At 48.2% G+C, this 72,089-nt stretch overlaps 1 protein-coding gene across 1 annotated transcript; it reads left to right on the top strand.

The window, feature by feature from the left end:
* Positions 1–25,832: 25,832 nt before the first annotated feature.
* Positions 25,833–57,225, top strand: LOC310824281 (solute carrier family 25 member 36-A-like). The gene is made up of 7 exons (XM_083697157.1): positions 25,833–26,007; positions 32,062–32,226; positions 32,991–33,068; positions 40,070–40,170; positions 51,861–51,927; positions 53,452–53,741; positions 53,907–57,225. Exons 1-7 carry the CDS (start codon positions 25,967–25,969, stop codon positions 54,098–54,100), a joined length of 936 nt encoding a protein of 311 aa, XP_083553283.1. The 5' UTR covers positions 25,833–25,966; the 3' UTR covers positions 54,101–57,225.
* The last annotated feature ends 14,864 nt before the right edge of the window (positions 57,226–72,089 follow it).

Here is a 72,089-nt window from a genome sequence, read left to right as displayed (position 1 = left end):
TGTGTTGAGGCGGCGCCTCGCGACACTGCCGAGGAGCCGGAGCCGGCGGGGGGGTCTCACCCCGAGATTTCCCCGCTGTACTATCAGCTGCTAGGCGACTTCCCCCTCGAGCAGTCTCGTGACGAGACCCTAAGATCGGCCTATGACCAAGTGATAGCAATTGATGGTACGTTGGTACGGCCAGACACAGTGCGCGCCCACCCCTATTTTGCGATTATCAGCGACAGGTTATACAGAGTAAGTCGTGACTCACATAGTCAGGAGGAAGTAACCCAGTTGTTGGTTCCCCGTAGCCGCCGGGAAATGGTCTTCCAGGCGGCTCATTTCAACCCCATGGCGGGCCATTTAGGGTATGATAAGACACTGAACCGTATAATGGCTCGATTTTATTGGCCGGGAATTCGGGCAGAGGTGGCGTAGGTGGTGCGCTTCTTGTCGCGAATGTCAGTTGGTAAATCCCCTGGCCATTCCACGGGCCCCCTTGTGGCCCTTACCATTGGTCGAGAACCCATTTGACCGCATTGCGATGGATATTATCGGGCCATTTGATCGGTGTACAGAGGGATATCGATTTGTGTTGGTCTTGATAGATTACGCAACCCGATACCCCGAGGCAATACCGCTGCCAGGAGTGTAGCGCAGGCATTGTTTCAAGTAATCTCCCGCGTGGGAATCCCGAAAGAGATTCTCACCGATCAGGGCACTAATTTTATGTCACGCACCCTCAAAGAACTGTATGGCTTGTTGAACATCAAGGCGGTTGGAACCAGTGTCTACCACCCGGCCACTGATGGCCTTTGTGAGAGGTTCAATCGGACCTTGAAGTCAATGATCCGGAAGTTTGTACACGAGGATAGTCGGAATTGGCATAAATGGCTAGATCCCCTGTTGTTTGCGGTACGGGAAGTCCCCCAAGCTTCCACCGGGTTTTCCCCGTTTGAATTACTCTACGGGCGTAAGCCCCAGGGTGTCCTAGACCTTCTTAAAGAAAATTGGGAGGAAGGGTTAAAAGTGAGATTCAATACGTCCTGGACTTGCGCACAAAGCTCCATGCCCTAGGGGTTATCTCACGCGAGCATTTGCTGCAAGCCCATAAGCGTCAAAAGCGCCTATACGACAGGGGAACTACCCTACGAGAATTTGCACCGGGAGACAAGGTGCTCGTACTGTTACCCACCTCCAGCACGAAATTACTCGCGAAGTGGCAAGGGCCGTTTGTGGTCACACGTCGCATGGGGGACGTGGATTATGAGGTAGTACGCTCGGACCGGGGGGATAGCTTGCAGGTGTATCACGTCAATCTCCTAAAAAAATGGAACGACATGGTCACTGTTGCTCTGGCTACAATAATTCCAGAGAGAGAGGAGTTCGGTCCGGAAGTCCCAAAATCGAAAGTTAGCACTCTGGTCGGTATTGATAACCATCTCTCTGCTAGCCAGGCCACTGACGTTGCAGATTTGCAAGCTAAATTCGCCGACGTGTTCTCTCCCCTGTCGGACTACGCTTATCGACCACCATATAGAAACGCAGCCGGGTTTAACGGTGCGCACGCGTCCCTATAGGTTACCGGTGCACAAACGAGACATTGTGTGCAGGGAGTTGGAAGCCATGCTGGAGCTGGGTGTGGTCAAGGAGTCCCACAGTGAGTGGTGTAGCCCCATCGTGCTTGTCAACAAGCCGGATGGGGCTATACGGTTCTGTGTGGATTATAGACTGGTTAATGCGGTCTCCAAGTTTGATGCTTATCCGATGCCCCAGGTTGACGAGCTCTTGGACCGGCTTGGTACGGACAAGTATTTCACGACATTGGATTGCACGAAGGGATACTGGCAGATTCCACTCTCGCCGGTATCCCGGGAGAAAACTGCATTCTCCACTCCGCTCGGGCTATTCCAGTTCACGGTGCTCCCTTTCGGGTTGTTCGGAGCCCCAGCCACTTTTCAGCGCCTCATGGACCGTATTCTGCGGCCGCACTCTGCCTATGCTGCGGCCTACCTGGATGACATTGTCATTCACAGTGACACCTGGGCGCAGCATGTGCAGAGTGTGGCTGCTGTTCTGCGGTCCCTGAGGCAGGCGGGGCTGACGGCCAACCCGAAAAAGTGCGTGATCGGGCGGAGGGAGATCCGGTATCTGGGGTACCACTTGGGTCGGGGGGAGGTGCGGCCGCAGATTGAAAAGACTGCGGCCATCTCCGCCTCTCCGCGGCCCAAGACGAAGAAGGAAGTGAGGGCCTTCCTGGGGCTGGCTGGCTATTACCGACAGTTCGTGCCGGGGTTTTCAGAGCTGGCCAGTACCTTGACGGACCTCACCCGGAAGGGTGCCCCGGATTCGGTCCAATGGTCGGGCCAGGGCCAGGGGTCGTTCGAGGCCCTTAAGGGAGCTCTTTGTGGAGAAACGGTCCTGTATGCGGCTGATTTTAACCTCCCTTTCTCCAGTGGCTCCACCGCATGAAGGATGTGAACGCGAGGATCACCCGGTGGTATCTCGCGTTGCAGCCCTTCAACTTTTCGGTCGTGCACAGACCGGGGGCGCAGATGGTCGTGGCAGACTTCCTCTCCCGTGCAGGGGGGGGGGGTGGAGTAGGTTGTCGGCCGGTGGGGGTATGTGGGGGGACATGCAGCGTTCGGCCTGTAGAGGGAGCTACAGGACCGTGGCCAGGGTTATGTCGGCGAGGCTTCGTTGCACACCTGTTGCAAATAAGCCTCGTTGACTAGTGCTTAAGTTGTGTGTGCCTCTGCTTTTTCAGAAGAAGGGCTGGAAAGCGGGGACTGGAAAGTCCCAACGAACATTGAAACAAACCCTTGAAACAAACATTCTGAATAAACGGGAGATTTCCCTTTTACCGACACCGCCTCTGTGTTTAGGACTTGTTTACATATTTATTGTCCAGAGGCCAAAGTGTGTCATTGCTTGATATTAATTGTTTGTTAATGCAAAATGTATTAAGTGGTTAGTTGCCAAGTTACTTAATTGGGTGTTCAGAAGCATAATTGCTAATTGTTAGTTGATTTAGCTAAATTTTCCGGTTGAACAGGCAATTGTCTGAGTGCTTGGGTGGCTCGAAGGGCTGCGGGGCAACATGGCCATTGCCCTGGCAACAGCGGAAGAAATAATAATCAAAGCAGCTCCTCTGTTGGAAAAGAAGATAAGAGAGGTGGGCCAGAGATGGGAGCGAAGAACCAAGAATCTCACTACCCAATGGCCAAAGGGTGGCACATTTGACATATGCCTGTGTGAGGAGATGGCAACCCTCATAAAGAATCATAAAGTGAATGAAAAAGGAGCTAAACGACTGGAAAAGAGAAAAGACGAACTGGCTGTGATAGATATGTTCCTGCAACGAGGAAAAGAGTGGGCGAAGACAACTAAGAAATGCAAAGAAGTGTTGAAGAAGGAGGGGGAAAAAGCTTCACCCCCACCGTATGGAGCCCAGATGCCGGTAACCAAGCAGTTGGAGGAGATTGGGGGACCCTGAACCATATGTAATCTCAGATCCGGGAGACTATATCCAGAAGTGGTACCCCCACCGCGAGCCAAGAAAGGGGCAAGAGGAGGATTCCAACCAGGGGTGAAGAAAAAAATCCTCAAGGCAGAACGCTGGGGGGCCGGCGAGAATGCTGAAAGCGAAGAGGAGTCGTTGGACGGCCAGACAGAGGAGGAGGAGGCTCAGAGAGACCTGGATTGAAAAACAGAGTCAGCCAAAAAAGAGGAAGACGGAGCAGTAGGGGGAGATTCATCCCCACCCCAAAGAATGCCTCGGACTCCCATTAGAACTGGAATGCCCAACCCACAAGTGCTTGTCCACCCCAGACGGCCGGGGGAACCGGCTTTCCAGGTGATGGAACACGGGATCATGGTGAGATGAGAGGAGGAGAACTCTTTCCTGAATGGAGGGGGAACACTGCCACCCCCCACACTTTCACCACAGCATGACACCTTAATGGCACCTCTGATGGTGAAGGGAACAGAGATGCACTATATCCCATGGACGGCGCTGGACATGCAGGGATTGATAAGTAGACTGCCAATCATCCACAAGTGGATACAGGCCTTCGAGGAAGAGACTGTGGGATATTTATTGGCGATAGGGGATATGAAAGCCCTGCTGGGGAGACTAGGCACCATGGAGGAGGTGTTGGGAAGTTCCATGATGATCATTGCTGTAGGAACTCAAGTTCATGATGGGGATTTGTTCAATAGGCACCATGGCTCGCTGTGGGAAGAGCTGAGGCTCTCCCGTTATTGGGAGAGACAGAAAAACCCTGGGGCCTATGTCCACAAGCTGCAGAAGGAATGGAGGTGTGAGCTCGGTCAGAATCCCGAGGGTGACCCTCTTCAGAGAGCCATGTTCCAGAAAAATGTGCTGAAAGGCCTACCTGGTCCGGTGCGCAGAAGATTGGAAGACGTCGTGGGGCTGCTGGACATGGAGTATATCCTGTTCTGTGACCATGTGACCCATGCAGTGGAGAAGCTCAGGAGTCAAGAACAGAAAGTGAGAGAAAGTGATAGAAATGAGATGAGAAAACTCACTCAGCAGCAACTCAACAAAGGGAAAAAGAAGGTGCAAGGAGTGGTAGGAGCACCAAGTCAAGCCCCTCCCCCGCCAACACCTGCATCTGCCTATAGCCTCCAGCCTCAAGTGATTAAGAATTATGGCCCTGTTCAGCCCCAAGCAGGGAGAGGAAGAGGATGAGGCAAAGTTCCAACAGACCGGGTGGACAACAAGGAAACGTCTATCAAAATCAAGGGCCAAATGGGCGTAGAGGAGCGCCTGGTCAACCAGAGGTTTGTTGGGGATGTGAACAGACAGGACACCGAAGGAGAGAATGTAGGTCTAACCCATGGATGTCACCGCCGCCGCCTGGAAACCAGCAGAACCCAACAGGTGGGGGGGCCCCAATCAAGGTTACTAGGGGTGCCCAGAGGATCTGAGGGGAGAGCATCAGCTATACATGGTCTCGACAGCAGCTGATGAAGAACCTATGCTGCAGGTTCAAGTTGGAGGCAAAACAACACCAATGATGGTGGACACAGGAGCCGCGTACACTTGTGTGTCACCATCCTATGCCTCACATCTCCCCCGGTCAGGACAGTTGGATTCTCGGGAACCACACAGCTGATCCCCACCTCAGAACCTGTCACCCTCAGGGTGGACTCCAGAGACATAACATTACTGTTATTGATATTTTCTGATTTCGGAAAATTCAATTTGTTGAGAAGGGATGCCATGTGTAAACTCGGATGCAAAATACTCTGCACAGCTGATGGAATTGGCATGGAAAGTGGGGTGTATCAAATGACTTTGCAAGCCCAATGCTGTGAAGAGTCCACTGTCTTCTGGCTGGGGGGCATCAAGGATGAAGTGTACAGCGTTTGTCATCCATGGGAGCCTTTCATAATGGCCCAGATCCCCCAGTCCAGAGAGCCAGAGCTGGAATCTCACTGCACGTTGCAATATTATGAGAATGATGAAAAGCGAAATGAGCACTGGCTGAAAGGACAGCCACAGCGGGTGCAGATTGAGTCAGCTTCAATAATGATAGGAAAACAAGAAGCTGCTCTGACTGTGTTAAATAATGAGTATTTAAAAGATCAATTTAAAATAGAACATGCAATCCCGCATGTCACGCTAAAAATAAATCCGGAATATGAATCTAAACATTTGGGGCCCATGGTAAAGGAGGCGAGCGAACAAAAGTGGACTTTGACACAGTGTCCACAAATATGGCATAGTGAAGACAAAAACTACATTAAAATTATGATATCTTTTTCGGCTCTAGCTGTGCCACAAGTGGTCAGGTTGCCTAACAATGCTCACATGATGGTAGAAAGCGATGAGGATTTGTTTAGCAAAATGATGTCTCAAGTACCACCAGAGTTATGGTCTCAACACGACACAGATGTAGTGCTCATTAAATCAGCTCAACCTGTAGAGAGAGTGCTTAAACCACCTAACATATGGCAGTATCCTACGAAGCCAGAGGCAGAGCATATGCACATACGCGCTCCAGAGTTAATACTCCCAGACATCCGGTTTTAAAAGCAGATGGGTCTAGATACCGATTAGTGCATGATCTTAGACCTGTTAATGAGGTAGTGGAAGACTATGATGCAGAGGTGCCGAATCCACACACGCTGTTGACAAACGTGCCACCAACATCCAGGTTTGCCACTGTCATCGATCTCTGTTCTGCGTTCTTCAGTGTGCCACTGAGCGCAAGTTCTGAACATCTGTTTGCATTTACATATCGTGGTCAGCAATACACGTATACACATATGCCACAGGGCTTTAAACATTCGCCACATGTATTTAACAAAGTGCTTCAGGAAGATCTGCATGCTTTAAAACACAAGGTTACCAGTACTGTGATTCAGTATGTTGATGACCTAATCATTTGCTCTGACTCACTGGAACAGTGTCACAGGAATTCGATCACGGTGTTACGAGAATTGGCAAAAGGGGGGCTTCCCAATAAGGCTTCCCAACAAAAGGTGCAGTAAACTAAAGTTTTATTTGGCTCGAGTGCTGCAAGACGGCATCAAAAGTATCTCGCCATCTCAGCTTAGGGGCATATTGGCCGCCCCTAAACCCATTACTGTGCGGAATATGATGACGTTTTTGGGGATGACGGGCTATAGTTCGGATTGGGTTGAAAATGATACTTTGACTACTGCGCCTTTAAGAAATATGATTAAAGTTGCGGGGATTGACAAACTTCAGGCACCGTTGGTGTGGACTGCTAAGGGAGAACAGGCGTTTGAAACAATCAAGTGTCTCCTTCAGCAGGTTCCAGTGTTGTGTTATGGAAAATACATTGATAGAACTGTTTTCAGGTTATACACTTTCATATGACTGATACAACTTGTGTAAATACTGTGATTACATTTTCTCTTGCCACACCTCTAAAGTTCTATAGCCATTGTTCTGAGAAGCACTGTATAATTTACCATAATTTACCACACAGCAGTGATTTCGGAGGGAGTGGTGACGGAGCGCAGTAATGAGGGAACAGACATATCTTGCCGATAGGTGTGAAATGTTGAATGCCGATTGATCAGTAAGAGAGTCTCCCCATTGTTCATTCTCTCCCGCCCTCTCTCACGTAAACACAAGCCCATCAGCCGATAGCCTTGGCGGCGCCTACCATTACGTTTAAACTGTATAAAAAACAACCCTGATAATCGTCTCTTCAGACTTGTGCTGAACGGACCCCCGGATCTACGCTGGGCTGCTGTTACGCTCTTGTCTCTTGTTTGCAAGCAATAAATACCGGACTCAGATATTGTGGCTACTCAGGACTTGTTTCTTGATTCTTACCTCCGAAGAGCTGAAGTACAGAGTGGTAAATCCTAGACTTCCACCACAATTTGGGGGCTCGGCCGGGACCGCCTGCCCTGAGTTCATCGTCTGTCTGCCAAGAAGGTCAAAACTCGTATACGGACAGGATATATTCCTGGAGCCGAAATCCTCCCTTTGAAAGTTCAGAACGCAAAGGTTGAGAGAAAGGCGCCTGAAAGGAGAGGGACGGAGTTCTCAGGCACGGCGAGTCCATAAAGACATTGAACTCGGAAGAGGTAAGACCACAATATTTGTACTAAAAATCCCAGCCCTCGGGTAGGACTGGGTGCTGGGTCGCTGTTATAAAATCTTCCGTGTAAAGTCCTGTTTTGGTAACAGGCCTTCAGTTGTAAAATCCTATTTGGCATAGGTAAGTGTCGAGGACACTTGTGTGGAGGACACACAGTTTTTGAATCTAGATAAAATTGGGCCGACGGGCTAATTAATGATTGTTGGTTGTGCATGTAACAAAGTCCGTTTATACACAGAGGCAGACGCAGTATCACGATAAGGGAATTGGTCCCGTTTATTCATAAAGTATTCCGTTGGAAGTGTTTGGGCTTTCCAGCCTCGTCAAAAAGTCTCTCGCTCCCGTCTCGGCTCTCCTCGATCGCCTCGCCTTCTCCAGCTTAGCTCGCCTACTGAAATGGCAGAAGCACACACATCTTAAACATTCGCCGACGAGACTTAATTCGCAGCAGGTGTGCAACAAAAGTCTCGCCGACACAACCCCGGCCACGGTCCTGTAGCTCCCTCTACAGGCCGAACGCTACATGTCCCCCCACATACCCCCACCGGCCGACGACCTACTCCCCCCCCCCCCTGCACGGGAGAGGAAGTCTGCCACGACCATCTGCGCCCCCGGTCTGTGCACGACGGAAAAGTTGAAGGGCTGCAACGCGAGGTACCACCGGGTGATCCTCGCGTTTACATCCTTCATGCGGTGGAGACACTGGAGGGGGGCATGGTCGGAGTAGAGGGTGAAGGCGCGACCCAGCAGGTAGTAGCGGAGGGTGCCGACCGCCCACTTGATGGCCAGGCACTCCTTCTCCACGGTGCTGTACCGGCCCTCCCTCTCCGACAGCTTGCGGCTCAGGTACAGCACCGGCCGTTCGGCCCCCTCCACGCGCTGGGTCAGCACTGCTCCCAGCCCTCTATCCGACGCGTCCGGGCGCATACAGGACCGTTTCTCCACAAAGAGCCCCCTTAAGGGCCTCGAACGACCCCTGGCACTGGCCCGACCATTGGACCGGATCCGGGGCACCCTTCCGGGTGAGGTCCGTCAAGGGACTGGCCAGCTCTGAAAACCCTGGTACGAACTGGCGGTAATATCCCGCCAGCCCCAGGAAGGCCCTCACCTCCTTCTTTGTCTTGGGCCGGGGAGAGGCGGCAGTCTTTTCAATCTGCGGTCGCACCTCCCCCCGTCCCAAGTGGTACCCCAGATACCGGATCTCCCTCCGCCCGATCACGCACTTTTTCGGGTTGGCCGTTAGCCCCGCCTGCCTCAGGGACCGCAGAACAGCAGCCACACTCCGCACATGCTGCGGCCAGGTGTCACTGTGAATGACAATGTCATCTAGGTAGGCCGCAGCATAGGCGGCGTGCGGCCGCAGAATACGGTCCATGAGGCGCTGAAAAGTGGCTGGGGCTCCGAACAACCCGAAAGGGAGCACGGTGAACTGGAATAACCCGAGCGGAGTGGAGAATGCCGTTTTCTCCCGGGACACCGGCGAGAGTGGAATCTGCCAGTATCCCTTCGTGCAATCCAATGTCGTGAAGTACCTGGCCGTACCAAGCCGGTCCAAGAGCTCGTCGACCCGGGGCATCGGATATGCATCGAACTTGGAGACCGCATTAACCCGTCTATAATCCACACAGAACCGTATAGCCCCATCTGGCTTGTTGACAAGCACGATGGGGCTACACCAATCACTGCGGGACTCCTCGACCACACCCAGCTCCAGCATAGCTTCCAACTCCGTGCGCACCGTTAAACCCGGCTGCGTTTCTATATGGTGGTCGATGAGCGTAGTCCGACCGGGCAGGGGAGAGAACACGTCAGCGAACTTAAGCTGCAAATCTGCAACGTCCGCGGCCTGGCTAGCAAAGAGATGGTTATCAATATCGACCGGAGTGCTAACTTTCGATTTTGGGACTTCCGGACCGAACTCCTCTCTCTCCGGAATTACCGTAGCCAGAGCAACCGTGACCACGTCGTTCCATTTTTTTAGGAGATTGACGTGATACACCTGCAAGCTATCCCCCCGGTCCGAGCGTACAACCTCATAATCCACGTCCCCCATGCGACGTGTGACCACAAACGGCCCTTGCCACTTCGCGAGTAATTTCGTGCTGGAGGTGGGTAACAGTACGAGCACCTTGTCTCCCGGTGTAAACTCTCGTAGGGTAGTCCCCCTGTCATACAGGCGTTTCTGACGCTCCTGGGCTTGCAGCAAATGCTCACGTGAGATAGCCCCTAGGGCGTGGAGCTTTGTGCGCAAGTCGAGGTCGTACTGGATCTCGCTCTTACTGTCGCTAGACCCTTCCTCCCAATTTTCTTTAAGCAGGTCTAGGACACCCCGGGGCTTACGCCCGTAGAGTAATTTAAACAGGGAAAACCCGGTGGAAGCTTGGGGAACTTCCCGCACCGCAAACAACAGGGGATCTAGCCATTTATGCCAATTCCGACTATCCTCGTGGACAAACTTCCGGATCATTGACTTCAAGGTCCGATTGAACCGCTCACAAAGGCCGTCAGTGGCCGGGTGGTAAACACTGGTTCGAATCGCCTTGATGTTCAACAAGCCATACAGTTCCTTGAGGGTGCGTGACATAAAATTAGTGCCCTGATCGGTGAGAATCTCTTTCGGGATTCCCACGCGGGAGATGACTTGAAACAATGCTTGCGCTACACTCCTGGCAGAGATATTGCGCAGAGGTATTGCCTCGGGGTATCGGGTGGCGTAATCTATCAAGACCAACACAAATCGATAACCCTGTGTGCTCCGGTCAAATGGCCCGATAATATCCATCGCAATGCGGTCGAACGGGTTCTCGACCAATGGTAAGGGCTGCAAGGGGGCCCGTGGAATGGCCGGGGGATTTACTAACTGACATTCCCGACAGGAAGCGCACCACCTACGCACCTCTGCCCGAATCCCCGGCCAATAAAATCGAGCCATTATACGGTGCAGTGTTTTGTCATACCCTAGATGGCCCGCCATGGGGTTGAAATGAGCCGCCTGGAAGACCATTTCGCGGCGGCTGCGGGGAACCAGCAACTGGGTTACTTCCTCCTGACTATGTGAGTCACGACTTACTCGATATAACCTGTCGCTGATAATCGCAAAATAGGGGTGGGCGCGCACCGTGTCTGGCCGTATCAAAGTACCATCAATTGCTATCACTTGGTCAAAGGCTGATCTTAGGGTCTCGTCACGAGACTGCTCGAGGGGGAAGTCGCCTAGCCGCGGATAGTTCGGCGGGGAAGTCTCGGGGTGAGGCGCCCCCGCCGGCTCCGGCTCCCCGGCAGTGTCGCGAGGCGCCGCCTCGGCACAGAGCACATTACACGCCACACACCTCCCTAGCTGTCGTGCACGCATCCCGGTAGCCCTCTTTACCGCTTGAGGAAACCCCTCCCAATCCACACCTAGAATCAGGGGATGCCTGAGGCGTGGGCTAACCGCCGCCTGTACACTATGGTTTTTCCCCTCAAAATGAATTTCGATAGCGACCACCGGATATTCGTGAATGTCCCCATGCACACACCTCACCCGCACCCTCTATGCCTTCAACAATGCCCCCGGCCGAACCAGGCGCTCCTGGATCATGGACTGCATGCAGCCCGAATCCAAGAATGCCTGGTGCGTATCATGTATCCTTACCGGAATACGATACGCCGCTCCTGGTCCGGGGGGAGGGCCCGGTATGTCGCCGATGCGGACAACCTGTCCCACGTCCATCGCCCGACACTCGGCCTGCACGTGGCCCGGCCGTCCGCACCGCCAACACACCCCCCCTGTCGCTCAAGGTGCTCCCTGTGGGGCCGGGGTCGGTTCCGGATAGGTGGGCCCCTGCCATCTCGTCCTCGGGGCGGGCGCCGGCCTCTCTCCTTCTGCTCCCCCGGTTCCTCCTGGGCGTTGGCCCCCCCCCCCTTGCCGCGGGGCCGGGGTTGGTCGTTGTGGCCCCCGCGGTGGGAGGGAGAGATGGTCCTCGGCCAGTCCCACGGCTGTCTTGAGGTCCTGGGGGCGGTGGTACTGGACCCAGGCGGCGGTGCGGGCCGGGAGCCCCGCGAGGAACTACTCCATTACCACCCGGTTCCCGACCTCCACCGCCGAGTTGTTCTCGGGGTCCAGCCACCGCCATGCGCTGTCCCACAGCCGCTGGGCGAAGGCGAAAGGGCCGGCACCCCTCCTCCATTGTCATGGCCCGAAACCGGCGCCGGTGTTCCTCCGGTGTCAGGCCCAGGCGGTCCCGAATCGCCCGGGCCAGGGACTGGTAATCCCGTTGGGCGGCCGCCGGCTAACTGTGGGCCGCGAGCTGCGCCTCCCCTGACAGGAGGGGCAGCAGATGGTAGGCCCACTCTCGGTCCGGCCACCCCGAGATCCTCGCCGTCCCCTCGAACACCGCGAGGAACGCCTCTGGGTTGTCCAGGTCCCCGGCGCCGGCCCTGGTGAAGTCCTGGAGGAGGGCCCTGTCCGCGACCCTCGCCGCCGTCAGCTCCTCCAGCGTCGCCTGCTGGGTCTGCTGCAGGGCCGTCTGTTGCTCGAGGACGAGCGTTATCCTCGATATTGCCGCTGTTAGCGTGTCCATCTTGCCTTTATTCTGTGTCCCAGGTTGGGCGCCAATGTAACAAAGTCCGTTTATACACAGAGGCAGACGCAGTATCACGATAAGGGAATTGGTCCCGTTTATTCATAAAGTATTCTGTTGGAAGTGTTTGGGCTTTCCAGCCTCGTCAAAAAGTCTCTCGCTCCCGTCTCGGCTCTCCTCGATCGCCTCGCCTTCTCCAGCTTAGCTCGCCTACTGAAATGGCAGAAGCACACACATCTTAAACATTCGCCGACGAGACTTAATTCGCAGCAGGTGTGCAACAAAAGTCTCGCCGACACAACCCCGGCCACGGTCCTGTAGCTCCCTCTACAGGCCGAACGCTGCATGTCCCCCCACAGTGCAGTAGTCACGAAAACCGGGAATCGAGAAGAGGTGTCAGGGACACTCAAGGTGTGGAGGACACACACATTTTGTTTGCAAACGCGTAAAAGACCGGTGTGGAGACGTGAATAAAAGGTAAGGAACTCACCTATTGTCGTTGACGACACTTAACCTGTCTAAAATCTCTGAAAAAGTTGCTATACTAATTTGATAATGGGGAAAGCGGCCAGTAAAGTGCACCACTGCCTTCGAGCATGGAGGGATAATAATTGAAAAATATGGTCAATGGACATGCAAACAATTGCCTATGTGGGGGTTTTCAGGTTTTCCATTGAACGGGAGATTTAGCAAGAGACAGATTAACATACTAAAAGATAGGCTTGGAAATCATGCTGCTGGTAAGATAAAGAAGTTACGGAACGGTAGATTGGAAGGTTTGGGGATGGAAATCGGAGGTGACAATTAGACGGTCACAACAAGAAACAGGCGAAGCAGCTAACGATGAAAGAGGAAGGTAAGGGGAAGCCAGGGAGTGTTACGAGTGGGGGGCAGTGTGGTGGACCCAAAAGCGGAGAGATACTCAACACAGGCGCGAAGTGTACTTGAAGGTGTATATTTAATAAAAATGGATGGGGACACGGGAACAAACAAAACACTAGGACTAAGGATAAAATAAAGGCGGAGAACATAAGCTCCGTAACAGAAATACTCGCTACACAGGCGGCAGATAAACTGGACGAGGAATACAGGAACAGGTGAAACTAGTAAAGCAGGTCAACAGACAGGTACATGAGGGAACACACAGGTTAAATAGTAACAAGGGACAGAACACACAGGTGAAGGGGATCAGGGAGAATCCCGGCTGATTGGGAGGGATTGACCCGTGTGGCCAGAGGGGGGCGCCAGAGTCACCAGACAGAGCCCTCAGGCGTGACAAGGGAGGGTAAAGCAAGTTGAATCAAGAAGGTAGACGCAAAGTTGAATCAGGAAAGTAACCACAAGTTAGGTAGGCTAGGGTCTTCGAACTAGTGTCCTATAGTTTTATTGTCTGAGCAGGTTGATGTGGATCTCGACCGCCTCTCTGTCCGCCCACCACGGTACCGACCCCTGACGGCACCGCAGGCTGATAAGAAGGAGGCGGGAGGGGTCCCATCAACGACATTACCCGGTGAGATAAAATTATTTTTACGGATAGAACTTGCCCGTCTCTCGGCTTAGATCAATTGCACAGAAATTGTTGGCAGAAGCCGAGCTAAAAATTAGAGATTGTACGTTCACAGATAAAGATCATTTTCATTGTACAGCTAAGGTCTCCGAAATTCAGGATGAGTGTTGAAAAAGTTTGGTTCAGAGAGAAGCCATAGATATTACACCAGCTTTTTTGGCATTATTGGAAAGAGGCATTATTGTTGCATGTCCTGACAGCCTTTTGTCGTACTCTCATGTTCCCCGTAAAAAAGGCCAAACAGGAAGGCCAACCACAAACCTGCCGCTTTGTTCTGGATCTTAAAAAGGTTAATGAAGCAGTCCAAGCGCGCGCCCCTATTGTTACGGATCCATATACTAATTACACATACACAAAGTAATGCTACATATTTCTCAGTGGTCGACCTAGCTAATGCGTTCTTCAGTATTCCTGTACATAAGGATTCCCAGTTCTGGTTCGCATTTCGCTTTAAGGATAAGTCATGATATGATATAATATATATATAGATAGGGATAGATAGATAGATAGATATATACATGGTCTAGAGCCCCTATGGGCTACGTTGAAAACCCAGCAGTATTTGGGCAGCTATAAGAGATAACTTTAGTATCTATTTAGTAAGAATTTGGTGTTGAAAGGGGGTAGGTACCCTTAAAATATTTGCAGAACAGAGCCACAAGGCAAGCTTGCAGAGATTACTGTTTGTAAAAGTTGTTGTTGTTGTTTGTTTTTGGGCCATAAGCTCACTAGGGAGGGCAAAAGCCTGAGTACAAACAGAATAGACGCAATCACTAAAATACCTAAGATAATTACTAAGAAACACCTGTTATATTTTTTTGTTTTGGGTTGGCCCGAATGATAACCCATGTTTACCAAAATGTTTATTTTATTTTTATGAAGTGTTGTCACATGGAGAAGATCATGTGTCAAAAGGGGGGGATGACGGATATTGTAAATAAGCATTGGTACACCCAAGGCTTTTCAAATTATTCACAGAATTTGGCATAACGTAGAAAGAGGGCAGATGGTTCCCCAATCAAGCCATCCTCCCCCTGATGGCCCATTTGATCATGTTATGATGGACTTTGTTGAGTTAAACCCCTGCGAGGGAAAGAAATATTGTTTAGTTTTTGTGGGCATGTTTTCTAAATGGGTTGAGGTTTTTCCATCGGGAAAAGCAGATTCCTCAGCAGTGGCATGATGGGGAATCCCTCGGAAATTGTCGAGTGACAATTGGTCACACAAAATGTCTGAATACTTAGGGGTGGACTTGAAAAAACTCACTGCTCTTATCACCCCCAGAGTGGAGGGATAGTGGAGAGTGAGAACAGGACAATCACAATGGAACTGACAAAAGGGTGTGAAGAAGCCGGACTGAACTGGGTTAAAGCTTTTCCATTGATCCTCACAGCTATGCGAGGGAGGCCTAGGGCAAAGAACGGCCTGTCTCCTCATGAGATCCTGACTGGTAGACCAATGAACACAGGAATAGGTGCGCCACATAATGGGTGTGAGCTAACCATTGAATATGCAAATGACTCTGTAACGAGTTCCATTGTACACAGAGGCAGACGCAGTGGTGTGATGAGGGAAAGGTCCCGTTTATTAAGATTGTAATTCTTTTAGAGTCTCTGGCTTTCCAGCCCATCAAAAACCCTCAGCGACTTTTCAGTTGTCCTCCTCCCCAAAGCAGAGGCACACACATCTTAAACCATTTCGTCAACAAGGCTTCATTCGCAACAGGTGCGCAACGAAGCCTCGCTTTCGTAAGCCACGGTCCTGTAGCTCCCTTTACAGGCCGAACGCTGCATGTCCCCCCACATACCCCCACCGGCCGACAACCTACCCCCCCCCCCCCCTGCACGGGAGAGGAAGTCTGCCACGACCATCTGCGCCCCCGGTCTGTGCACGACCGAAAAGTTGAAGGGCTGCAACGCGAGATACCACCGGGTGATCCTCGCGTTCACATTCTTCGTGCAGTGGACCCATTGGAGGGGAGCATGGTCAGAATAGAGGGTGAAAGCGCGACCCAGCAGGTAGTAGCGGAGGGCGCCGACCGCCCACTTGATGGCCAGGCACTCCTTCTCCACCGTGCTGTACCGGCCCTCCCTCTCCGATAGTTTGCGGCTCAGGTACAGCACCGGCCGGTCAGCCCCCTCCACCCGCTGGGTCAGCACTGCTCCCAGGCCTCTATCCGATGCGTCCGTCTGTAGGGAGACAGGGAGGTTAAAATCAGGCGCATACAGGACCGTCTCTCCACAAAGAACGCCCTTAAGGGCCTCGAACGACCCCTGGCACTGGCCCGACCATTGGACCGGAACCGGGGCACCCTTCCGGGTGCCCGTCAAGGGACTGGCCAGCTCTGAGAAACCCGGCACGAACTGCCGGTAATAGCCAGCCAGCCCCAGGAATGCCCTCACCTCCTTCTTAGTCCTGGGCCGCGGAGAGGCGGCGATGGCCGCAGTCTTTTCAACCTGCGGCCGCACCTCCCCTCGACCCAAGTGGTACCGCAGATACCGGATCTACCTCCGCCCGATCACACACTTTTTCAAGTTGGCCGTCAGCCCCGCCTGCCTCAGGGACCGCAGAACAGCAGCCACACTCTGCACATGCTGCGCCCAGGTGTCACTGTGAACGACAATGTCGTCCAGGTAGGCAGCAGCATAGGCAGAGTGCGGCCGCAGAATGCGGTCCATGAGGCGCTGAAAAGTGGCTGGGGCTCCGAACAACCCGAAAGGGAGCACCGTTAACTGGTATAACCCGAGCGGAGTGGAGAATGCAGTCTTTTCCCGGGATACCGGCGAGAGTGGAATCTGCCAGTATCCCTTCGTACAATCCAATGTCGTGAAACATTTGGCCGTGCCAAGCGGGTCCAAAAGCTCAAGGGCAGGCATCGAATTTGGAGACCGCATTAACCCTTCTATAATCCACACAGAACCGTATAGCCCCATCCGGCTTGTTGACAAGCACGATGGGACCACACCCAGCTCCAGCATGGCTTTCAATTCCTTGCACACAATGTCTCGTTTGTGTACCGGCAACCTATAGGGACGCGTGCGCACCGTTAAACCCGGCTGCGTTTCTATATGGTGGTCGATAAGCGTAGTCCGACCGGGCAGGGGAGAGAACACGTCAGCGAACCTAGCTTGCAAAACTGCAACGTCCGTGGCCTGGCTAGCAGAGAGATGGTTATCAATACCGACCGGAGTGCTAACTTTTGATTTTGGGACTTCCGGTCCGAACTCATCTCTCTCTGGAATTATTGTAGCCAGAGCAACAGTGACCACGTCGTTCCATTTTTTAAGGAGATTTACGTGATACACCTGCAAGCTATCCCCCCGGTCCGAGCGTATTACCTCATAATCCACTTCCCCCATGCGACGTGTGACCACAAACGGCCCTTGCCACTTCGCGAGTAATTTCGTGCTGGAGGTGGGTAACAGTACGAGCACCTTGTCTCCCGGTGTAAATTCTCGCAGGTTAGTTCCCTTGTCGTATAGGCGCTTTTGACGCTCCTGGGCTTGCTTCAAATGAAACCCTTCCTCCCAATTTTCTTTAAGAAGGTCTAGGACATGCCGAGGCTTACGCCCGTAGAGTAATTCAAACGGGGAAAACCCGGTGGAAGCTTGGGGGACTTCCCGTACTGCAAACAGCAGGGGATCTAGCCATTTATGCCAATTCCAACTATCCTCGTGTACAAACTTCCGGATCATTGATTTCAAGGTCCGATTGAACCGCTCACAAAGGCCATCAGTGGCCGGGTGGTACACACTGGTTTGAATCACCTTGATGTTCAACAACCGATATAGTTCCCTGAGGGTGCGTGACATAAAATTGGTGCCCTGGTCGGTGAGAATCTCTTTCGGGATTCCCACCCGGGACATCACTTGAAACAATGCCTGCGCTACACTCTTGGCAGAAATATTGCGCAGCGGTATCGGGTTGCGTAATCTATCAAGACCAACACAAATCGATACCCCTGTGTACACCGATCAAATGGCCTGATAATATCCATGGCAATGCGGTCGAATGGGTTCTCGACCAATGGTAAGGGCCGCAACGGGGCCCTGGGAATGGCTGGGGGATTTACCAATTGACAATCGCGACAGGAAGCGCACCACCTACGCACCTCTGCCCGAATTCCCGGCCAATAAAATCGAGCCATTATACGGTTTAGTGTTTTATCATAACCTAAATGGCCCGCCATGTGGTTGAAATGAGCCGCCTGGAAGACCATTTCCCGGCGGCTACGGGGAACCAACAACTGGGTTACTTCCTCCTGACTATGTGAGTCACGACTTACTCTGTATAACCTGTCGCTGATAATCGCAAAATAGGGGTGGGCGCGCACTGTGTCTGGCCGTACCAAAGTACCATCACTTGGTCATAGGCCGATCGTAGGGTCTCGTCACGAGACTGCTCGAGGGAGAAGTCACCTAGCAGCAGACAGTTCGGCGGTGGAAATCTCGGGTTGAGCCCCCCCCGCCGGCTCCTCGGCAGTGTCGCGAGGCACCGCCTCAGCACAGAGCACATTACACGCCTCACACCTCCCTCTCTGTCGTGCACGCATCCCGGTAGCCCGCTTTACTGCTTGAGGAAACCCCTCCCAATCTACACCCAGAATCAGGGGATGCGTGAGGCGCGGGCTAACCGCCGCCTGTACACTATGTTTTTTTCCCTCATAATGAATTTCGATAGCGATCACAGGGTATTCGTGGATGTCCCCATGCACCACTTCACCAACACCCTCGATGCCTTTAACAATGCCCCCGGTCGAACCAGGCGCCCCTGGATCATGGACTGCATGCAGCCCGAATCCAAGAACGCCTGGTGCGTATCATGTTGTATCCTTACCGGAACACGATACGCCGCTCCTGGTCCGGGGGGAGGGCCTGGTATGTCGCCGATGCGGACGACCTGCCCCACCTCCATCACTGGGCACTCGGCCTGAACATGGCCCGGACGTCCGCATCGCCAACACACCCCCCCTGTTGCTCAGGGTGCTTCCTGTGGGGCCAGGGCTGGCTCTCGATATGCGCGCCCCTGCCATCTCGTCCTCGGAGCGGGCGCCGGCCTCTCCTCCTCCGGCACCACGGCTCCTTCCGGGCGCCGGCCCCTCGCCCCCTGGCGTGGGGCCGGGGTTGGTCGCCGGGGCTCCTGTGGCGGGAGGGAGAGATGGTCCTCCGCCCAGGTAACGGCGGCCGCGAGATCCTGGGGCCGGTGGTACTGGAGCCCCGTGTTGAACTGCTCCAACACCACCCGGTCCCCGACCTCCTCCACCGAGCTGTTCCCTGGGTCCAGCCACCGCTGCGCGCTGTACCGCAGCCGCTGGGTGTAGGCAAAGGGCCGGCTCCCCTCCTCCATCGTCAGGGCCCGGAACCGGCGACGGTGTTCCTCCGGGGTGAGGCCCAGGCAGTCTCGAATCGCCCGGGCTAGGGAGGGATAATCCCGCTGGGCGGCCGTTGGCAGGCTGTGGGCAGCGAGCTGCGCCTCGCCTGACAGGAGGGGCAGCAGATGGTACGCCCACTCGCCATCCGGCCACCCCGAGATCCTCGCCGTCCCCTCGAACACCGCCAGGAACGCCTCCGGGTCGTCGAGGTCCCCCATCTTCTGGAGGTGTACCTTGGGGGGACCTTGTGGCGACCCGGGGGCTGGTCCCGCTTTGATGGCCCCGACGAGCTCCCGGAGGAGGGCACGGTCCTCAGCTCTCGCCGTCGCCATCTCTCCCCTCGCGGAATGCTGCTCCTGCTGGATTTGGGCCTGCCGCTCCAGTATGAGGGCCATCCCTCCGATGGCCGCGCTTAATGCCTCCATTTCTCTGTGTCCCTCGTTGGGCGCCACTGTAACGAGTTCCATTGTACACAGAGGCAGACGCAGTGGTGTGATGAGGGAATGGTCCCGTTTATTAAGATTGTAATTCTTTTTCAGTCTCTGGCTTTCCAGCCCTTCAAAAACCCTCGGCGACTTTTCAGTTGTCCTCTTCCCCAAAGCAGAGGCACACACATCTTAAACCATTTCGTCAACAAGGCTTCATTCGCAACAGGTGCGCAACGAAGCCTCGCTTTCGTAAACCCCGGCCACGGTCCTGTAGCTCCCTCTACAGGCCAAACGCTGCATGTCCCCCCACAGACTCTATGCTAACATACTGTGCTAACTTGACCAGAGTTTAAAGAGGCATCCACAGAACCGTGTAGGAGGCACTCCTCACACCACTAGTGGGACCCCTCCATGACATCCAGCAAGGGGAGTGGGTGCTGATCAAGAACTGCAGGAGAAAACGCTGGAGCAGTCCATGGTGGTTGGGTCCTTTCCAGGTACATCTCGTCACGCAGTCTGCGGTAAAAGTAGCAGAGAGAGGCACGTGGGTACATGCCACACACTGCAAGAAGGCACCACCACTGGAGAGACCAGCCATCACCAGGCAGACCGGGAGAGACCAGCGAGACCAGCCATCAGCGGGCAGACCGGGAGTGACCCAGCGAGACTAGACGTCAGCGGCCAGCCCAGGGGCAACCCGACGGGACCGGGCCCAAAACGAGGAGTGACCATCCAGGAGGAGAGGAGTAGTAAGGCCCGAGACAAGGACAACACTGAGCCACCGCAGGGCTCCAACAAGAATCACGTGCTAGCAACCTCTGATTCCAACATAATTGACACACCATGAAGCCGCCGAGACAATTGCGGCCTACGGAGTGGGGTTCCGGAGGGGTGAGGAGGGTGATCGGATGTTTTCTGATTGTTGCCATTATTGTTGGAGGAGCCGAGCCTGGAGGAGAGGCTCCGACACATGCGAGCAGAGACAATCTGGCATTAAGAATAATGGTGGATTACGCTAGACAAGGTAACATGACTGATGTTCTGCCAACACATCCCTGCCTCCTCACGATCCCCAATGCTGACACCCGTCCCCTTCACCAAAGTGGACTGGGAAACTCACAACTGGGCGGGACTCGCTATACACCAAAACAATTGTTGGCTCCGGTCACAGAGCAGGCTGATGCCCTAACTAATTTTGTCATAATGACCGTCAACTCTGAGTACAGACCTAATGGAGTAAATACCTCTAAGCTACTCCGTATAACCTACAAAAGAAGAATGTTCACTAACGGGGAAAAAACTAAGATACAGATGACTCTGGTTCAAACCAACTGTACTGGAGCTAACTCCCCTCTATACTCAGCCCACTGTTCCCCAATGGCATACGCCCCAACCATACGAGTAGATGCGGTCGTGGGAAAACTCCCCTGGCCTAGCTATTACCGCCTACACTCGATGACGGTGCATATGCATGACTGCGCCCAGCCGGTAGTAACGAGACCACTGAAACCACGAAACTGTTCGGTGCCACGATCCCCAGTGGCTGTATACGAGCTATATAATGTGACATACTGTTTCTCTAATAAGACAAAAGGCCAAGTTTATCTGGGAAAGAGTGATTGTCAGGATAACGCAGGAAACCAAACCCAATTCGACCTCACCGCAGCTAAACCACTGCCAGAGCAAGTGTACTTAGTCTGTGGTCGAAAAGCTTACAGTTGTGTACCTAAAAATGCAGGTGGAACTTGCTATTTGGCATATTTTATGCCCTTAATCAGGCGTGCAGATGACAGGGAAATGGCAGCACTGTATCGCCCTTCGTACATACACAAGAGAGCACTTTCTTTTGGCCAAAGATTTCTGAGTATCCTAGTCCCTAGTTATGGTACATACACATCCCAGGCAGAAATCGAAGCACTCTCCCAGGTGCTAGAGAAACACATGAATCTTACCACAGTGGCTATTTCGGCAGTAGCAAAATAACTAGATGAGACTAGAACAATGGCCCTGCAAAACAGAATGGCTCTGGACATGATTTTGGCTTCCCAGGGGGGGGTCTGCCACACTATTGGTACCGAATGTTGTACATGCATCACAGATGCCACTAGCCAGGTAAAGGATTTGGTAGAGGGAACACACAGAGGTATAGAGATGCTCCACCAAACCCATGGCTTTGATGTTTTCACCTCAATGAGTCAAGTGCTCGGGCCATGGGGGGCCTCTATTGCTAAGTTGCTGGTTACCATATGTGCAATTATCGCTTTCTTGATGACCTGTTGTATAGTGATGTCGGTGGTTTGCAAAGCATGTGCAAGGAGGGCGGCCACCCACATAATGACAACTAACATGGTACTCGAACGAATGGAGACAGGGGATGACCTTTCTAACCTGGATCCCTTTCCCGGGTACAACTTATCTGATGTTGGACGAACCCCGTCCAGTGAAATATGATATTTAGGCTGAAGTGTTGTTAACATTCAAGGAATTAAATGTTAAAAGGAGGGATTGTTATGGAAAATACATTGATAGAACTGTTTTCAGGTTATACACTTTCATATGACTGATACAACTTGTGTAAATACTGTGATTACATTTTCTCTTGCCACACCTCTAAAGTTCTATAGCCATTGTTCTGAGAAGCACTGTATAATTTACCATATGAACAGCGGTGATTTCGGAGGGAGTGGTGACGGAGCGCAGTAATGGGGGAACAGACATATCTTGCCGATAGGTGTGAAACGCTGAACGTTGAACGCTGATTGATCAGTAAGAGAGTCTCCCCGTTGTTCATTCTCTCCCGCCCTCTCTCACGTAAACACAAGCCCATCAGCCGATAGCCTTGGCGGCGCCTACCATTATGTTTAAACTGTATAAAAGACAACCCTGATAATCGTCTCTTCAGACTTGTGCTGAACGGACCCCCGGATCTACGCTGGGCTGCTGTTACGCTCTTGTCTCTTGTTTGCAAGCAATAAATACCGGACTCAGATATTGTGGCTACTCAGGACTTGTTTCTTGATTCTTACCTCCGAAGAGCTGAAGTACAGAGTGGGAACTCCTAGACTTCCACCACAGTTGGCGCTGCCTGATTATAAAAGACCTTTTCATCTGTTTATTTCCCATCGACTCCAGCACGCCACGGCAGTTCTGGCACAAGATACTGGTATAGGGGGAAAGAAACAGCCAATAGCTTACTATTCAACTGCCTTGTCACCAGTAGAACAAGGGCTGCTGCCTTGCTATCAGGGGCTGGCAGCAATACATTTGATGTATGAAAAAGCTTCCAGTATAACCATGGGGTATGACATTCACATTCACACACATCACAAGTTGGCAAATTTGATTGAGAGGGGTACATTTGTGTTGACTAATCAGTGTCTGCAGGCATATACTAGGTTGTTGCAGTACCCAGATGTGACTATAAAAGCATGTAATACAGTTAACCCTGCAGACTTGATACCCCTCCCTCATGAGGGTGAGCCGCATGACTGTGAATCAGAGGTGCAGTCATTTATTAAGTTGAGGTCTGATTTGTGTGCTGTTCCATTACCGTTAGCGGAACTTACCTTTTTTGTTGACGGATCATGCTATCGGGATTTAGAGGGGTTGAAAGCGGGTTATGCGGTCGTGCAGCTAAGTTAAGATGATACTTTGGTGACTTGACAGTCAGGACAGTGTGTGCAGCCGTGTTCCGCGCAGTTAGCGGAGCTGGTGGCGCTAACGGAAGCATGTAAATTAGCAAAGGACACTGTTGTAAATATTAATACTGATTCAGCTTATGTTCATGGGGTTTGTCATTTGTTTGGGGCAACGTGGAAAGCTAGAGGCTTTCGGAAAACAGATGGTTCACCAATCCAGCACCATGACCAAGTAATAGCGCTTATGGAGGCTATGATGCTTCCTAGAAAGATAGCTATTGTAAAGTGTCAAGCTCATAAGAAAGATTCCTCCCTGCAAACAAGGGGAAATAACTTAGCGGATGAAGCTGCAAAGTTGGGGGCCAATGTAGACTCAAAAGCCATCATGATGTTAACTGCCGAGCTAACAACCGAAATTACAGAGCAAGATTTGGTTGATATTCAGGATACGGCTCCCCAGGCCGAGAAAGACCTGTGGAAGCAGAGGGGAGCGTCTCAAGGCTCTGATGGTGTTTGGAGGAATCATAATGGGTTATTTGTGGCCACAACTGATCTATTGTCTTTGGTGATTCCCGATGCGCATGGTATGGACCATTGCGCAAGGGGGGAGGTAGTAAGGAAAAGCAAATATGGGACTGTGGGCTCCTAAATTGCAAGCGCAGGTAGATGCAATATTGGGCAGATGTCTGACATGCATAAAAAACAACATTTGAAAAGGGATAACCACCCCAATTGGGCATATACCAATACCAGAGGGGCCGTTTAGACATATTACAATGGACTATGTTGATATGACTCGACCAATACAGGGAAAGAGATATTTGTTGGTTATTGAGGACAGGTTTAGTCGATGGGTGGAAGCAGTACCAGCAAAGCATAAAAATGCGGACACAGTGGTAAAATTTTTATGTAGAGAGGTTATCCCCAGATTTGGCATACCGAGTATGATAAGTTCAGATAATGGACGGGAGTTGATTGACAAAACAGTGAAAGGAGTTTACTAGAAATTGGGAATAAAACAGAGGCTAGGATGTGTGTATCATCCGCAATCACAAGGAATGGTAGAAAGAGTGAACGGTACGCTGAAGGCAAAACTAACAAAAATTTGTGATCACACTAAACTCAACTGGGTGGATGCATTACCTTTAGCACTCATGGCCTATAGAAGTAGAGTGACTTGCAAAACGCAACTAACATCGCATGAAATGCTTACGGGTCGACCCATGCCTGCGCCGGCATATAGGCATTTGCATAAGGGACCGGGGTTGGATGTGTTAGAAAAGGATATAAAAACCTTTGTGCAACAAATAGCTCACATCCACCGAGTTATATATCTACAGGAAAAGGAGAAGGAGCCGGAGAAGCCAGAGGCACATCCAATCCAGCCGGGAGACTGGGTGTTCGTGAAGGTCTTCCGGCGCAAGTGGAACGGCCCCCGGCGAGAAGGACCGTTCAAGGTGATCCGGTCAACAGGGACAGCAGTCCAGGTAAAGGGTTCACCCATGTGGTATCATCTCAATCACTGTGTTAAGGCTCCGCCAGAGGAGGACGTAAGAGTTGCAGGTACCAGAGCCAAGGGGAAGGGTGAAGCTGATCCGGAAGCCGGTCCAGGTACCGGACCTGGAGCAGCCGGAGTCAGGGGGCAGGAGCCGAGAGAGGGAGAAGAGGTTCTTGGTGGCGGGGGGGAGTGATGGCGACAGCTGCTGTCCTCGGACTGGTAACGGTACACCTCCATCCAAGTGATAGTCATCTTTTTGATGATCACTGATATAAGGGGTTAGCGTTTTGCTGCCCAGGTGGGATGGACTTTGGCAACAGGGATAGCTGATTGTTGAGTCTATTACTCTCATATACTCATTATTCATTACTCATATGTCATATATGCAAATATCCGGCTGATTGCTGAAGCGACTTCTACTTGCTCAACACTCTTGCTTTTAATTATGTTTTCTGTGGCTGATGGGACTTTCCAGTCCCAGAGGGGGGAATATGTGGTGGAAAATCCCAGAATGATGTGACAGAAAGTTCAGTGATAGCCTTTCTAAGAAATGGCTGATTGGATCCAGATGTTGTTATTGGGACAGGAGTGAGAAAAACAAGTTACAATGATGTCGAAACGATGATGTTTTTGCCAAAGTGTTGTACACATGTTATTGCCAAAGAAAATTATGCAGCATATTCTCGTGTATATAAGGCACAGACGTGATAATGACTTTTTGGAATTCCTCTGCAGAGACGCCAGTTTGTTTGTGCAAATATTATTATCTGCGTTAATAAAACGGTATAATCCTTTGAATAACTCTCCTAATTTGTCCGCTTCCACTGTACCACAAACACAAACGCATATTAGCTAAATTGCACCTGAAAAAAATCCATTAAATACACATGCACTCATAATTCTGATTATTGCGCAATATCAAAACCCAGAAATTACAAGACACGCTGCATGTGAGCATCCGAGCCATCTGGGCCCGCGAGTCGGATATATCCCGACACCAGAGACAGGCCGAAGGAGTGTCGGAGCTTTACTGCACGATTTGGATTTATTGCATTTTAGCCTCTTTAATAAGTTGAGGACACAAATCTACTGTGGCGATCGTGAGGTTTTCAACTGGGGAATGCAACGTTTAGACTGGCTAGCTGACGTCACGTTAGCCTGTATATCCTAGTTTTTGCTAACTGCCCTCCACGACATCACGGTCGCATTGGAATAGCCAGCTAGTGTGTAAGATTCAGATTCCTTGTCGTCAGCAGCCCCTTGTCCTGAAAGCGGTGCCCTACGGACGGGTTTTGAGAATATGATACAGAATGAGTCAGAGAGATACCCTGGTTCATCTGTTGGCTGGAGGGTGAGTATGTGTCATGTCATAATGAATACGAGGCTAACATTTTCTGGCTAGCTAGCTACAGTTGCATAGCATATATTGCAGTTGGCGAACAATAGCTAAGTGGGGAAAAACATACACACAGCTAGTTCAGACTTCGTCCATCAATGTGTTCTTCAGACAGTTCAATGTCATGGAAGCAAGTGTAGTAATGGAGTGAACATGTATTTGTGAAGAACCTGTCACAGTTATGAGTTTTGCCATTTCCGAATTATTCATAATTTAATATGACTAGCTAACGTGACGTTGTTGTTGACGTGTTAACGACGTTAGCAATCCAGCTAGCAAACAGAGTAGACCAACATGGATGAAAAGTAGACACATCACCGTAGCACATGCGTGATTAAATTGCATCGGTATTTCACATTTTAGCTAGTAGTAGGCGACACATGCAGTGCTAACAAACTATTTAGCTAGAAGCCACGATTAAAACAATAATTGACTCTTGAAATTCTCCATATCTCGATAGCTTTGGCGAAGCAGTAGCTAACTGTCAATTAACTGGCTAGCATCCTCCTCGATACTATGGAGAGAGAGAGAGTCGGATGTCATGTATCGAAATAAGTGGCTTCCAAAAAATAAATAAAGGCACTTTTAACTACTCGAGGGGTGTATTAAGGAAACGAGCTAAGGGAGTTAGCAAGCTAACTTTAGCTCCAACTCGGGATTTTGTCAAAGTTAGCTCGATAACTCCCTTTACTTGTTAGTAAATTACGTTGCAAGCGTGATGCCCGTCAAAGGGAACAACCATCAGAGTCAGTGAAATAAGGATTTTATTACAAACTGTGGCTGGGCGGGGGTCATTTTTATTTCGATATATGACAAAGTCTCCGACTCCATCTGTCCATAGGACTGTATAGATGCTATCTGAGGCTGCCCGAGACATATGGTCAATACTTGGCATATGCCAAGCAAATCTCCCCCCCCCCCCCCCCCAAAGTAGCACGATGCAGTTAAAAAAACAACCAAAACGGGCAAGTGCAAGGACTGCAGTAGCATGCTGCAAAGATTCAAATGCAGAGTGATTGACAGCCCAAATGCAAACTACTAGGCTCTGGCACACTAAACATATCCATAGTGTAAGTGAATTTCTTCAGGATTGTCTGATGCAATGACTCTGAGAGGCTTTTCTTGCAGACAAATACAGTGCCTTCGGAAAGTATTCAGACCCCTTCACTTTTTCCACATTTTGTTGTGTTATAGACTCAATTTAAAATGGATTAAATTAAAAGAATTTGCCATCAATCCACACATAATAACCCAGAATGACAAAGCAAAAACAGGCTTATAGAAATTAGGAATCAATTACACACTGTGGAGATGAGGATGTCACAACCAACTCAGCAAAAAAATGTTCTTGATCCTGACAAACTCCCCAGTCCCTGCCAGTGACAAACATACCCATAACTTGATGCAGCTACCACAATTCTTCACACGAGAGATGATGCGGAAACTGCATTGCATGTGCTGGATTTGCACCAAGCTGCTTGTAGTAAATGCTTTGTAGTAAAACCAAATAAACACATTTCCAGCCACTTTCTTTGCTATATCACTTGAATTCATTGTTGCAAACACAATTATGGGTATGAGAGATTATTTTCCATTAAGGGATTCTTTTTGGCCACTTGGTTATACACCAATTTTGTGACTGAGATGATGTTGTCCCATCGATTGTGCCTTTTCCTTTCCACCATTCAACTTTGTAGATTTTTGTAAGTCTCCCCAGGACTCAGGGTCGCATTCCTGAGCAGTTTTGTTCCTCTCCATTTGCTCAGTTTGTAATGACAGCCTGATCCACACAGTGTGTAATTGATTCCTATGCAAACGAGAGACCCGATAAAAACGAAGATATTCATTCCAAAAATACATGAACTATTATCATTGCATTAAGATGGCCTCAATTCAACTTATTGAGTGATTTGTTGATGACATTTTTGCATTTTAGCTAATTTTAAGAGTGTCATAGCAAAGGGTCTGAATACTTATGTCCATGAGGTATTTCTGTATTTCAATTTTAATACATTTACTGAAATTTCTAAAAACCTGTTTTCGCTTTGTCATTCTGGGGTATTGTGTGTGGATTGATGGCAAATTCTTTTAATTTAATACATTTTAAACACAACAAACTGTGGAAAAAGTGAAGGGGTCTGAATACTTTCCAAAGGCACTGTACATAGCATAGTAGCCTATACATTGACTGGATACATGGCCGCACAAATCTGCTGAATAAAAACCTTGAACTGTTGTTTACCTTAGTTTGCTTAAGTGATATCCGAGGCAACATGGAGCCCATGCTCTGAATCATGTGTAGGAATACTCCACACCTGTGCCCGTTTACCAGGTCAATTTGCCTCAGCCTTGCCCCAGTTTACAGTGGCTATTATCTTCCTCAGGGAGGCTCAACCCAATTGAAGTATTGATTAATAATCAACGCTAGCCAAGGATAACAGGAGGTCCGCTTTTTTTCCTTCTACCTGTGGAGATGGCTCATTTCACCCCAGCCCAGTTTAACCCAGTCAATCCGCATACAGTGAGTGAAATCTTACTGAGATACTGTCTTTCTTTATTTTCTTATCTAGATTCATATATGTATATCGTGTGTCTTTTATAGTGACATTTTTATGATACAACACTGGGCAGTGCACGACTCTAGGCCATTATATAAACAGGTTTAAACTAACCATATCCCCCCCCTGAATTGGTCTTCCATTAAAACTGTGATTTCATTAAAAGTGTGGTCACTGGTGTGGGATCACCATCAATGATATGATAATTTAACCATGTTATGTTTATCGGTTAAATTACACATTTTGTGGAATTACATTGGCTGCCATTCTGATTTCTACGTGGTTTTAAACATCTTTATCAACAGTTTGCTTCCTCCTTGCCTACCTTTTTTTTACTTGATGCTTGCTGCATGTCTTCTCCCCTTGTGCTGTCATAATGCACATCCAACTTTCTCTCACACTGCGTGTAAATCCACCTGTCTTAATTTTTGGGGGGAGAAATTTGTCGACATAACGTCTTAATACATAACTTCTGTCTGTTTGAGGAGCTCTCACAAGCCACCTGGATTGAAATGTTTGTCGGTATGTTTCTCGTCCTTGAAAGGAACGATTAGCCCAGATGAGTGAATCATGTAGATGATCTTTGAATTCAGAAAAATATTCATTTTTAAGCTTCAGCATTGGGGGTAAACAAGTGTATTTTCCAGTGGCCTTCACATGTTCACATGGCCTTCACCGGATGACCAAAATGGCGGCGCGCATGCATCGCGACGCCCGGTGTCTCTCCAGAGTTTGCGAATTAGTAGTTATTTGCTTGTTTATCTCAAGTATTCTCGCTAAAAACAGTTTAGCGTACATATCGTACAACCGACGAGAACTTCTGGACATCGGTTCCGGCATTCCAGACATCTTTATCGACGCTATACCCGAGATTAGCAAAACAGCGGGACCAGCTAACTCCGCTACACCGACCGGAAGAGGCCCCAGACCGGCTCGGAAACGAAAACACAGGCGAGGGAGCCGAGGTGGGCTGAGAGCTAGGCTAAAGCTAACTCCACACAGACTCTCACTACCTAGCCTTTTCCTAGCTAATGTTCGTTCCCTGGCAAACAAGATGGATGAACTGCGGCTGCGGATCACCACACACAAATGGATTATGGACTGTAATATCATGGTTTTCACGGAAACCTGGCTCAACAGCGAGGTACCCGACAACGCTATCGAGCTAGCAGGGCGCTACGTTCTCCGAGCAGACAGAACAGCGGGTGACTCCGGTAAGACCAGAGGTGGAGGTTTGTGCATCTATGTGAACAAGACGTGGTGCACTGACACTACCATCACCGAGAGTCACTGCTCAGCTAACCTGGAGTTTCTCATGGTTAAGTGTAGACCTTTCTATCTGCCCAGAGAGTTCACGTCCACTGTTATCACGGCAGCCTATATCCCCCCGGATGCTAATGCTAAGATTGCTATGAAAGAACTGCATACTGCCATTAGCAAACAACAGACTCTGCATCCCGAGGCAGCCTTCATTGTCGCGGGTGACTTCAACCACTCCAATTTAAAGACTGTACTGCCCAAATTCCACCGAAATGTCTCATGCCCCACCAGAGGAGACAGGACATTGGACCAGGTATATACTAGCATGGCTGATGCTTACAAAGCCGTTCCCCTCCCCCACCTAGGTCAATCTGACCACCTCTCATTGTTCCTACTGCCCAAGTACTCAGCACTCATCAAACGGGTGAAACCTACAGTGAGGACAGTCAAGGTCTGGCCAGAGGGAGCTGACTCAGCACTCCAGCAGCGTTTTGGAAACACTGACTGGGGTGTGTTTGCCACACAGGCCACCCATGACTCCCACACGGACATTGATTCATATGCCTCCTCTGTTTTGGACTACATCAATTCCAGTATCAATTGTGTCACCACACTCAAACGGATCACCACTTTCCCTAATCAGAAGCCATGGATGAACAGTGAGGTCCGACTCCTGCTGAAGGCACGCGACATTGCCTTCAGATCAGGGGATGCTCGGGCCCATAGCTCATCCAGGGCTAACCTGCAGAGGGGCATCAAAAAGGCCAAGCACAACCACAAGCTGAGGATCGAGGATCACTTCAACAACAACTCTGACCCCCGACGCATGTGGCAAGGCATCCAGGCCATCACTGACTACAAACCCACTAACACCTCACCCCTCTCCGTCGACGCCTCCCTGCCTGATGAGCTGAACCACTTCTATGGCCGCTTTGACAGGGACAACAAGGAGGTGGCCATCAAGGCTGTGCTCCCTGCGGATCACCAGCCCCTCACTCTATCTCCCACCGACGTGTGTGCGGCACTGAGCAAGACTAATGCACGCAAGGCTGCTGGTCCTGATGGGATCCCCGGACGCGTCCTCAGGGCCTGTGCTGTGCAGCTGACTGAGGTTTAGACTGACATATTCAACCTGCCCCTAGCCCAAGCAGCTGTCCCCGCGTGCTTCAAAACCACCTCCATCGTGCCGGTGCCAAAACACTCCACTGCAACGAGCTTAAATGACTTCCGCCCAGTGGCACTCACGCCCATCATCATGAAGTGCTTCGAGAGGCTGGTCTTAGCTCAACTCAAGACCTGTCTACCACCCACACTGGACCCCTTCCAATTCGCCTACCGGCAGAACAGGAGTACAGAGGATGCCATCTCAACGGCACTTCACTCCGCCCTGTCCCACCTCGACAATACCAACTCTTATGTGAGAATGCTGTTCATTGACTTCAGCTCAGCATTCAACACCATCATCCCCTCTAAACTGATCTCCAAACTCAGTCAACTGGGCATCAACTCCTCCCTCTGCAACTGGATTCTGGACTTCCTAACCAACAGGCCGCAGTCTGTTAGGCTACATAACCACACCTCCTCAACCCTCACCCTGAACACTGGCGTTCCACAAGGCTGTGTGCTGAGCCCCCTCCTTTACTCCCTCTTCACCTACGACTGCACACCTGTGCATGGCTCAAACACCATTGTTAAGTTTGCAGACGACACAACAGTGATTGGTCTCATCAGCAACAACGATGAGTCGGCCTACAGGGAGGAGGTCCAGCACCTAACAGTGTGGTGCCAAGACAACAACCTGGCTCTCAACACCAGGAAGACCAAAGAGCTCATTGTGGACTTCAGGAAGTCAAAAGCTGGCACACACACGAGTCACCAGCTTCAAGTTTCTGGGTGTCCACATCTCTGAGGATCTCTCCTGGACCCTCAACACCTCTACCCTGATCAAGAAGGCTCACCAGCGTCTCTTCTTCCTGAGGAGACTAAAGAATTATAGACTACTTACTGCTCATATACTGCACTACCTGTATATACTGTTCATTGCACTTTCTGCTTTTTTGCACTTCTGGTTAGACGCTAACTGCATTTCGTTGTCTCTGTACTTGTACTCTGCACAATGACAAAGTTGAATCTAATCTAATCTAATGTTCCTAAAGCCAGCAGCTCTCTCTTCTTCCCTAACCCCTCCCAGGTGTGGTGGAACGGTAGGAGCCATTTTAACCTGTCCACTGGAGGTGGTGAAGACCAGGCTGCAATCGTCCTCCATCACACTCTACGTCTCTGAGGTGCAGCTGAGCACCGTCAATGGGCCCAGCGTGGCCAGAATGTCCCCTCCGGGACCCCTGCACTGCCTCAAGTGGGTACTCTGCAATGCACAGATGCACCCAAATATAGTGGATACTAGCCTGCGGATAATATGATGCAGCCTTTTAACAGTTCACAAGCACTAGATCTAGTCCATTTATGTACTTTACGACGACAACTTTTTTATCAATAGTGAAGGCAAGGCTAGATCTGTGCTGTTGAAGAAAAGACCATCCTCCCCCTATCATGTGGTCCTCTGTGGCTCAGTTGGTAGAGCATGGCGCTAACAACGCTTAGGTTGTGGGTTTGATTCCTGCTGGGACCATATATACTGAAATGTATGCACTCACTGCAATGTAAGTTGCTTTGGATAAAAGCGTCAGCTAAATGGCATATATTATTATCATTAAGAATGGTGCAAGTTGTTTAGTCAGACCTGCTACACCCTACTGGCAATGGAGGGAGATAGTGTTGACTACAATAGCACTATGCCCACTACTGAATTCCTTGATTTAATCAGATTCAAATCCGCTCGATTGGCGTGACCATACACTAAACGGTATTACATAAGCAGTTTGAGTTAAATGGACTAACATGGGTTATTAAGGATTCTTCTACTTAGCTGTCCCACAGACTGTAGGATGCCGCATTGTCTTTGTTTTGTCTGCAAAACTGCGGTGTTATGATGTTGCAGCACATTCAATAGTTTTTCTGTGACAGCTTTTGTCTCTCAGTGAGCCATTGAACGATGTTCAGAATGAACAAAGCTCTGTGTGTGTGTGTGGATTAAGGCATGCCGTTTTTGTTGTTCTTTAGGTTGATTCTGGAGAAAGAAGGACCCCGCTCTCTGTTCAGGGGCCTGGGGCCTAACTTGGTGGGCGTGGCCCCTTCCAGGTAACCACTTTTACATCACTTGGTTGTAGCTCATTATTATTAATTTAATTACATTTAGATTTCTTGAATTTCAGGTATTTTGAATAAACATGAGCATAGCGTGGGCCGGCCACTATCAGTGGATACAGAATTTAACTTTTTAACCCGAAAACATCAGCACACATTCTGTCTGGCCAATTAATGTACAGACTTACTGTACAAACACTCACATTTCTCCCTGTCCTCTAGTCGATGATAGACATTGAAGTTCCTCATTTGTCCTTAGGAATGTCTAGAGGGGGTCACACCGTTACCCATGGTTAGATAATGAAGTCAGGGGGTTCTATGAGGTTACAGTTTGGGGTCAATGGTCAGAGCATGTGGGTCTCATGCTTTCCCTGGACTGCCTCAGCAATTATTGCGTTTCTCATGCCGCCTAGTTTTGGTCACTGTACACAGGACTGCATTAACAAGGTGATAGGCAGAATGTTATGCTACAGTATGTACTGCCAATCATTGGCTGTAATTGGCTCATGGTTCACCCCACAGTACAGTATAAGCCAAGTAGGGCTGCAATGATTAGTCAACATAATCGATGATGTTGATTATGTAAATTCGTCGACCTGCATATTTATGGCCGGTGCGTCGTTTTGTTTTAAAGATGGCAGAGGCAAACCCTGTTGTCTGCTGAGGAGGGTTCCTCCAGAAAACTCTGACCCAGAGTGTCTAAAGTGTGGGAATACTTTAACCCTCCTATTATGTTAGGGGTCAATTTGACCCGATTCAATGTTTACTGTCTCTAAAAACATGGTTAACATACTTTTTTCAGCTAGATTTTTTATGACTTTTCCTAACTTTATGGGGTAAACATGGCAAACATGAAATTAACCCCAAAAAAATTAAAACATGTCCTGTACACATTTTGTACGCATCGGTCGTGTTGGGGTCATTTTGACCCCTAGTACTATTGTTCTATAAAACCCTGATTTCTATCTCGTTTTTGTTGTGTTGGATGATACTGAGGGCACCTACACGTTCATTTGTGTGTCTGTGTGTGTCTTTCCTTGTGTGTGTGTGTCTGTCTGTGTGTGTGTGTGTGTCTGTGAGGAGAAAACATAGTTCCCACGAGATCTCTGATCATTCAAGAAGCAATGAGAGAGGGAGGACATATTTGCCGCGAGAACTCTGACAGGAGACTGACAGGACAACTATGACAGTTCTCATAACAACACTGATAATTCTTGCAGTATATGGGATGGGGCAAACATAGTTCTTGTGAGAACTTTGATAATTCATGCAACATGGGGGCGGGGACAACCTTATAATAAGAGCTGCACACAGCCCTCTAAACCATTTCTCTTTGCATTTGTGCCTCAACTAAACATTTTGAAAATGACCACCAGACAGAGGAAAAGATTTGCTGCCACTGAGGTTCTGTCACAGATCTTTCAGGATGGAAGTGATATAGATGAGGATGTGTCTGAGACAGAGGATAATGTTGAGGACCCTGATTATGCGGCATCCTCCTCTGATGAGAATGAAGCCAGTGAGATAGGACATTCTGACCCTCCTGTGGTTTCTCAAACACAAATAAACCCCCTTGTCATATCTCAACCACCAAGAAACATGACATCCAAAAATGGAAAGCTCCTATGGTCTGGATCCCCAGTTACAAGACAGGGTAGACTGACTGCAGCTAATGTCATCAAAATGGTTCCAGGCCCCACCAGATATGCTAGCAGTCATATACAAGACATACAATCTGCATTTGAACTCTTTAATGAGCACTTAATATCAACATAAAGCCCTGCAAACACCAAAACATAATTTGTTTTTCATTTTAGGTCAATGAATGAGATAGTACAGTGATTTGCATATTTCACAATAGTCATATACAATCAATACTTGATGTATAAGGGGAGGTTGGGGGCAGTCATGTATTATTTACTGGGCTATAAAGATGGTCAGTAGAAAGGCCTAAAGTAGCTGAGAGAGAAACTTGGTTAAGACTTTCAGTTAAAATCATTTTCTGCATGTTTACATTGCTCGGGTCAAATTGACCCGAAACATCAAAGTTGTAAGTTTATTTGAACATAATAGGAGGGTTTAGCAGAAACCAAATAATATGGTGCTTTGTTCACTGTGCAACGCCCAAATGGCATACCACAGCAGTACAACTGCCATGCACGAACACTTGACGCACAGCCAGGATGGGGCGCACTGAGCGAAGTGTTGATGCTAGCTATGTCGCTAAGCAGCTACTGCTAAGTTTCAATAACGGCAAAATTGCTGTGACTGTTGAAAGGGCTCTATTCAATGACAGTGTATGCTTGCATGACTAGTGAAGTTTTCCTATAAAAGCCATCTTCCCCCGCGATCCATACATTTCTGTAATCTATCTACGTAACATAGCTATGTCGGGAGGTCTCATACTCAATAGCCATGTGCCCACTGTGCAGCAACATTCATCCTACACGCATCCTCGAGTAATCTGTGTTTTTCAATGCTATCCGAAAGTGCAGCAGCACCAACTGATAATCAGTTTGATTCTTTCAGCATTTAGCTGGGCATAGAGAAAAGTCATGACAGGATAAACGTTTCGTCATATGAAATAAAATGCAAAAGCTGCCAACTGATGGGTGTTCTTCATATAAGACAATAAAGTACAATAAGTCAAATGGATAAAAAGAAGGAAGATTGCATCGACTCACCCTTACCTGTATAGTAGTAAGCATCCATACTCCACAGCATTTACAGGCATTTATCAAAATGTTGTCATGACATGATGAATTGTCAATAGGTACAACAATATAAAATAAAGTATGTGACCACAACTACCCACACCTTTTAATACATTTGGAAAAGGTGTATCAATATAATTGCATTGAAAAACACTGGATCCATTCTGCATCTTAACATTGTCTATACACTCTACATCAAGAGGAGCTGTAAATCAATAGCTGGCTTTCCACAGTGGGGCTTATGCCATGCATGCCAAGGCCAATTACTTTTCCACAGTCAATCACGGGCTTCAGCAGCGCTTACTCCAGGCCTATTCGGTGCTTAAAACTCAGGCTTTTAGCCTCCTTTACCCTCCTAGTCCTTATGAGGCCAAACAGGGCTAGGGGTGCGGTTTAGAGTGACTGCAGGATATTCTTATCATCCAAGTGTTTTAGTTGGCTAGTGAACTTGGTGCGTGACAAGCCTAATCCAAGCTAGCTCAGTGTAACTACACAATTGAATGGAGTTGAATCGTGCTTTTTACAAATACAATCATCATAAAGTGCTTAAGTTACCAGAACCTGTTAGGAAACCAGATCATTTGATTAGTTGATCGTGTCTCCATAGTTCGCCACCTTTATGAACCACAGAATTTCAACAAACAAGAGATCATACGGGACGGGACTAAGAAGCCCAAGTGTGGAAATTCAAACAGGCTTGTTCTCTAGATACCAGGCTTTGAGCACTAGCTGGCCGCTAGTAAGATTTGTCACACATCGCGGTTGAAAAGTGGCTAATCATGGTCATTGTCTCATTTGTGCTCCATCTGTCAGACTGGACAAACAACACTAATTCTCCCAGCCAGAGATCTAATGCTGTAAGATAAAGCAGTCAGTCAATCTGAAGGGTAAATGATAAGAAATTAGGGTTTCTGAATGACAGCTAAGTGGATCAGAGCTGCAATCTATGGCCTGAGTAACACTGTACATCAGCCAGCTGCTGATGCTACGGCTAGCGAGTGCTTGTGCTAGGTGTATGTCGAGTAAGGTCCCTCTTAGGGCAGAGCCACCTGGGACACATCCCTAAAGGGCACACACACTTTATACACTGTTGATCCAAGATGGCGCCGTGGATGGCCACCGAGGTTTCAACTCCAGCTCAACTTTGCTTTTTGTTCCTTATTTTGGTGCTAATTGTTTCTTTTTGTGTGCAGAACATTTCTGCTAATATTTATTATGACCGACAAACACTCCTGGACATTTGAGACATGTCTACTTTGACCCTCCGCTCCTGGATACCGCTGTTCTGCTGGCTTCTGACTCACTACTTGGAATTATGCCAGACAAAAGACGCAGGTGGAGTAGGGGGTCTAGAGCCGGGGTCCTAGTTAGGCTAAGACGCCGTGTGAATTGCCCCCCTCTTCCATGCATACTCCTTGCCAATGTACAGTCTCTGGACAATAAGATGGACGAACTCAGAGGGAGGATTTCTTTCCAACGGGATATAAAGGCTTGTAGCGTCCTCATCTTTGCCGAATCTTGGCTTTCCCCTGCCATACCCGACTCGGCCATTGCGCAGGATGGCTATTCAATTTACCGGCAGGATCGAACAATGGACTCTGGTAAGAGGAAGGGGGGAGGGGTGTACTTTATGATCAATAACAACTGGTGCACGAATGTAGAGATATTGTCGACCCTCTGTTCCCCCAACCTGGAGTACATAATGTTAAAATGTAGACCCTTCTATCTACCGCGGGAATTCTCGTCTGTTGTCATTACCGCTGTATATATACCACCCCAAGCCGAAACGACCATTGCACCCAAAGAACTGTACAGGATAGTCAACAAACAGGAAACAACACATCCAGAGGTTGCTTTCATTGTGGCTGGAGACTTCAACCAGGCAAACCTGACTAGACTCCTACCTAGGTTCCATCAGCATATCTCTTGCCCCACGCATGCTAACAATACTCTCGACCATTTTTACACCCCATTTCAAGATGGCTACGAAACGCAATTACGGACCCCATTCAGCAATTCTGACCACGCCTCTATTCTGCTATTGCCGACCTATAGACAGAGGCTGAAACAAACATCACCAGGTGACGCAAGTCGTTCAACGCTGGAGTGACCAATCAGATTTTATGTTCCAGGGGTGTTTCGACTGCACCGACTGGAACATGTTCCAGGTCGCCGCTGACAATAACATAAATTAATTCACCGATTTTGTCACTGGCTTTATCAGGAAATGTATTGACGACACTGTCCCCACTATCACTGTTCGGTCATTCCCCAACCAGAAGCCTTGGATTAACGGCGACATCCGTGCTTTGCTAAAGGCACGGACCACCACATTTAACTCCAGAGATTTGGACAAATACTAAAAATTCTGATACAACCTATGAAAACCTAAGAGGAAATACAGGGACAAGATAGAATCACAATACCAAGGCACTGACCTCAGAGGTATGTGGCGTGGTCTGCAGACTATTACGGACTATAAGGGGAGACCTGGCAGCTTGTGTACTGATGCGTCGCTTCCTGGCGCTCAACTCCTTTTACGCTTGATTTGAGGGAAGCAACTAGGAGCCCCCCACAAAGGCTCCCGCTACCTGTGAGGACTGTGCTATAGATCACTATGTTTGACGTGAGTAAGGCTTTTAAATGTGTCAACATCTGTAAAGCAGCCGGCCCAGACGGCATCCCTGGACACGTCCTCAGAGAATGCGCTGATCAGCTGGCAGATGTGTTCATTTCAGTTCAGTGACATTCTCAAATTACATTGCACATTTGCAGCCCTATCCACAACTACTATTGCTACTGCCCAATATTGCTGCTATACACTTTGCCACCTTATTTCATTGTTTTATTATTATATTGTATTTCATTGCATATGCAATGTATTTCATTGCATATCATTGCATTTCATTGCATCGTCTACGGCTATTATTATGGAAAATACACTGCTAGAACTGTTTTCAGGTTATACATTTATGACTGATGTGTAAATACTGTGATTACATTTTCTCTTGCCACACCTCTAAAGTTCTATAGCCATTGTTTTGAGAAATGGCGGATAATTACAATATGGATAGCGGTAGTTTCGGAGGGAGTAGTGGGGGGGGAGAGCAAGAACAAAGGAACAGGCCCATCTTGCCGACAGGAAGGTAGATAAGTGTGAAGTGTTGAACGCCGATTGATCAGTAAGAAAGTCTCCCCATTGTTCATTCTCTCCCGCCCCCTCTCACGTAAGCACAAGCTTGTCGGTGATAGCCTTGGCGGCGCCTACCATTATGTTCAATCTGTATAAAAGACAACCCTAATAATCGCCTCTTCAGACTTGTGCTGAACAGACCCCCGGATTAACACTGGGCTGCTGTTACGTTCTTGTCTCTTGTTTGCAAGCAATAAATACTGGACTCAGATATTGTGGCTACTCAGGACTTATTTCTTGATTCTTACCTCCGAAGAGCTGAAGTACAGAGTGGTAAATCCTAGACTTCCACCACACTGTATTCTAGCTATATCAGTGGTTCCCTTTTAACAGTCATGTACCCCCTTGTTGGTTATTTTGTAGCCTAATTGATATTCTATGAACATTATCCCTTACATATTAGACTGATAATATTATTCTGTTGGATAGGGTGCATGCATTTATTTTTGGTACTGAGACTGCAGTCGGCTATTCAACAGGACTGTTTGGGAAGGTAAATCACAGATTTATTTCGCGTACCCCCTAGATCGATCCACGTACCCCCGGGGGTACGCGTACCCCACTTTGACAATAGTGGATCTACATGATAAATAAACTTTGATTTGTTTTGATAATGTGACTGATGAGCTTTTAGTGTCTTAAGTATTGAAGTTAGAGAACAAAGAGCAAGTTTGATGTAACACATTTGATGGACTGAGGCACAAACTAGTCTTGGTACCTGGCTGATTCTCCCCTTACCACTGTGTCTTTTGTCCATTTAGGCTCATGTGAACTTAAACAGTTGGACACTTTTTTTTTTTTTTTTTTTTGCTGTTGGCTTTACAGTTACAGTAATAAGCCCAATAAGTTTGAGGCTGAACCTGACAATGAGATCCAGTGTGTTTGGAAATGTGAAATTAATTAGCTGCATAGCCAATGGAAGAAGAGGCTTACTTTTCTTGGAGAATATTGTTTTCATCACAGGAGTGATGGGGGCGACTAATTAGTTATGCACCAAAGATGCAACAGTGACATTTATGACCAATTAGTTTTATTTTAATTTCAGCCTCTACTTCTGTCTCACATTCCTATGTCTCCCTTTCCTACAGAGCCATCTACTTTGCTGCGTACTCCAGTGCCAAAGAGAGACTGAATGGGGTGTTTGAGCCCGATTCTACGCAGGTGCACATGGTCTCGGCTGGGCTGGCAGGTAACCACACCAACCTCCCCTCCCCTTTGAACTCCATGTAGGCATGATTCACCAGAGTGATGGATGTAACTGAAGAGTGTTACGATCGATGTAACCTGCTACATGTAATGTTGGATTGGATTTGAGTCCAAGAGAGGGCAGACGTGTCTTGGGGATGGTCTCGCTACTTTCGGAGATTAATTCTTATTCAGATTTTTTCAACCCTAAAGTTGAACTAAAACCTCCTCTCTGACTTGAATGGCCCACAATTTGCGCTATCAAAAAGTACCAAGTGGTGTAATTTCTTGACTTCCAGTACCAACGCCGCTAGCACAACGACCAGATGCTAAGATGGCGGATTCCACACGCTTGCCTGCGGACCTGGAAAAACTCCGCTCCATGCTCGTCTCCGAGTTGAAGAGTGTGATTGAGAGTGCACTGGCTCCACTTGATTACATTGACAGGATTGTCAAGTTGGAAACCGTTTGCACCACATTCCTGACTGAAAATGAACATCTCACGGCAAAAATGTATGTTCTGGAGAACCGCTCGCGGCGCTGCAACGTTGCGCATCATCGGCATCTCAGAGAAGACCAAAGGAGCCAATGCTGTGGGATTCATGACTACGTTTTTTCTCGAGGTTCTTGGCAACGCCTTTCCCACACCCGCAGTTCTGGACCGGGTGCACCATATTGGCAAGGAAACCGCTGGGCCAAACGCCATAGCCCAGGCCATGATGGCAAGACTCACAAGTTTGCCCGGGCTGACGAGGCACAGAGATTCTATGACTGACGCATCAACACCAGTGATGGGGACGAGTGACTGCTAGGTTGGCGTTGATTACACTTAGGTTAGCTAGTTATTGTCTGGCATGGGGCTGGCTAGCTGTATAGCTGCTGTTGTGACAACTGGACATTGCACAGACTGGACTTTTGATTTGCAATGCTGAACATTATAATTTCAGAAGAGAGGACTATATCAAAAGCAATGACCAATATTGTTTTGATGGAGAGGACTTGTGACACTGCTATGTAAGTAATATGTATTCAACCCAATGACGTTGACCCAACTGGCCCCATCTGTGTTGTTACACTCACAGCTGATTGACTGCTATGGCTGGGGCCTGTAAAAACTTAAGTTTTCTAGGATATGCTCACCTGTTACACAAACTCACTAATTAAGCTGTAATCTAGTCCTCCTTTTTTTTCTTTCTATTATGTCTTTCTTTTCAAAATATAACTGACAGTCAGCTAGTTGGCCTAGCTGTCATATTAGCCAGAAGGCTAACATCAACCAAAAGCCACGCCATGTGGCTTGCATACATAATATTTTATTTGGATTCAACTTTAATAATTCAGTGATTGGTAAATCAGTACACGGATGTCTTATTTCATCACAGACTTTCATGAAAATGAGGGACTAAGCTAATCTATTGTGTGTGCTGGAGCATTGGGGCGGGGGGCAGCCTCCTCCGTGGCCAAGTCGTTGCCTTGTGACTCGTGGGCTTGGGATGACGCTCTCTCTGCCTGCTCACGGCTTGGCAGGCCCCGTTTGCCGGTCTCCCATCTAGCCTCAACTTGACTTGATTCATGCCCTTCTTAAACGTGTCAAATACGTGGTAAGTTGGTATATTAAGAATGTTTGAAAAATACTCGTAGAATGCGGGAGTCACCCCTAGTAAATACAGTTAAACATGAGAGATGTGTACCAGATCTTCTTTTGTTTTATTTTTCTGTTTTATATGTTTTAAAAAAAAAGATATTATATATATTAACTGTCTATTTTGCACCACTGTTGAGGAATATGTCTTTCTATGGAAATGTTTGAAGACCCGATATTTTCTAGCCATTAGGTTCACTGCTGTCTCTCATTCTCTTATGTCATAGCTAATATCATAAATAAGAATAGTATCAATTCAGTCAGATTTATTTTGTGGAACGTGAAGGGATTAAATGGTCCTATCAAAAGGTGTAAAGTATTCTCACATGAAACAAGACCCCTTATTAGATCGCTTGGCCTAGATCTCAATCACAATCAATGATGTCTAAATGGTTGTGTTTACCCCTGGAGAACACACAATCCTCATAAAAAGGAGTTATCTTTTTTCTCCCACATCCACCACACATACTCCAGAATAGACTATTTTTTTCATTGACCAGTCTCTTATGAGGGCAGTGGAAAAATGTAACTACTTGGCCATGGTCATTTCAGACCGCGCCTGTCCTTCTAGACTTGAACTTATCCATGTGTCAGAGAGAACGGCTACCCTGGAGGCTCAACCCTTTACTTCTATCAGATAGCAAGTTCTGTAAATGTATCTCAGACTCTCTTGATTCCTTTTTAAGTACAAATAAAACTGATTCTACCCCCGCCTCCCTTTTATGGGAGACACTAAAAGCTTTTCTCAGAGGACAGATCATTTAATATTCTGCATCCTCCAACAGAGAAAAAAAGATCAAAATGTGAAAGTCTGAGCAACTCAATCTCAGAATTAGACCCTGAGTATGCTTCTAATCCAGATCCTCAGTTGTATAAAAAACGTCTGGATCTCCAATCCCAATTTGATTTACTAGCAACTTCTAAAGCTGAATGTCTGTCTTTAAGGGCAAAGGGCTCCTGCTATGAATATGGTGACAGGGTCAGTCGACTATTAGCTCACCAATTGAAACTACAGGCTGCTGCCCACGTTATTCCACAGATAAGGGATGCCTCTGGAGCTTTGCATTCTACTCCAGCTGATATTAATAAAGCATTTGGGTCCTTTTATTCATCCCTTTACACTTCAGAAGCCCCTGTGGACATTCAGGATACAACAAATTTCCTTGCTGGTTTTGTCACTCCCACTATTGATCCAACTGATGCTGAGAACTTAGACAAACCTTTTCACTTGGCGAACTACTGGATGCACTTAAGCTAATGCAAAGCTGCAAGGTTCCCGGCCCTGATGGCTACCCAACAGAATTTTATAAGAAATGTAGTGCTACATTTAATAGGGTTAGAAAATACATGCTGTCTGCGGGCGCTCTAGTAAAAATAAAGAATGGGCGTCGACGGCCGCTATGGGGGCTAGAGGGTTAAACTAGATTCTGGACCTCTGTATTTGAAATGTTATCAAGGGTGGTGTCGGTTCATCTTGAACTCTCCCCTCACGTAGCTGTCTTTGGAGTTCCAGAGGACTTTGATACACTCTCTACATCCAAAGATACAGATATTGTTACTTTTGCCACCCTGGTGGCAGAATTTTGCTTTGTTGGAAATCTCCTGACTCTCCCTCGGCAACTGTGTGGCTCAAAGATGTTATGTACTTTCTTAAACTTGAGAAAATCAAATTCACACTTAGAAGTTCAACAAAAAGAATATTTTCCCTTTGGCAACCTTTTTTTTTTTTTATTATTATTATTTTGAAAGTCTACTGACTCTCCCACCAGATTGAGATTCCGGTCTATACTATATGAAATTCTTGTATCTAACAAAGACTGGGCCTATAGCCTCTGTTTGAGTCATCCAAATTACCATATTGTGTGTGTGACGGTACTTTTATTCTTTTTATAATGTCATTTTATTTATTTGCTTTGTTTGTACAGTTCCTTACTGGTATGGGGAAGGGTGGTAGGGAAATGGGGTGGGTGTAAAGGGTGGGTATAAGGATGGGCACTGTTAGATTGTTCTAGGGCTGAAAAATAAAACAAATCTGTATACTGTACATCACAGGTGTCAAACTCATTCCATGGAGGGCCGAGTGTCAGCAGGCTTTTGTTTTTTTCCTTTCAATTAAGACCTTGTCAGCCAGGTGAGGGGAGTTCCATACTAATTAGTGACCTTCAAGTAGATGGGGAAGAGCAAAAACCTGTAGACACTCGGCCCTCCATGGAATGAGTTTGACACCTGTGCTACATTGTCATTTTGTACTGCATTATTTTGTAATGGAAATATGTAAAAATGACTTGACCTGGGTCAGTCCAGGTAAACCAAGGCAGTTGACCTAGCCTGGGGGGAAACTCTATCCTAGTTATTATGAAGGGTCCCCCACCTTGCCTACCATTATAGTTATAGCCTATTGCTCCCAGTGATCGTCACATTGCCTTAAGCTAGCAGTGGCCAAACGAGTTTCCCACATTTAGTCCTCACTTTGAAAAACAATTATTAAATGCAAGAGCTCAAGCCTACATGCTTACCCTTCACACACAAACACAGGCTTATCCTGTTTCTCTTGGCTAGAGTGAGAGTTTAGCAACCCCATGATAAACCGGACAGACAAGGAATTCTTATTTAGAGTTTGTCTGTCGCAGGGCCTTACCCCCAATCCATCCGCTGAGTGCCAAGCAGAGAGGCATCGGGTCCCTCTTTGATATGATTCGGCCGGGGGATGGAACCCACAACCTTCTGATGTCAGGGCGGAGACACTAACCACAAGGCCACTGAGTCGCTCATGCCTGTACATAACACTTGTATTGTAATGGTCTAAGGTGAATATGGTGAGTGATGAGGTGTTGAAAGACGAGGTCAGTGAGAAACCAGGGTCTGTTTACCATGGGCTCATAGATATGAGATACAGAGCTCTGGCTTCTGCAGTGTCGATGAATAGCCCTGAGGTCAGTGTGAAAGTGACCCTGGGCTAAAGCAGGTATTATTGAAATGTGTGCGTGCGTACACCAGGGGGATCAGTCAGCCGTCTGGCGGGCATGCTGTTAACCTTGTGGCCACTCGTGGTACCATTGTAATTTTCACTTCCAGTGAAAATGTAGTTCTGCCCAAAAAGACAATTCCCAATGTAATTCCAATGACAATAGAGTCCTATTCTTCCTTGCCAAATGAGGTTGATTCCAGTGTGACTTTCTTGTTCTAAAATTACTTTCAAATATACAAATTCATGCCATGGCCATCGTAAAAATGTGTTATAGCCCCAATCGGACGATAGAAGTATTTCTCTTACCTCTATAAAGCGCTGACATCATATGGAAGCAACTGAGCCAGCCAAGGGGCGGGAATACGCAGGGATTGTATCAGCATGATAGAATGAGCATGGAAACCTTATGAACCATGCTAGACATGGGCGCGTTGCATCCAGAAGTGATGTCATAGCTGAACCAACAATTTAACACTTACATTACAGTACATGAAATCACATTCTGTGTACGGTATAGGCCAGTACATGCATTATTCTTTTGTATATTATCAGTAATAGTTGTAACATGTAGCTATACTGCAATATCATGAATGCCAGATGACAATATAGGAGCCCGATAAAAATGTAATGATTAATTTATTTTAATGATGACTATGATGCATAAATAAATCGTTCATTATGACAATAGACACTTAAAATTATATTTGTGATAGGCTATGAATTCTGAATTTGTAAAGGGCATAATTTACTGGCAATCCATAACTTGGATGCCTGAGATGATGGCAAATTTAAAGGACAATGAACTTGAAATTATTATTATGATTTGGCCAACTAAAGATTTCAAATTAATAACTGATGACAGCGAAGATTAGGCTGCACAAAGTTGTAATGATTAACTGTGTCCAACGAATCTAATAGTCTAAATATTTCTAAGTACATATCTGTAGCAATGTCCGTTTGTACACAGAGGCAGACGCAGTATGGAGGTAAGGGATTTTCTCCCGTTTATTTTAACAAAGGGGTTTGCTGGCTCGGCTCGGCTTTCCAGCCTCGTTCAAAGTCTTTTGGCCCTTTGGTCCTGTGCTCGGCTCGGCTCTCCTCTGCTCTCGCCGTCAGCTTCTCCAGCTTAGCTCCCTTACTGAAATGGCAGAAGCACACCCATCTTAAACATTCGCCGGCGAGACTTAATTCGCAGCAGGTGTGCAACAAAAGTCTCGCCGACACAACCCCGGCCACGGTCCTGTAGCTCCCTCTACAGGCCGAACGCTGCATGTCCCCCCACATACCCCCACCGCCCGACACAGGCCGGGGACCCGACGGCCGACGACCTACTCCCCCCCCCCTGCCCGAGAGAGGAAGTCTGCCACGACCATCTGCGCCCCCGGTCTGTGCACGACGGAAAAGTTGAAGGGCTGCAACGCGAGGTACCACCGGGTGATCCTCGCGTTTACATCCTTCATGCGGTGGAGCCACTGGAGGGGGGCATGGTCGGAGTAGAGGGTGAAGGCGCGACCCAGCAGGTAGTAGCGGAGGGTGCCGACCGCCCACTTGATGGCCAGGCACTCCTTCTCCACGGTGCTGTACCGGCCCTCCCTCTCCGACAGCTTACGGCTCAGGTACAGCACCGGCCGGTCGGCCCCCTCCACGCGCTGGGTCAGCACTGCTCCCAGCCCTCTATCCGACGCGTCCGTCTGTAGGGAGAAAGGGAGGTTAAAATCAGGCGCATACAGGACCGTTTCTCCACAAAGAGCCCCCTTAAGGGCCTCGAACGACCCCTGGCACTGGCCCGACCATTGGACCGGATCCGGGGCCCCCTTCCGGGTGAGGTCCGTCAAGGGACTGGCCAGCTCTGAAAACCCCGGTACGAACTGGCGGTAATATCCCGCCAGCCCCAGGAAGGCCCTCACCTCCTTCTTTGTCTTGGGCCGGGGAGAGGCGGCGATAGCCGCAGTCTTTTCAATCTGCGGTCGCACCTCCCCCCGTCCCAAGTGGTACCCCAGATACCGGATCTCCCTCCGCCCGATCACGCACTTTTTCGGGTTGGCCGTTAGCCCCGCCTGCCTCAGGGACCGCAGAACAGCAGCCACCCTCCGCACATGCTGCGGCCAGGTGTCACTGTGGACGACAATGTCGTCTAGGTAGGCCGCAGCATAGGCGGCGTGCGGCCGCAGAATACGGTCCATGAGGCGCTGAAAAGTGGCTGGGGCTCCGAACAACCCGAAAGGGAGCACGGTGAACTGGAATAACCCGAGCGGAGTGGAGAATGCCGTTTTCTCCCGGGACACCGGCGAGAGTGGAATCTGCCAGTATCCCTTCGTGCAATCCAATGTCGTGAAGTACCTGGCCGTACCAAGCCGGTCCAAGAGCTCGTCGACCCGGGGCATCGGATAGGCATCGAACTTGGAGACCGCATTAACCCGTCTATAATCCACACAGAACCGTATAGTCCCATCTGGCTTGTTGACAAGCACGATGGGGCTACACCAATCACTGCGGGACTCCTCGACCACACCCAGCTCCAGCATGGCTTCCAACTCCCGGCACACAACGTCTCGTTTGTGCACCGGCAACCTATAGGGACGCGTGCGCACCGTTAAACCCGGCTGCGTTTCTATATGGTGGTCGATGAGCGTAGTCCGACCGGGCAGGGGAGAGAACACGTCGGCGAACTTAAGCTGCAAATCTGCAACGTCCGCGGCCTGGCTAGCAGAGAGATGGGTATCAATATCGACCGGAGTGCTACCTTTCGATTTTGGGACTTCCGGACCGAACTCCTCTCTCTCTGGAACTATCGTAGCCAGAGCAACAGTGACCACGTCGTTCCATTTTTTTAGGAGATTGACGTGATACACCTGCAAGCTATCCCCCCGGTCCGAGCGTATAACCTCATAATCCACGTCCCCCATGCGACGTGTGACCACAAACGGCCCTTGCCACTTCGCGAGTAATTTCGTGCTGGAGGTGGGTAACAGTACGAGCACCTTGTCTCCCGGTGTAAACTCTCGTAGGGTAGCCCCCCTGTCATACAGGCGTTTCTGACGCTCCTGGGCTTGCAGCAAATGCTCACGTGAGATAGCCCCTAGGGCGTGGAGCTTTGTGCGCAAGTCGAGGACGTACTGGATCTCATTCTTACTGTCGCTAGACCCTTCCTCCCAATTTTCTTTAAACAGGTCTAGGACACCCCGGGGCTTACGGCCGTAGAGTAATTCAAACGGGGAAAACCCGGTGGAAGCTTGGGGAACTTCCCGCACCGCAAACAACAGGGGATCTAGCCATTTATGCCAATTCCGACTATCCTCGTGGACAAACTTCCGGATCATTGACTTCAAGGTCCGATTGAACCGCTCACAAAGGCCGTCCGTGGCCGGGTGGTAAACACTGGTTCGAATCGCCTTGATGTTCAGCAAGCCATACAGTTCCTTGAGGGTGCGTGACATAAAATTAGTGCCCTGATCGGTGAGAATCTCTTTCGGGATTCCCACGCGGGAGATGACTTGAAACAATGCTTGCGCTACACTCCTGGCAGAGGTATTGCGCAGAGGTATTGCCTCGGGGTATCGGGTGGCGTAATCTATCAAGACCAACACAAATCGATAACCCTGTGTGCTCCGCTCAAATGGCCCGATAATATCCATCGCAATGCGGTCGAAGGGGTTCTCGACCAATGGTAAGGGCCGCAAGGGGGCCCGTGGGATGGCCGGGGGATTTACTAACTGACATTCCCGACAGGATGCGCACCACCTACGCACCTCTGCCCGAATCCCCGGCCAATAAAATCGAGCCATTATACGGTGCAGTGTTTTGTCATACCCTAGATGGCCCGCCATGGGGTTGAAATGAGCCGCCTGGAAGACCATTTCGCGGCGGCTGCGGGGAACCAGCAACTGGGTTACCTCCTCCTGACTATGTGAGTCACGACTTACTCGGTATAACCTGTCGCTGATAATCGCGAAATAGGGGTGGGCGCGCACTGTGTCTGGCCGTATCAAAGTACCATCAATTGCTATCACTTGGTCAAAGGCTGATCTGAGGGTCTCATCACGAGACTGCTCGAGGGGGAAGTCGCCTAGCAGCGGATAGTTCGGCGAGGAAGTCTCGGGGTGAGGCGCCCCCGCTGGCTCCGGCTCCCCGGCAGTGTCGCGAGGCGCCGCCTCGGCACAGAGCACATTACACGCCACACACCTCCCTAGCTGTCGTGCACGCATCCCGGTAGCCCTCTTTACCGCTTGAGGAAACCCCTCCCAATCCACACCTAGAATCAGGGGATGCGTGAGGCGTGGGCTAACCGCCGCCTGTACCCTATGGTTTCTCCCCTCAAAATGAATTTCGATAGCGACCAGCGGATATTCGTGAATGTCCCCATGCACACACCTCACCCGCACCCTCGATGCCTTCAACAGTGCCCCCGGTCGAACCAGGCACTCCTGGATCATGGACTGCATACAGCCCGAATCCAAGAACGCCTGGTGCGTATCACGTTGTATCCTTACCGGAATACGATACGCCGCTCCTGGTCCGGGGGGAGGGCCCGGTATGTCGCCGATGCGGACGACCTGCCCCACGTCCATCGCCCGACACTCGGCCTGCACGTGGCCCGGCCGTCCGCACCGCCAACACACCCCCCCTGTCGCTCGCGGTTCTCTCTGCGGGGCCGGGGCTGGTTCCGGATCGGCGCGCTCCTGCCATCTCGTTCTCGGGGCGGGCGCCGGCCTCCCTCCTTTTGCTCCCCCGGCTCCTCCTGGGCGTTGTCCCCCCCCCCCTTGCCGCGGGGCCGGGGTTGGTCGTTGTGGCCCTCGCGGTGGGAGGGAGAGATGGTCCTCCGCCAGACCCACGGCGGTCTTTAGGTCCTGGGGGCGGTGGTACTGGACCCAGGCGGCGGTGCGGGCCGGGAGCCCCGCGAGGAACTGCTCCAATACCACCCGGTTCCCGACCTCCACCGCCGAGTTGTTCTCGGGGTCCAGCCACCGCCATGCGCTGTCCCCCAGCCGCTGGGCGAAGGCGAAGGGCCGGCACCCCTCCTCCATGGTCATGGCCCGGAACCGGCGTCGGTGTTCCTCCGGTGTCAGGCCCAGGCGGTCCCGAATCGCCCGGGCCAGGGACGGGTAATCCCGTTGGGCGGCCGCCGGCAAACTGTGGGCCGCGAGCTGCGCCTCCCCTGACAGGAGGGGCAGCAGATGGTAGGCCCACTCTCGGTCCGGCCACCCCGAGATCCTCGCCGTCCCCTCGAACACCGCGAGGAACGCCTCTGGGTCGTCCAGGTCCCCCATCTTCTGCAGCTGGACCTTAGGGGGACCTGGTGCCGCTCCGGTCCCCGGCGCCGGCCCGCCGGCCCCGCCCGCGAGCCTCGCCGCCGTCAGCTCCGTTAGGGTCGCCTGCTGGGTCTGCTGCAGGGCTGTCTGTTGCTCTAACACGAGCGTTATCCTCGCGATTGCCGCTGCTAGCGCGTCCATCTAGTCCTCTGTGTCCCAGGTTGGGCGCCAATGTAGCAATGTCCGTTTGTACACAGAGGCAGACGCAGTATGGAGGTAAGGGATTTTCTCCCGTTTATTTTAACAAAGGGGTTTGCTGGCTCGGCTCGGCTTTCCAGCCTCGTTCAAAGTCTTTTGGCCCTTTGGTCCTGTGCTCGGCTCGGCTCTCCTCTGCTCTCGCCGTCAGCTTCTCCAGCTTAGCTCCCTTACTGAAATGGCAGAAGCACACCCATCTTAAACATTCGCCGGCGAGACTTAATTCGCAGCAGGTGTGCAACAAAAGTCTCGCCGACACAACCCCGGCCACGGTCCTGTAGCTCCCTCTACAGGCCGAACGCTGCATGTCCCCCCACAATATCATTTGTATAATTCGCCCCCCCCAAACAATGCGTGTATAAAGCTTTGAGAATTTGTTTGCCAATTTCTTTTGAATAGTTAGAACTGATCAGTTGTGTGTCAAAATGCAGTCTTGTTGTGCTTATAATTGTACTAATCGTACTGGTGGAGACAGCCCAAAGTAAAAAAATAAATAATGAAAGTATGACATTACTAAGCAACATAGCCTATTGATCTATGGCCTGGCTACTTATAATGCCCAAGTAATTCAGTATGTAATTTTCAACTTGATGTTGATGAGTTGTGCCAGTACAAATTGGAGGCATATTCACTGTACAAGTGTAGCCTACACTTTATTGAATACACACATCGTTTCTCTCTGATGACTTTGAGTTTGCCAGTTTCCAAGTGTGTGTGTTATTCTACGACAGGTTAATTCATATTTAGTCTACATCCATTTGGTGGAAATATGCTTTTAGTTATGCAGTACGTCATGTCTTCAAATAAATCCATAGCATTTACATACCTGTTGACACAATTACAGTGATTTGCTAATCAAGGCTTGATAGAACTGAGGGACGCTGCCATGAGCGAACATCATGAGATGAGATCTACAATCTTGTCAATCGTGGCTAGTGATGGGAGATATTAAGAAGGCTTATTTGGCTTTAAAATGTAACATTTTCTGTGGGATGGTAATTTACTTCAGATGATGAAGTGGATAGACACTGTAAACATTGTGGCTGAAGGCTTTCTATAAGTATAGGCTACTGCAACGTTAACCGTTCTCTCTCTCTCTCTCTATGCTTTGGATCAAACAGTTCATTCGTTTCTCAAATCATTACCATTTGAGTCAACTTCAAATGCAAAAAAAAGTTTCTTACATAACTCCTAGCCTAATCAGAGAAGTATATGTCGAGAATAAAATTTGATTTTGTAGGCTAGATGGGATTGACAATAAATTGATTGATGATGGAATATCGTGAACTTGGTATATTTTGAACACCTGGGCAGATTAGGAGCTTTTCATAAATAGTACATTTACACAGTCAGATTTCGTTTTACCACTTAGAAAGTGGCTCCAAGCATATTTGAAAAATACTGCCAGCACTCGCAAATACTTTTGCACGGCACTGTACATGTTGTTTAGGACAGGTGATTCAGGGTAGTTGTGGGCAGTCTGCAAGCAGCGTGATGTTATATAGACAGCCGTGGTAGTCTAGAGCTAAAAGTCTCGTAGTCTGTCTGAGTGTCCTGAATTAATCCTCTTCTCTTCTCAGGGTTCATAGCCATCACAGCCACCAACCCTATCTGGCTCATAAAGACCCGCCTGCAACTGGATGCAAGGTAAACACCCCAGTCTGTGCACTCTGTAGGTGTGGCCCCTATCCCTTGATGCCTATCTATACAGTTAGGTCCGGAAATATTTGGACAGTGACACAATTTTCATAATTTTGGCTCTGTACGCCACCACAATGGATTTGAAATGAAACAATGGAGATTCAATTGAAGTGCAGACTTCCAGCTTTAATTCAAGGGGTAGAACAAAAATATTGTATGAAACGTTTAGGAATTGCAACCATTTTTATACAGAGTCCGCTATTTTCAGGGGCTCAAATGTAATTGGACAAATTAACAATCATAAATAATGTGTTCATTTTTAATACTTTGTCAAGAATCCTTTGCAGGCAATGACTGCCTTCAGTCTGGAACCCATGGACATCACCAAATGCTGGGTTTCCTCCTTTTTGATGCTTTGCCAGGCCTTTACTGCAGCTGTCTTCAGTTGTTGTTTGTTCGTGGGTCTTTCTGCTTTAGTTTTGTCTTCAGCAAGTGAAATGCATGCTCGATCGGGTTGAGATCAGGTGATTGACTCGGCCATTGCAGAATATTCCACTTCTTTGCCTTAAAAAACTCAGTTGATCAACACAGGTTGATCTTAGTTTCATCTGTCCAAAGAATGCTGTTCCAGAACTGGGCTGGCTTTTTCAGATGTTTTTTTGGCAAAGTGTATTCTATTTGGCAAAGTGTATTCTATTCTATTCTATTCTTGAGGCTTATGAGTGGTTTGCACCTTGTGGTGAACCCTCTGTATTTGCTCTCGTGAAGTCTTCTCTTTATGGTAGACTTGGATAATGATATGCATACCTCCTGGAGAGTGTTCTTCACTTGGCTGGATGTTGTGAAGGGGTTTTTCTTTACCATGTGAAGGATCCTGCGATCATCCACCACTGTTGTCTTCCGTGGACGTTCAGGCCTTTTTGTGTTGCCGAGCTCACCAGTGCGTTCTTTTTTTTCTCAGAATGTACTAAACTGTTGATTTGGCCACTCCTAATGTTGCTGCTATCTCTCTGATGGATTTTTTTGTTTTTGCAGCCTAAGGATGGCCTGTTTCACTTGCATTGAGAGCTCCTTTGACCGCATTTTGTGCATTCACAGCTTCCAAATGCAAATGCCACACTTGGAATCAACTCAGACATTTTACCTACTTAATTGATAAAGAAATAACAAAGTAATAGCCCACACCTGTCCATGAAACAGCATTTGAGTCAATTGTCCAATTACTTTTGGTCCCTTGAAAAAGAGGGGGGCTACATATAAAAGAGCTGTAATTCCTAATAATTCCTTCAAATTAAAGCTGAGAGTCTGCACTTTAAGCCCATATTCATTATATAACTGTAACTTGAATATGTTTTGATAAACAGCTAAAATAACAAATTGTGTCAGAGTCCAAATATATATGGATCTAACTGTATGTAGATCTGAAAGGATTTTCCTAAAGCTATATGGTTATAGCTCCTATAGGATCTGGTGCCAGTTAGCTTATCCTGTTGGTTGTACTTTTGCTAAATCTGTATTCTCCCTCCTCAGGAACCGAGGGGAGGAAAGTATGAGTGCGTTTGAGTGCATGCGGCGGGTTTACCGGTCAGATGGGCTGCGAGGGTTCTACCGGGGCATGTCTGCGTCCTATGCTGGAATCTCAGAGACTGTGATCCACTTTGTGATCTATGAAAGCATAAAACGGCGCCTCCAAGTGGCCAAGGTCACACACACTATGGATGAGGAAGAAGAAGCGGACAAAGATGCGTCAGACTTTGTGGGGATGATGCTCGCCGCTGCCACCTCCAAGACCTGTGCCACATCCATCGCTTACCCACATGGTAAGAGCAGAGTCTTTTTGGGAGTAGGGGAGAAATATTTGGAAGGTTGTTACATTACGCTAGTCATCAGCCATACATCCATGTTGTGAACTAAGCTATATGTATTTTTTAAATTACCATTACCATAAAGTGACCAATTCTGCCTTGATCTCTCCCCCCTTGTAGAAGTGATCCGCACCAGACTACGAGAGGAAGGCACAAAGTACCATTCCTTCTTCCAGACTCTGACCACAGTGCCCAAGGAGGAGGGCTACCGTGCCCTGTACCGCGGTCTCACCACCCACCTGGTACGTCAGATCCCTAACACCGCCATCATGATGTGCACCTACGAGCTGGTCGTCTACTTTCTGAACGGTTAACCTCCCTGACCTACGACCCCAGAATACAGCCACTCAGAGAGTGGAAAGAGAGAGACTGACACCCACAAGGACTGATGCACAAGAGACCCCCATGAAATAGGAGAGGACCAGAGATGACTCCCATCTCCCTCGTCCTGTCTTAGTAGAACGAAACCCAAATGTAAAAAAGTGTTTGGGGGGGGGGTCAGATGGGTATGACACAGGGAAGGGTTATTTGGCAAGGTATCGCCATGATTTTCAAGCTATTTTAATAATACTAATGATTAAAGAGATTAATCTCACCCACGACTACAGTACCTAATAGATCCAAAACATGTCATGCCTGAATAAGGACTGAATGCTTTATTCACGACAGAGGGTTAAGTGGTAAGAGTCCTTTGTCTACTTTTGTTTGGGAGCTTTGAAGACGTGCATGTCCTGTGCACGTCCCCATGTCCTTTGGGGGAGGCGGGGGGGTGGGTGTACTTGAAGCTCAGACATATGCGAGAGTCTGTCTTTACTGTTGGGCCTGGTTAAGGTGGACCGCTCTCTGTGACTGTGAGTAAGGGGATAGGCCAACCCTGACCTCTGACCTGTCAGTGCAGATATGGAGGATTGAGCCCCCTGAGCCTGACCACCAGCCTGCCTCCTCTCATTCAGAACACCCAGTCTGACCTCAAAACGCCATTCTAACTACTTGAATGCAAGTCATCACAGGGTTTAACAAACTAAATGGCAATTTAGACAATGAGAGTGAAAGAATTACCAACCTTGTGAATATTCAAAAGAAATATTAAAAGATAAATAAAAACTTAACAAATTTAACAAGACTATAGTAGTAATAATGATGGTAATTGTTAAATCTGTATGCGTTTTCAATGGCGCTCTCTGGTCCACAGTTGCATTTGTCTTCGCAACTCATCTTTCTCTGCATCAGAATCCAAACTAGTGTTATTGGCAAGGACAATCCTCAAAGTGTTCACTTTGGAAACGTGTTGTACAGTTCAGCCAGCGTGTGGGAATAGCTAGGAATACTATATACTGTGTGTGTTTGAAATGCGTACACAACAAGGATAATACTCTGTTGCCTATCCCTATGCAGTATATGTGCAGTTTAAAATGTTTTTAAAGAAAACAAGATGGCTGCATTTCAACAGATTTTTTAAATATTTCATTTTGAAACTGCATTGTTTGTCTTTTCTTTTTTGTTTATCGTTAGTTATTTTGACGCCCTTGCCTTGGAACTGAAAGATGCTTGCTCTCTTCTTCTTTGGCCTCCATTTTGTTTAGTTTTTTGAGTTTTCAATTTCCTTGTCTTTTTTGTGTCATTTGTAAACTGAGAAACCAGTGTTCATGTCCTTGTCTGTTGTGTTTACATTCAGCCTTGCAAGTGTAGAGACGCCCTCACCTACTGACCTTTCCCTGCTCACAGCACATGACCTGAGCACAGAGCCTTTTCCTGTGCATGTACGCTTCACTGCAGTCATATCACACCCTAGGACAAGAACATGGCACATTTGACCATAAAATAATAACACAGCTGTCACTACTGTTTTTCAACTATATTTCAAGAATTGACATCGAGATGTATTTTTAATCAGTCTCATCTCAATACCAATTTAACTTGATTATATCTATACATGCCCTAACTTGGCCCCTGTGCTACAGTGAAATCTGGAACATACTCCTTCTGCTGCATCATCGCTACTGTGATGATTCAAATGTCACCACATGCAGTGCCCTCCATAAGTATTGGAAAGAGGGAGCATTTTGTCTTCTTTTAGCTCTATACTCCAACAGTTTGGATCTGAAATCAAACAATTACTATGGGGTTAAAGTAGATATTCTCAGCTTTTCCGGGCTCCAAAAGTATTGAATATTGAAAAAATCCAAATTAACTACTGCGACCCATTGACCCCACCAGACGCTCTGCCAGGCCTGTTGTTATGACCGCTTGTTAGTCACAACAAAAAGAAGGAGACTACACGGTTAAGGATTAACCAAAAATGCATTCAAAAATGAAAACTAAGGAACATAATCATAACTAGATGAATCAGTGTGAATGTGGAGTGTTGTATGTGGGATAAGTGTATCTGTGAGGGTGTTGTATAGTAGAAAGCAAAAAAGGGCGCCCTGCCAGGAGGAAAAAAATAGATGAGAGAGAGCCGCAGGTCTTGGCCCTCTTAAGGCCTCCACGCAGCTGCAGGTCATCAGCTTGTTGCAGCCTGGAGGCCGTCACACTGTACTGCAGCCATCTTCAGTTGTTTGTTTTGAGGTCTTTTTGCCTAAAATGTAATTATCAGGAAATTAAATGCATGTTAAATTGGATTTAAATCTGAAGATTCACTTGGCCAATCAAGAACTTTACACTTTTTGACCCTGAAAAACTCCCTAGTTGCTTCTCCTTGAGGATAACTAGTGGTTTGAACCTTGCAGTGAAGCCTCTATAGTTTGGCTGGTGTGACATTCACGCCTACCTCCTGGAGAGTGTCCCTGATCTGGTCTTTTTTATTATGGTGAGCAAATGCAAAGCCTAGAATCAATACGAGACATTGACAGTTCTCTTATGCCTGCAGAAATTATGTGACGGAACACACCTGACTAACCAGACTTCCAATACTTTTGGTGCCCTGAAATAGGGGGACTGTGTATAAAAAGGGTTATAGTTTTTCTAAATGGTGAAACCAATCTGACAAAAGAAAACATTGAATTAAAGCTGAGAATCTCTACTTTAACCTCATTGTAATTCTTTGATTTTACATCCAAACTGTTGGGAGTATAGAGCTAAAAGAAGACAAAATGCTGTGCTGTATATTGTGAGTGTTCACACCTCCACTGGTAAATGCATCTCTGTATTGTTTGTATTCTCGAGTTTGTGTCAACATTAGGTACACAGCCTCACATGGTTCTAGTATTGCCCCTGAATGTCTGCTGTGTGTGTGTGCGCTACATATAATTATTGTCTTGCCCTTATTAGTATGTGTGTGAGACTAGGTGTATGCTGTCTTACTGTGTCTCAGTCTGTTAACCACACAGTGTTTTATTTTTCATTAATTTCATTTTCCTTTTTTTTTTTTCTTATGTTTTTGATAAGCCTACAGGAAGTGTGGCTTACTCTATGCATTCTCACACCCCTGGTTTTGTTAAACTGATATCAATAATAAAAAATAAAAAAAAGGAAAGACTGCAAGTACAGTATATCTGGCTTTGATTGTGTCTGAAAAGTTATTGTGGAGGATTCTCAGAAGTTTCCCCATTCTTGCTTGTAGATTTAATTCAACTGTTATTCACGTTTAAACCACCAGGTGGTAGTGTTGACTAGTTTAAAGGGGTCAGCAGCAGAAGGAGGCCCTTCTTATAAAGACTTCTGTACTGTACCTGATGATTATGATTACAAACCATCATCCAGAACAGAAAAATACACAGCCACACTAGATACATGTTGGGAAGTAATGTTTTCTCACAGCAAAGGGCACAACACATACCAATACACAGAGAAAAACAGCAACTACTACCACAGCCATACTGTAGCAACAGCATTTCTGATAGGATGACCTAACTGCAACACATGTATGCCCAATTCCAAATCACCCATGCTCCTACCTTTAGACACTAGATGTGAACAGGAAGAATAGGCATATGGTAATTGCGCCCCGAGACCCTTTTATTTAAAAGAACTGACTGGAGGTATTGGTTGGGGCTCCAGTAAAACCACTGCAGAAACAGATGTGCTTGTATTTTTGTTCTGTTGGCTAAAAAAAATAATTGATGCATCTTTGGTGTCGTGTCTACTCTGAGGACAAACAAGTGAGCGGAGGAGAAAAGAAGAGACAGCATACAGTGCTCTGCGTAAGTAATGGGACAGTGAAGCATTTTTTTCTTCTTTTGGCTCTACATTCCAAAAGTTTGGATTTTAAGAGGTTAGAGATGTTCAGCTTTTAGTTTATGTGTTTGCGTACATATTGGTTTCACCATTCAAAAATTACAAAACGTTTTATGCATAGTCCCCCTATTTCAGGGTACCCAAAAGTAATGGGACAATTGGCTTGACAGGTGTTTCTGGTAAGTCAAGTGTGTTCCATCAAATCATTTCTGCAGGCATAACAGAGCTGTCAATGTCTAGTATTGATTCTAGGCTTTGGGTTTGCCTTTGGAGTCTGCTGTTGGAGTCTGTCAACATGAGGACCAAAGCCTCTCTAGGGACCTCTCTACCCCCTAACACCCTACATTACCGTTATAAAAAAATAAATAATAAAAATAAAGTTTCTTCCTTTCTCTAGCACTGTGACTGCATTGGCACTTGTTCTTATTGAAGGTTTTACTTACGATGACTGTTGTATAGTTGATTCACTTACTTAGACAAATGTACTTATTGTAAGTCGCTTCAGAAAAAAGTGTGTGCTAAATGACTTTAATGAAATGAAATGAAAAGAGGTGTCAATGAAAGTCAAGGAAGCCTTTATTAGGCTAAAACATCATTAACATGGCCAAAACCATAGGCTTGCCAAAATCAACAGGTGACCTCAGCAATCGCAAACGGGCTGGTAGGCCAAGGCAGACTTCTACAGTGGATGACCGAAGAATGCTCACCATAATTAAGAAAAACTCCAAAACAACCGTCCTATTTATCAGGAACACTCTCCAGGAGGACTACAATCCGCAGAATATGTCACCAACCAAACTACAATGGCTTCACTGCAAGGTGCAAACCACTACTTACCCTGAAAAAGGATGGTCGCTTAAAGCCTGCAGAGGTCTGGAAAAAGGTATTGTGGACAGATAAGATTAATATTATCATGTACCAGAGTGATTGCAAGTGGAAAGTCTGGAGAAAAAAGGATCTGCCCAAGATTTACAGCATACCACCTCACCTGTGAAACATGGTGGACGGGGTGTTAATGTTAGGGCATGTAATAGCTGCCACTAGAACTGGCTAATTTGTCTTAATCTATGCTGACGCCAGCAGTAGAATGTATTCTGAAGTGAAGTCCAAATTCATTGGACTGGATCATACAGTAAGACAATGACCCAAAAGCCAAGTCAATCTTCAGATTTAAATTGAACATGCAATCGAAAATACCTCAAAACAAACAACAACTGAAGATGACAGGCCTGGCAGAGCATCACCAGAGAAGACACCCAGCATCTGGTGGGGCCAAGGGGTTGCAGTCCTCAGGCAGTTATTGCATGCATCTATAATGATAACCTCATAGTACTATTAAAATCCAAACTTTTGCAGTGTAGAGCCAAAAGAAGAAAAAATGCTTCACTGTCCCATTACTTACGCAGAGCACTGTATTTCACCTATAAAAGTAACACAGCTTCAGTATTTAACGTAGCAATATTCTGTAACTTGTTGAAATTTGAAAATCGTCCTTGGTGACCTTTAAACAAAAGTTAAACAGTACTTTCATTAAATTAAATTAAATTAAACTTTATTTATATAGGACATTTGCAGACACAGACAACACAATGCGGTTCACAGAAAATAATAAATAAATAAAGGCAGAAAAGACAAAGTTAAAAAGACAACAAGACAAAACAAGCAGCCATGGAAGTTTAAATAGTAAAAACATGTGAGGACTGTAAAGACTAATGCATGGTCAACGAAAACATCAAATGTAATTAAAGGAATGAGTTACAGTGCCTATAGAAAGTCATCATACCCCTTTGAAATAGTTACTATATTTGTCGTACAGCCTGAAATCAAAACCCATTTGTGGGGGGACATGCAGCGTTCGACCGCATTGCCATGGATATTATCGGGCCATTTGATCGGTGTACACAGGGATATCGATTAGTGTTGGTCTTCATACATTACACAACCTGATACCCTGAGGCAATACCGCTGCGCAATATTTCTGCCAGGCGTGTAGCGCAGGCATTGTTTCAAGTGATCTCCCGGGTGGGAATCCCGAAAGAGATTCTCACCGACCAGGGCACCAATTTTATGTCACGCACCCTCAAGGAACTGTACGGGTTGTTGAACATCAAGGCGATTCGAACCAGTGTTTACCACCCGGCCACAGATGGCCTTTGTGAGCAGTTCAATCGGACCTTGAAATCGATGATCCGGAAGTTTGTGCACGAGGATAGTCGGAATTGGCAGAAATGGCTAGATCCCCTGCTGTTTGCGGTACGGGAAGTTCCCCAAGCTTCCACCGGCTGCAAGCCCAGGAGCGTCAAAAGCGCCTCTACGACAGGGGAACTAACCTGCGAGAATTTTCACCGGGAGACAAGGTGCTCGTACTGTTACCCAGTAGTAGTACGCTCGGACCGGGGGGATAGCTTGCAGGTGTATCACGTAAATCTCCTTAAAAAATGGAACGACTTTTGCTCTGGGTACAATAATTCCAGAGAGAGATGAGTTCGGACCGGCAGTCCCAAAATCAAAAACTAGCACTCCGGTCGGTATTGATAACCACCTCTCTGCAAGCCAGGCCACGGACGTTGCAGATTTGCAAGCTAGGTTCGCTGACGTGTTCTCTCCCCTGCCCGGTCGGACTACGCTTATCGACCACCATATAGAAACGCAGCCGGGTTTAACGGTGTGCACGCGTCCCTATAGGCTGCCGGTACACAAACGAGACATTGTGTGCAAGGAATTGGAAGCCATGCTGGAGCTGGGTGTGGTCAAGGAGTCCCGCAGTGACTGGTGTAGCCCCATCGTGCTTGTCAACAAGCAGGGTGGGTCTATACGGAAGCAGAAGAGGGGCGGTATCCGGGCTAGGCTAACGGCTAGTCCAACTCGCCCAGCCATACCATCCATCATCCTGGCTACCGTACGATCCTTGGACAACAAAATGGATCACATACGACTGCTGAGGTCAGCGAATCGGACAGTGAGTAACTGCTGTGTACTTGTTTTCACTGAAACATGGCTTAACGACAACATCCCCGACTCCGCTGTACAACTTGAGCAGCTGACATGCTATCGAGCGGACAGAGCCCTCGTCAACGGAGGTAAACAGCGTGGCGGCGGAGTTTGTGTTTACATTTGTGATGCGTGGTGCCGGGACGCTGTGGTAGTATGCAAACACTGTTCACCACTGGCGGGGTTTATGATCATAAAGTGCCGTCCTTTCTATCTGCCGAGGGAGTTTACTGCGGTTTTGCTAGCCGCAGTATACATCCCTCCAACCTCCAGCAACAGTGACAGGAATATGGCACTTTGTGAACTGTATCAGGCCATCAGTGAACAACAGACAGCACACCCAGACGGATTTACCATCCTCGCTGGAGATTTTAATCATGCTGATCTTAAGACTGTCCTACCAAAACTCCATCAGCATGTCAATATCCCAACAAGAGGGGAAAACACCTTGGACTTGGTCTACACTTCTCACAAAGGAGCATACAAGGCCTCCCCCCTCCCCCACATCGGACTCTCTGATCACATCACTGTTATGCTAATGCCAGCATATAGGCCCAGAGTGAAAGTCGGAAAACCGGTCCGGAAAGAGATAACTGTGTGGCCGGAGGGGTCCAGGTCTGCTCTCAAGGACTGTCTTGCAACAACAGACTGGGACATGTTCAAGCAAGCAGCCACACAGAACAACCATATGGACAATGAGGAGCTTACAGACACCGTCCTCTCTTACATTCGTAAGTGCTCTGATGATGTGACCCACAAAAAGACCATCATCACTCGGGCTAACCAGAAGCCATGGCTGACAGGGGCTGTCCATCGGCTGCTGAGGGCCAGAGACAAAGCCTTCAGAGCCGGGGATGAAAATGGCCTGAGAACAGCGAGAGCCAGCCTGTCCCGTGGCATCAGGAAAGCAAAACGGGACTACACCAACAAGATTACCTGCCACTTCAAGGACAGCAGAGACACGTGGAGCCTGTGGCAGGGCATTCAGACCATAACGGACTACAAGCCCGCGCCACAGACCTGCGACAACAACATCTCTCTGCTCAACAACCTCAACAGCTTCTTTGCACGGTTTGAAGCAACAAACAACACAAGCCCACAGAAAACTCCCCCCCCCCCCACGATCAGGTCCTGTGCCTGTCTGCTGCCAGTGTGAAGAGGACACTCTCTACCATCAACCCCCGCAAAGCAACAGGCCCAGACAACATTCCAGGCCGTGTGCTGAGGGACTGCGCAGAGGAGCTTAAGGATGTCTTCACGGACATCTTTAACACTTCTTTGAGTCAAGCTGCTGTCCCATCACATTTCAAGACCTCCATCATCATACCTGTGCCAAAAAAATCCATTCCATCCTGCTTCAATGACTATCGCCCTGTAGCACTGACCCCCATCATCATGAAGTGCTTTGAACGGCTAGTCATGTCTCACATTAAGTCCATCCTCCCCCCCCACCCTGGACCCCTTTCAGTTTGCATACCGAGCAAAACGTTTCACAGAGGACGCAATCTGCTCTGCTCTCCACCCAGCCCTCACCCACCTGGAAAAAGCAGACTCATATGTGAGAATGCTTTTCATAGACTTTAGCTCAGCATTTAACACCATAATCCCACAACAACTGATCTGTAAACTGGACCCTGTAAACACCTCCCTCTGCAACTGGCTGCTGGACTTCCTCAGTGAGAGACCACAAGCAGTACGAGTCGGCAACAACACCTCGAGCAGCATCACACTCAGCACAGGGGCCCCCCAAGGCTGTGTGCTCAGTCCCCTGCTCTTCACCCTGCTGACTCACGACTGCACACCAACCTACAGCACCAATCACATGGTGAAGTTTGCGGACGACACAACTCTGGTGGGTCTCATCTCCAAGAACGACGAGACCCACTACAGGAAGGAGGTCAACCTTCTGACCACGTGGTGCAGAGACAACAACCTCCTGCTGAATGTCAGCAAAACGAAGGAGATTGTGGTCGACTTCCGGAGAGGCCACACCGAACACCCACCACTGACCATCGATGCTGCTGTGGAGAGAGTGAGCAGCACCAAATTCCTGGGGGTGCACATCAGCGAGGACCTCTCCTGGACCACCAACACTGCATCACTGGCGAAGACAGCCCAGTGGCGCCTCTACTTCCTCCGCAAGCTGAAGCGAGCGAAAGCTCCCACACCAATCCTGACAACATTTTACCGAGGCACCATTGAAAGCATCCTGTCCAGCTGCATCACTGTGTGGGGCGGTAGCTGCACCGAACACAGCAGGAAAGCACTGCAATGCATAGTGAACACAGCTGGTAAGATCATTGGTGCCCCACTCCCTTCCCTGCAAGAGACTTACTCCACCCGCCTCACCCGAAAAGCTACCTCGATTGTGAGCGACGCAAGCCACCCCGCACACAGTCTGTTCAGCCTCCTGCCTTCTGGAAGAAGGTATAGGAGCCTCCGTGCCCACACCACCAGACTCACGAAAAGCTTCATACCCCAAGCTGTCAGGAAGCTAAATTCTCTCCCCTCACTTCCCCCAGCCACATCCTCCAAGCTGTCAGGAAGCTGAAACCACCCCCCCCCTCCCAACCCTTCAGCCCTCCCCCCTAAAAACACTACGGACTCTGGACAATCCACTATTCTATTGTTATAATCTACTATTGCACTATTATTTGTACACAGAATACACAGTATTTGGCTGCTACTTACTGTCTTTACTGACTGTTCTTTTTGCACTGTTTAAATTATTTTTATTGAATGTTTTACTTTTAGTATGTCTTGTCTTATCTGTTGTGCCTGGGCACTTTATCTGTCTCACCGTGGGAGAGTGAGAAACGTCCTCTCGATTCCTTTGTATGTCTTGACATGTGAAGAATTGACAATAAAGCCACTTTGACTTTGACTATGTGGATTATAGAAGGGTTAATGCGGTCTCCAAATTCGATTCCTACCCGATGCCCCGGGTTGACGAGCTCTTGGACCGGCTTGGCACGGCCAGGTTTTTTATGACATTGGATTGCACGAAGGGATACTGGCAGATTCCCCTCTCGCCGGTATCCCGGGAGAAGACTGCATTCTCCACTCCGCTCGGGTTGTATCAGTTCACGGTGCTCCCTTTCGGGTTGTTCGGAGCCCCAGCCACTTTCCAGCGCCTCATAGACCGCATTCTGCGGCCGCACTCTGCCTATGTTGCTGGCTACCTGGATGACATTGTCATTTACAGTGACACCTGGGCACAGCATATGCAGCGTGTGGCTGCTGTTCTGCGGTCCCTGAGGCAGGCGGGGCTGACGGCCAACCTGAAAAACTGTGTGATCGGGCGGAGGGAGATCCGGTATCTGGGGTACCACTTGGGTCGAGGGGAGGTGCGGCCGCAGGTTGAAAAGACTGCGGCCATCGCCGCCTCTCCGCGGCCCAAGACTAAGAAGGAGGTGAGGGCGTTCCTGGGGCTGGCTGGCTATTACCGGCAGTTCGTGCTGGGCTTCTACGAGCTGGCCAGTCCCTTGACGGACCTCACCCGGAAGGGTGCCCCGGATCTGGTCCAATGGTCGGGCTAGTGCCAGGGGTCGTTCGAGGCCCTTAAGGGCGCTCTTTGTGGAGAAACGGTCCTGTATGCGCCTGATTTTAACCTCCTTTTTCTCCCTAGAGACGGACGCGTCGGATAGAGGCCTGGGAGCAGTGCTGACCCAGCGGGTGGAGGGCCGGCCGGTGCTGTACCTGAGCCGCAAACTGTCGGAGAGGGAGGGCCGGTACAGCACGGTGGAGAAGGAGTGCCTCGCCATCAAGTGGGCAGTCGGCGCCCTCCGCTACTACCTCCTCTCCAGTGGCTCCACCGCATGAAGGATGTGAACGCAAGGATCACCCGGTGGTATCTCGCGTTGCAGCCCTTCAACTTTTCGGTCGTGCACAGACCGGGGGCGCAGATGGTCGTGGCAGACTTCCTCTCCCGTGCATGGGGGGGGGGGGGGGGGGAGTAGGCTGTCGGCCATCGTGACCCCAGCCTGTGTCGGGCGGTGGGGGTATGTGGGGGGACATGCAGCGTTCGGCCTGTAGAGGGAGCTACAGGACCGTGGCCAGGGTTACGGAAGCGAGGCTTTGTTGCGCACCTGTTGCGAATGAAGCCTCGTTAACGAAATGGTTTAAGATGTGTGTGCCTCTGCTTTCGGGAAGGAGCTGAAAAGCTGGGACTGGAAAGTCGACCAGGGACTCATGATTACGAATGATAAAGAGTAACAGTGTGAATAAACTGGGTTTTCCCTTATCGCAACTACTGAGTCCGCCTCTGTGTCCAAGGACATTGTTACAGTGTCCTACACAGTTCATATAATGTGTAAAATGTAATTCCACCAACATGTAGATTTTAAAGCTCAAAATTACTTTTTCAAAATTCTATATACTTCTTGTTGATTAAAATTAATTAATGAATTAAAATAAATTGTGCTTATTTCAGCAAAAATAAGAGAAAATATTGTGATACCATCACTTTCCATTCATATTTTAACTTGCGCTTTTATGTTGAAGCCGCAAAAACGTCAATAAGCAAAACCGGAAGTCTTAATGGAGCTAGATGGAGCTTATTGGAGCTCAGAGAACACAAATATTTTACAGTGGGGGATGGGTTTACCAAATCTGACGCCGGTGCTTGTGGATCTCTTGCAGTTTGTTCGGCATTTAAAGGTTAAATGCTATGCCCTGCCCCTGAGTAGGGGTTAAATAAAGACAATTTATTAGTCAGATCGATCTGGGACACCAAACTACTGTCCAAGAGAATGGTCAGCAGGGAAAGGAAGGGGTTTGCAGTCAATTTTATAGTAATTTTAGGTAATAAACATGAAACCAGGATATAAGGCTCATCTCAGTTAGGCTTGGCGCCAGTGAGTCTGACATGTTATCAACAGAGATCTTGGGGTCTGGTACCCCTTGTTGTAAACCACATTCCAAGGGTCACTCAGGAAAATACATTCTAACATGGATTAAATTAATTTTTTCCCCTCATCAATCTACACACAATACAAACAAACAGACAAAGCCAAAACAGGTTTTTAGAAATGTTTACTCATTTATTAAAAATGTAAAATTGATATCACATTTATATAAGTATTCAGACCCTTTGCTATGACACTCGAAATTGAGCTCAGGTGTATCCTGTTTCCACTGATCATCCTTGAGATGTTTCTACGACTTGATTGGAGTCCGGCAGAGGCCTCAAGTAAAACGAGAAGCGGGGGACTGTGCATTTAAATCAACAAAAGTTGGTGTATGGACACTGCCATTGCTGAGAGTCACAGCTCTGGCACAAGTGTAGGCCGTTTTACCTGCCTAGAGGGTTTACAGCTATTGTTGTAGCCCTCCGAATGCTAATCTAACAATGAAAGAACTCCATGCTGCTATTAGCAAACAACAAACTGCACACCCGGATGGAGCCTTTATTGTTGGAGGGGATTTCAACCACTCCACCATGAGAACTGTACTCCCAAAATTCCACCAACGTCTCATGCCCCACTAGAGGAGACAGCACTCTGCCATTCCCCTCCCCCACCTGGGACAGTCTGGTCACCTCTCATTGTTCCTACTCCCCAAGTACACACCACTCATCAAATGTGTGAAACCAACAGTGAGGACAGCCAGAGGGACTCTACACCAGCGTTTCCCAACCGCTGTGAGAGATCGTTGGGTGTGCCATGAGAAATTATCCAATTTCACTTTTTTTTAATTAACATTTATTAATTATTATCTGCAAATAATATGCCATTGTCGAGTGTCTGTGCTGTAATATAGTGACTGGCAGAGTAATGTAATATTCGTCCGGGTGGCAGCAATTGCCTCGTTCCTTCTTAGAGACAAGAGAATTAGTGACGCATGCGACAGGTCGTGGTGACAGTGATGGAGAAGCTTTTAAAAAGGAAAAATGCAAACTCCGAACTGGGCCCTGGACAAGATTCTGACCCAGGTGAAGGCCCTAGTATGAGTGGTGGTAAAAAGGAAGCAAAGACGGTGAGCTCGAGGCAATACAGCGAAAGCTATCTTTCGTTCGGATTTACTTTCACCGGGGATGAGACGACACCGACTCCATTATGCTTGGTGTGTGGCGAGAAGCTGTCCAACAGCGCCATGGTGCCAAGCAAGCTTAAACGGCATCTCCAAACGAAACACCCGTCGCTTCAAAACAAGCCGATGGACTATTTTGTTCGCCTGCGTGAAAACACAGAGAAACAGGCAACTTTTATGAGAAAAACCACAAAGGTAAATGAGAAAGCCCTCAAAGCTAGTTACCTTGTTGCTGAACTCATAGCTAAATCAAAAAAGTCCCACTCTGTGGCAGAGACATTAATACTACCTGCCTGCAAAGACTTTACCAGCAGAACTAGTTCCTGTGTTGGATTATGTTGTGCGCATAGTGAACCTTGTGAAGACACAACCTTTGAAAAGTCGTATATTTGCATCTTTGTGTGAGGAAATGGGAGCGGAGCATAAAGCCTTCATACGGAGGTTGTCGCGCGGCAAGGTGCTGGCCCGTGTGTATGAGCTGCGGGAGGAACTTAAAGTGTTTCTGACAAATGAGAGGTCCGATTACTCAAATCTGTTTGCAAGTGATGAGTGGTGTGCAAAGATGGCATACCTGGCAGATATATTTTATCATCTGAATGAACTGAACACACGGATGCAAGGCCGAAATGAAAACCTGCTTACAAGCACAGATAAAATAAATGGATTCCGTTTAAAGGTGCACCTCTGGCAACAACATGTGCAAAGTGCCAACCTTGAGATGTTCCCACTCACAGAGAAACGGCAAGATCACACTGCTGCACTGTGCGAGGTAATAGGTAAACATTTGAAAACTATTGAGGAGAAGTTGTCATTTTATTTCTCTTCAGCCTCCACTGAATGCCTTGACTGGGTTAGGGACCCATACAGCTCAGCATCAGTTGTTGGAAAGGACATGACTTTACAGGAGCAGGAGGAACTAATTGAACTGAAACAAGATTGTGGTTTAAAGCTAAGATTAGCTGATCTTCCTTTGGACAGTTTTTGGTTGACTGCTGCCAAGGAGTTCCCCATTCTGGCCAACAAAGCTGTTTTGACATTGCTCCCATTTTCCACAACATATGTGTGAGCTGAGCTTTTCAAGCCTAACTGCTATAAAATCTAAAAACAGAGAGAGACTGAGAGCTGTTGAAGAAGAGCTTTGTGTGTGTCTTTCTTCAATTCCTGCCAGGATATCGGCTTTGTGTTCATCTAATCAGGCCCAGGTTTCACACTGAGTGAGGATAAATAAATTGAGAAACTAATATTGTAATTATATATACTGTATCAGGCTACAGAGTGTCATTTTGTAAAATATTTGGTTGGTGGTGTGCCGCAAGATTCTTCCAATGTAAAAAATGTGCCGTGGCTCAAAAAAGGTTGAAAAACACTGCTCTACACTACAGCACCAGTTTCAACACACTGACTGGAGTATGTTCACCACTCAGGCCACTCTAGACTCCCACATGGATATTGATTCATATGCTTCTTCTGTTCTGGATTACATCATAGATGTGTCAACATTGTCACCACCCACAAACATAAAAACTTTCCCCAACCAGTAGCCTTGGATGAGCAGTGAGGTCCGTCTACTGCTGAAGGCACGCAACGCTTTTAGATCTGGCGACACAGAGGCCTACAGCTCATCCAGGGCTAACCTGAAGAGGGGCATCAGGAAGGCCAAACACAACCACAAACTGCAGACCGAGGAGCACTTTCAGAACAACTCTGATCCCCGACGCATGTGGCAGGGCATCCAGGCCATCACGGACTACAAGCCCAAAAACACAAACTCCCCAACCAGCACTGCCTCCCTCCCCTAAGACCTCAACCAGTTCTACGCTCGCTTCGACCGGGGCAACAAGGAACCAGTCGTCAAAGCTGAGCGACCAGCCGACCAGCCCCTCACACTCTCCACCACTGATGTGTGCTGTGCACTGAGCAAGGTGAATGTACGCAAGGCTGCTGGTCCTGACGGCATCCCTGGCCACATGCTCAGGGCGTGCGCTGGGCAGCTGGCCAAGGTCTTCACTGACATTTTTAACCTGTCACTGGCCCAGGCAGTTGTCCCCACGTGCCTCAAGTCAGCAAATATCGTGCCGGTGCCGAAGCATTCTGCTGCAGCGGGCTTGAATGACTTCCGCCCCGTTGCACTCACCCCCATCATCATGAAGTGCTTTGAGAGGTTGGTCCTGGCTCACCTTAAAGACCACCTACCCCCCACACTGGATCCCCACCAGTTTGCCTACCACCCGAACAGGTCAATGGAGGATGCCATCTCCATGGCACTACACTCCTCCCTGACCCGCCTGGATAACAACAACACTTACGCGAGGATGCTGTTCATTGACTTCAGCTCAGCATTCAACACCATCATCCCCTCCAAGCTGGTCATCAAACTCAGTGACCTTGGCATCAACACCTCCCTCTGCAACTGGACCCTGGACTTCCTGACCAACAGACCCCAGTTTGTTAGGTTAGACAAGCACACCACCTCCACCCTGACCCTGAACACCGTGTCCCACAGAAAACAAAAATGTAACCGTTTGGCCATAATGACCATTGTTATGTTTGGAGGAAAAAGGGGGAGGCTTGCAAGCCGAAGAACACCATCCCAACCGTGAAGCACGGGGGTGGCAGCATCATGTTGTGGGGGTGCTTTGCTGCAGGAGGGACTGGTGCACTTCACAAAATAGATGGCATCATGAGGAAGGAAAATTATGTGGATATATTGAAGCAACATCTCAAGACATCAGCCAGGAATTTAAAGCTTGGTCGCAAATGGGTCTTCCAAATGGACAATGACCCCAAACATACTTCCAAAGTTGTGGCAAAATGGCTTAAGGACAACAAAGTCAAGGTATTGGAGTGGCCATCACAAAGCCCTGACCTCAATCCTATAGAAGATTTGTGAGCAGAACTGAAAAAGCGTGTGCGAGCAAGGAGGCCTACAAACCTGACTCAGTTACACAAGTTCTGTCAGGAGGAATGGGCCAAAATTCCACCAACTTATTGTGGGAAGCTTGTGGAAGACTACCCAAAACATTTGACCCAAGTTAAACAATTTAAAGGCAATGCTACCAAATACTAACAAAGTGTATGTAAACTTCTGACCCACTGGGAATGTGATGAAAGAAATAAAAGCTGAAATAAATAATTCTCTCTACTATTATTCCGACATTTCATATTCTTAAAATAAATTAGTGATCCTAACTGACCTAAGACAGGGAATGTTTACTAGGATTAAATGTCAGGAATTGTGAAAAACTGAGTTTAAATGTACATTTACGGCATTTAGCAGACGCCTTTATCCAAAGCGACTTACAACAAATACATTTGTTTAAGTAAGTGAATCATCTATCCAACAGTCATCATAAGACAAAGTAATCAATGCTCACACCAGAGGCCATTGGCAGTCGTAATGCCAGAAGCCAATTTTTTCTTCTTTTTTTAAAAAAATTATTTATTAACAGGAGAGAACTTGTATAGGGGGGAAGTGGGGGTGAAGAGGTCTTAGGAAGAACTGTTAAGATGTAGCCTGAAGAGATGGGTTTTCAATCTATAGCGGAAGATCGGTAGTGACTCTGCAGTCCTGACAGTGGGGGGAAGCTCATTCCACCAGCGGGGCGCCAGGACAGTGAAAAGCCGTGACCGAGTGGCGTGGCCGCTGCATCCACGTAGAGGTGGCGGTGCCAGGCGGGCAGCCGGGGTGGAAGAGTGGAGTGATCGGGCAGAGGTTTGGGGGCTAACCATTGCTTGAGAGTAGGGAGGGGTTGTTCCCTTTGCCGCCCGACAGGCGAGCACCAGGGTCTTGAATCTGATGCGAGCTGCTACCGGGAGCCAGTGGAGGGTGCGGAGGAGGGGCGTGACATGGGAGAATTTGGGGAGGTTGAACACCAGATGAGCGGTAGCGTTCTGGATGAGCTGCAGAGGTCTGATGGCGGAGGCGGGGAGTCCGGCCAAGAGTGCGTTGCAGTAGTCAAGGCGGGAGATTTTGGACCAAAAGTTGTGCTGCTTCTCTGGTGAGGAATGGACGTATCCTTCTGATGTTGTAGAGCAGGGGTTCTCAACCTTTTGCAAGCTGGGCCCCCCTAAAGCTGGTTCATTGCAGTTGGGGCCCCCCCTCCTCCCGGCGCCACCCCCACTACACCACCTTGCATAGATAGATAGTTAGATAGATAGATAGATAGCCCTAGGCTAGGCTATTATTGTTAGGCCCACACTATTATTATTATTATTATTATTATCATCATCAGTAGCGGTAGGTAGGCCTATTATCATTACTAGGCTATTGTTATAATTGGCAGTAGCACCAGACTTCTAATGTGAGCTTGCAGGCATTATTATTATTATTATTATGAGTAGTGGTAGGCCTATTATCATTACTAGGCTATTGCTATATAATTATATGAGGTTACATGCTTTATTGTTGTTGTTATTATTATTATTATTATTATTATTATCATCATCATCAGTAGGCCTATTATCATTACTAGGCTATTGCTATAATTGGGAATTGGCACCAGACCTCTGATATGAATTTATGCTTTATTATTGTTATTATTACTAGGCCTATTAGTAGGCATATCATCTGCATTTTTTACAGAAGCTTGCAGGTAGGCGATGTTAATGTGAGACCTGAGCCTGCTTTGCCTTGCAAAGATCCTCAATTCTTGGCGCAATGTCTGATAAACATAGCCTCAAATCATCCTCGATTTGTGCACGATTGCGGTATTTCGTTTTGAGTGCAGTAATTTTTGAGAATCCTGCCTCACACAAATATGTCGACGCGAAAGGGAGGAGAATCTTCAAGGCGACGTCACAGAGTTGAGGGTATTCCTGCATCAATGCTGCCCAGAATGACGAAAGAGGGCAGGAGGTAAAGAGTTCCTTCAGCCTACTGTCACTCTTCAGCTCAATAAGCTGTTCCTGCATATCAATTGACAGCTCGTTTGCTGTGCACACAAATGGATCTCGAACCCACGCAAAAGAGCGATAATCCTCTTTAAAGTACGTCGCAAATTGTTTTCTCATTGCTGACAGGTGCTCAGACGCTGATTGAAATAGAGAGGAGAAATCGTGTGACGTGCCTGCATCAGTGATAAAGTCTGCAAGGCTGGGGAACATGTC

The sequence above is a fragment of the Argentina silus genome, assembly GCF_951799395.1.
Source record: "Argentina silus genome assembly, chromosome: Y".
Lineage (NCBI taxonomy): Eukaryota > Metazoa > Chordata > Actinopteri > Argentiniformes > Argentinidae > Argentina > Argentina silus.
This window is presented reverse-complemented; position numbering and strand designations above follow the sequence as displayed.

Coding starts and splice junctions, on each gene's coding strand:
- LOC310824281 (XM_083697157.1), top strand. CDS start 25,967: ATGAGTCAGAGAGATACCCTGGTTCATCTGTTGGCTGGAGG. Junction 32,227..32,990: donor GGACCCCTGCACTGCCTCAA/GTGGGTACTCTG, acceptor GTTGTTCTTTAG/GTTGATTCTGGAGAAAGAAG. Junction 51,928..53,451: donor CGCCTGCAACTGGATGCAAG/GTAAACACCCCA, acceptor CTCCCTCCTCAG/GAACCGAGGGGAGGAAAGTA.